We start from the raw sequence: 72,089 nt of genomic DNA on the forward strand, positions 1-72,089 counted from the left end.
CGCCCGTTATCGCACACCACCAGGCCGGGCTTGAGGCTCGCTGGCAGCAACCACTCATTTGTCTGCTGTTCCATGCTCCTCCACAACTCCTGCACGGTGTGTGGTTTGTCCCCCAAACAGGCAAGTTTTAAAACTGGTTAAAAAGGTTGTGAAGGCGCCCAGCCCTAATTAAAAGATGTTAAACCTGCTGCCCTTTTAATTGTTAACTAACAATAAATAGGTAATGGGTATATGGTAAAAAGGCGCTGGTAATCTTTAAAGTGCTGTGTGTAAATAATTATAAAAATATTTATAAAAATAAATATTTATAAAAATAACTTAAAATATTTTCCACAAAGTATAAAAGCTTCAATAGTGTAATAAATCTTAAATAATTAATAAAGTGCAAGTGCTATCAAACTTCCGTGCAAAAAAAAAAAGAAAAACTTTTTTTGAACCAGTGCTTATTTGTGCATCCACAAACGATCAATGACACCACAAAACTGGTGCATATATTAGATCAATAACTATTGTGCTCACAAAATTAAAGTGTTAAAGTGATGAAAGTGCTATATAAATAATTATATTTTAGTCCAAGTCAATTCACGCAGAAAGGTTATCAATTCAATCGCTTGGATCTTTAGTGCTTCAGGTGAAGGGGAGTGTCACTCGTTGGCTCTTACCAGATAAGGGTAGGTCGCAAGGACCCCCAACGCCTGTGATCCCTTTATTTGGGTGGATCAAACCTTTAATCAGCTCCTTTCTCCAGAGTATCCTGCTCCTTACTCCTATTCGTGCGTTACTCGTACATAGGGGATACGGTCCGCATGTATAAAGATATATAAGATAGCCAAACAATAGTGTAATACTGTTGGTTTTTAATGGAATATACAAATAACAAATAGTTGGCTTCTTACATTTTTTTGTGCCCTCCTGGCACTGGGCAATTTGTATAGATTGCTTGCGGGTATCAGGAAAAGAGTCCTCCAAGGATCTGCAGTATCCCCTTTGTGTCTCCTATTTCCTGCTTGCATGCGGCGGTCGGCTTGCGTTCCAGCCTGTGTGTCAAAAAGCCCTTACTTTCTGTTTCCGGGTATCAGCAGTGACCACAATGCATTTCGCTTGTCTATGCGTCATCAGGCGGTCCCTGCTACCCGGACTATCGCTTTTAAATACCGCTGGCTGTAATTTGATAGGCGCCTGCTGGATTTCTCCAGAGCAATCATTTCTTGGCCAATCCTTTATCTAATGCGGCCACTGTTGGATTGCCATTTTACCAGCTGACACTATTTAAAATTATAACATTACTTTATTTCAAATAACTATATAAAAAATCATTAAAAAAATAGTTAAAAGGCCGATCGTATCAGCGCTGATAGCTTTGGATTAGTAAAATTATGCTGCTTGTTCCGTGGGATATCTTTCCTATTATCCGCATCAACCACTACAGTTAGACCAGGATGTATACATAATATATCCTAGTAAAATCATGTCATATCTTTACAATATATATCTCTCATATAAAACAATGATAATATATTCATTCTCTTTTAAAATTATATACTTTAAAAAGATATCCTTCTATTTCAATTTAAAACTATTTTGTACTCATATCGCCATCTAGCGGATGATTAAGGAGAAAATTTCTTATTTTGTTTTCTACTCGTTCATAGAAGAGCTAGAATATTTTTGGTATGTTAATCATGGAACAATGGGGGACCAATTTGTTTATTAGATTGGGGGATATTCTATTTCTTTATATCAATAGTAGTTAGAAAAATCAATTATTTATATATCACTAATATAAAAGAACAAGGGATATAATTTTTTTTAAAATATTAAAATATTAAATATAATATTTTAAAATTATTAAAAATCTGTTAAAAATTATTTAAAAAGCAGTTAAGATCTATGTCTGCATTTAGCCCCAATGGTTTTAATGTTTTAAGTCTATGAATCCATAACGTTTCGTTCTGAGATATCATTTTTCTCATATCTGAGCCTCTCCAGTGGGTAAACACTTTGTCTATCCCACAAAACCAGAGAAGGGAAGGGTCTTGGTTATGGTGTGTTCTAAAATGATTCGATAGGCTATGCTTCTTAAAACCTTTCCTTATATTATCTACATGTTCCCCTATTCTTACTGCTAAGGTGCGTGCAGTGCGTCCGATGTATTTTAATCCGCAAGGGCAAATGCACATGTATGTGACAAATCTTGTGTCACAAGTAATGAATTGTTTGATCTCGAATTCACGATTATCTGATGAGAAGAATTTATGTTCTACCCTTTTCTTATGTTTGCTGGTTTTACATGCTTTACATCGTCTGCATCTGTAAAACCCGTTTTTTGCTAAGAACATCTGTTGTCTCTTCGGTGGATCCGGAACGTTTTTTGATAAAATATTGCGTAGTCCCGGGGCTCTCTTGTAAATGAATTTCGGTTTCTTGGGGAGAAGGGTTTTCAATGTATCATCTCTTAAGAGGATATGCCAATTTTTCTTTATACAGTGTTCCACCTCTTTCTATTGCGTACTAAAACCCGTAATGAAGGCCAAATCGTAGGTTATATTCTTGTTCTTCTTCTTTTTATTTTTTAGAAGGTCCTCTCTTTTTACTTCAGATATTCTTCTTTGGATATTTCTAAATTCTTTTTCTTTGTATCCTTTTTCTTTAAAGCGTTCTATTAACCACTTGCCGACCGCCGCACGACTATCTACGTCGGCGGTCAGCCCCTCACAGGCAAACTAACGTAGGGCTACGTTGCTTGCTTGTGAGGGTCTAGGGAGCGAGCGCGCGCCCCCGGGGGCGCGCTCCCGCTCCCGCGTGGTCACGGACCCCCCCGCGCGTGTGACCAGCGGACCCGATGTCCGCCGGTCACTCGGCGATCGGCGGGGGAGAGGGAGAATGTCAGGCAGCTTGTGTAAACAAACTGCCTGTCATTCTCCTCGCTGCAAAGACACTGATAAAACGGATCTGGTATGTAGATCCGTTGATCAGTGTCCTTACAGCTAGAGCCACAGCCAATCACAGTAGAAACCACGCCCCTAGGGACACACACAGCCCCTCCCTTCCAAATAAAGTTAACCCCTTCACTACCAGTGTATTTTTACAGTAACAGTGCATATGTATAGCACTGATTACTGTAGAAATGTCACTGGTAACCCCAAAAGTGTCAAAAATGTCAGTCAAGGGTCCGATCTGTCCGCCGCAATGTCGCAGTACCGCAAAAAAAATCGCAGATCGCCGCCATTACGCGTTAAAAAAAAAAACAACAAAAATGACAAAAATCTTTCCCTTTGTTAGTAAACGCGATAACTTTTGCGCAAACCAATCAAAATACGCTTTTTGCGATTTTTTTTACCAAACATAGGTAGCATAAAACAAATTGGCCGAAAATTTTTAAAAATTTTGATTTTTACATTTTTTTTTGGGGGAATTTCATATAAAAAAATGTGAAAAATATTGCTATTTTTGCAAAATTGACGCTCTTTTTTTGTTTATAGCGCGTGATCAAAAAATCGCACAGGTGATCAAATACCACCAAAAGAAAGCTCTGTTTGTGGGAAAAAAAGGACGTCAAATTCGTTTAGGTACAGCGTCGCACGACCGCGCAATTGTGCGTTAAATTCACGCAGTGCCGAATCGCAAAATACCCCCTGGTCGGAATGGGGGTAAAATATTCCGGGGCTTAAGTGGTTAATTTATCTGTTTGTATATTGTAGTCCTTCAGGTCTGTACAATTTCTTCTTATTCGCGTGAATTGTCCTTTTGGTATAGCTTGGATCCACGCCAGGTGGTGACAACTTCTTTTAGAGATGTAACCGTTTGTGTCCACCTTCTTAAAAAAGGTTTTTGTATTTAAAGTGCCGTTGTGCTTGTAAATTTCCAAGTCCAAAAATTGGATACAGTGGTTATTCATATTTCCTGTAAATTTTATCTGGTATTTATTTTTATTGATCTTTTTTTTCACGGAAGTTTGATAGCACTTGCACTTTATTAATTATTTAAGATTTATTACACTATTGAAGCTTTTATACTTTGTGGAAAATATTTTAAGTTATTTTTATAAATATTTATTTTTATAAATATTTTTATAATTATTTACACAAGTTTTAAAACTGCCTGCTGTCGTTTACCCCTGGCCGTGCTGAAGTTGGTGGTGAAGGTGTTACGCTGTCCGGATGAGGAGGCGGTAGAGGATGAGGAAGCGGAGTAGGAGGAGTTAGGAACAGGAGGCAAACTGAAGCGCCCTGCAATCCTCGGTGGTGGAAGGACATGCGCCAAATTACTATCCGCCTCAGGCCCATCCGCCACTGCATTTACCCAGTGTGCCGTTAGGGAGATATAACGCCCCTGACCGTGCTTACTGGTCCACGTATCGTTAGTTAGGTGGACCTTGCCAGAGATGACGTTGCGCAGTGCACACCTGATTTTTTTCCCCCACTTGGTTGTGCAGGGAAGGGATGGCTTGCCTGGAAAAGTAGTGGCGGCTGGGCACGACGTACTGTGGGACAGCCACCGACATAAGGTTTTTAAAACTGTGCGTCTCCACCAGATGGAATGACAGCATTTCAAAGGCCAAGAATTTTGAAATGCTGGCATTCAGGGCCAGGGATCGCGGGTGGGTAGGGGGGTACTTCCTCTTCCTCTCAAGTGTTTGGGAGATGGAAAGCTGAACGCTTCCACGGGACATTGTGGAGATGGTTGGTGACCCAGGTGGTGGTGTTGCTGACAGATCCACTGTTTGCGGGGTGGCAGGTGCCGGTATCACTACAGATATGGCTGGAGCAGCCGAGACTGCAGCAGAAGAGGAAGCAGGATGAGCCAGAGACGTTTCTTGGTTTTGAAGGTGTCTACTCCACTGCAGCTCGTGCTTTGCACTTAGATGCCTGATCATGCAGGTTGTGCTCAGGTTGAGAAGGTTTATGCCTCGCTTCAGGCTTTGATTGCACAGGGTGCAAACCACTCGTGTCCTGTCATCAGCACATTTCCTAAAGAACTTCCACGCTAGAGAACTCCTTTGAGCTGACTTTGGTGCGCTCGTTCCCTTGCTGCGTTGGGCAGTAGCGGGCGTAGTGTCTAGGGCACGGCCACTCCGCTTCTGCACCCTGCTCCCTCTTCTGCTGTGCTGGTGGCTCTGTGCGACCACCGCCTCTTCCTCCAAACTACTCAGGTCACCTGCATGAAGTTCATTCCATGTGGGGTCGAGGACCTCATCGTCCTCCACATCATCTTCCACCCAGTCTTCACCCGTGCCCTCCTTGTCGGTCTCCACAATTCTGAACGCCGCAGCAGTTGGCACCTGCGTTTCGTCATCATCGGAGACGTGCTGCGATGATGCTTGCATGTACTCATCTTGAGAAATAAGTGGTTAGGCATCGCTGCACTCAATCTCTTCCACTTCTGGGGCAGGGCTAGGTGGATGGCCCTGGGAAACCCTGTTGACCGAGTCCTCAAAAAGAAGAAGAGACTGCTGTATGGATTGGGGCTCAGACTGCTTGCCTGATTTCTAAGGGGGTGAGGTGAAAGACTTTTGGACATTGGCTGCAGGTGCCAACTCTGACCTTTCTGCAGTAGACTGGGTGGGAGACAATGTGAAGGAACTGGAGGCACTGTCAGCAACCCAATCTACTATCGCCTGTACTTCTTCAGGCCTCATCACGTCTAGAGGCGCATTATGCCCTACCAAATACTGCTGCAGGTTCTGTCGCCTACTCACACTTGTGGAAGGTGTTTCACTTGTGCGTGTAGCTGGCACAGATCGACCACGTCCTCTCCTTGCAACAGGAGCTCTACCAGCAGCACCACGACCCAGGCCACGGCCCCTATTTGACGGTCTCCTCATATTTCTGTAATTTATGATCTTGCCCTAGAAAGGTGTTTATTGAATAGCGGAACAAAACAACAACAGTATCGCACGGGTGTATCTGACAGTCAAATATGCAAACTATGCCGCAATTTAATGTTTTTTACCCCAAAAGGGTGTATATTGAATAGCGGAATAGGAAAAAGGATAAAAAAAACGGTGTATCTCACACGTACAAACACAGACTAGGCCCCGATTAAAATTTTTTGTACCCTAAAGGGAGGATGAGGAAGAGGAGTAGGAGGAGTTGGGAACAGGAGGCAAACTGAAGCGCCCTGCAATCCTTGGCGGTGGAAGGAGATGCGCCAAACAAATTTAAAAGGTGTATCTCACACGTACCGATACAGACTATGCCGTAATTTAATTTTCTTACACTCCAAAAGGGTGTATATTGAATAGCGGAATAGGAAAAATTTTATAATACGGTGTATCTCACACGTACAAACACAGACTAGGCCCCGATTACAATTTTTTGTACCCTAAAGGAAGGATGAGGAAGAGGAGTAGGAGGAGTTGGGAACAGGAGGCAACCTGAAGCGCCCTGCAATCCTCGGCGGTAGAAGGAGATGCGCCAAACAAATTTAAAAAGGTGTATCTCACATACCCCGATACAGACTATCCCGCAATTTAATTTTTTACACTCAAACAGGGTGTATATTGAATAGCGGAATAGGAAAAATTTTACAAAACGGTGTATCTCACACGTACAAACACAAACTAGGCCCCGATTACAATTTTTTGTACCCTAAAGGCAGGATGAGGAAGAGGAGTAGGAGGAGTTGGGAACAGGAGCAAAAACTGAAGCGCCCTGCAATCCTCGGCGGTAGAAGGAGATGCGCCAAACACAATCTAGGCCCCGATTACAATTTTTTGTACCCTAAAGGCAGGATGAGGAGTAGGAGGAGTTCGGAACAGGCAGGAGGCAGACTGAAGTACCCTCAAATCCTCGGCAGTATGAGATGCGCCCCAAAAATTGGAAAGGTGTATCTCACACGTACCAACACAGACTATCCCGCAATTTAATTGATCCCCAAAGGTTTTTATTGAATAGCGGAATAGGAAATATGATCAAAAAAAGTGTATGTATCTCACATGTACAAAACCACATTAGGCCCCAATTACTATTGTTTGTACCCCTAAAGGCAGGATGAGGAGTAGGAAGAGTTTGGAACAGGCAGCACCCTCAAATCTTCAGAAGTATGAGATGAACCCCAAAAACTTGGAAAGGTGGATCTCACACGTACCAACACAGACTATCCCGCAATTTAATTGATCCCCAAAGGTTTTTATTGAATAGCGGAATAGGAAATATGATCAAAAAAAGTATATGTATCTCACACGTACAAAACCACACTAGGCCCCAATTACTATTGTTTGTACCCCTAAAAGGCTAGATGAGGAGTAGGAGGAGTATGGAACAGGCAGCACCCTCAAATCTTCAGAAGTATGAGATGAACCCCAAAAACTTGGAAAGGTGGATCTCACACGTACCAACACAGACTATCCCGCAATTTAATTGATCCCCAAAGGTTTTTATTGAATAGCGGAATAGGAAATATGATCAAAAAAAGTGTATGTATCTCACACGTACAAAACCACACTAGGCCCCAATTACTATTGTTTGTACCCCTAAAAGGCTGGATGAGGAGTAGGAGGAGTATGGAACAGGCAGCACCCTCAAATCTTCAGAAGTATGAGATGAACCCTAAAAACTTGGAAAGGTGGATCTCACACGTACCAACACAGACTATCCCGCAATTTAATTGATCCCCAAAGGTTTTTATTGAATAGCGGAATAGGAAATATGATCAAAAAAAGTGTATGTATCTCACACGTACAAAACCACACTAGGCCCCAATTACTATTGTTTGTACCCCTAAAAGGCTGGATGAGGAGTAGGAGGAGTATGGAACAGGCAGCACCCTCAAATCTTCAGAAGTATGAGATGAACCCCAAAAACTTGGAAAGGTGGATCTCACACGTACCAACACAGACTATCCCGCAATTTAATTGATCCCCAAAGGTTTTTATTGAATAGCGGAATAGGAAATATGATCAAAAAAAGTGTATGTATCTCACACGTACAGAAGCACACTAGGCCCCAATTACTATTGTTTGTACCCCTAAAGGCAGGATGAGGAGTAGAAGGAGTTTGGAACAGGCAGCACCCTCAAATCTTCAGAAGTATGAGATGAACCCCAAAAACTTGGAAAGGTGGATCTCACACGTACCAACTCAGACTATCCCGCAATTTAACTGATCCCCAAAGGTTTTTATTGAATAGCGGAATAGAAAATATGATCAAAAAAAGTGTATGTATCTCACACGTACAGAAGCACACTAGGCCCCAATTACTATTGTTTGTACCCCTAAAAGGCTGGATGAGTAGTAGGAGGAGTTTGGAACAGGCAGCACCCTCAAATCTTCAGAAGTATGAGATGAACCCCAAAAAACCCAAATATCATTCAGCTCTGTTGCAGGCCACAATTTAATTTTTTTTTAACCCAAGGCTGTATATTGAATAGTGGAATAGAAAAAAAGTGTATGATTTTTGAAACCACTCAATAATAGCACATGTGAACTGAACACAGCAGTGTATGATCAGTCAGCACAGCACAGCTGAAGGAAAAATGCTGCACACAGTGACTGATAGAAAAATACTTTTCTCCCTCCTCCTCAGTGGGCAAAAAAGATTGTGTTCACTGCACCCCAAAAAGATTGTGTTCACTGCACCCCAAAAAGATTGTGTTCACAGCAGCCCACACACAGCAAAATGGATGTGGACCACTGACACCTGCCTATCTCCTATCCCACCCCACACAGCAATATCGATTGTAGTTTGTAGAACACACTGACCCTAAAAATCAGCAGACTCTCTCCCTAAAAGGATTGATAAGATCGTAGATCGGGTGACTGCAAACCCCACCCCACACAGCAATATCGATTGTAGTTTGTAGAACACACTGTCTGACCCTAAAAATCAGCAGACTCTCTCCCTAAAAGGATTGATAAGATCGTAGATCGGGTGACTGCAAACCCCACCTCACACAGCAATATCGATTGTAGTTTGTAGAACACACTGTCTGACCCTAAAAATCAGCAGACTCTCTCCCTAAAATGCCTACAACTCGCCCTGCCTAACACACTCCGACCTGTCCCTCAATTCTATGCGGACACAAATGAGTTTTGCCTGCCTGTCTGTCCCTAATCAGCAGCCAGCACGTATGTGTGCTCTGTCCCTGAACTAGTACACAGCAGAATGACGCCGCAGCGGCGCTGCCTCGAACTTATAAAGACTTGATCACATGCTTCAGACGCCAATCACAGCTACTAATACATTTGTAGGCATGGCTGGGATGGCTTAGGCACACCAGTTAAACGCTTGTTGATTGGCTGTTGAAAGCCCGCCATGAAAAGTACGCCGATGCATGCAAAACCCGGAAATAAAATGACCGAACACAGATTTTTACCCGAACATACAGTAAAGTTTTCGGGTCCGTGTTCGGGTAACAAAAATCCAATTATTCGGTACGAACACGAATAATACAGTCCGTGTTCGCTCAACCCTAATAGTCACATAAGGAAAACTTAGACTGTTTGTCCTATGTCAGTACAGCAAGAATGAATGGTGAGAAGAGCAAGACAAGCTGTCACCCTACTTTCTAATTATTGGTTCCAGGTATACTGGCACAGAGTGGGTGACTTATAAGTACCCAGCACACAATCTGTGCAGAGATAAAGATGACTGAGCCAGATTATTTTGTCAGACAGGATGGCAGACTGGATATTGCAGAAAAAAATGATTCCACATCCAAGTGTACATGTATTTTCCCTGTGCTGCCAGCCCTGGCACTGACTTCTTAGGGAATCATAGCAAGAACCTAAGAAACCCCAGCTGATTTATTCATTTAAAATGAGTTGACTTGAAGGTGTCTGCCCAAGTTGTTAAGCCAATAGACAAACAGTTTTTTTTTTCTAAGAGATAGAAATAATTGTAATGCCCAAGTGTACAGTATATGATTGTGAACTGTGCAGGCATTCCTGGCACTTACCTGTAAGGGTATCACCTCCAATCTGTATTCATTAAGAATACTGCAACATTAAACAAAGTGCATATATTAAAATACACATTATCAAAGCACATCATTTTTTTGCATTGGTATGTAGCACTACCAAAGCAGGAGTTGCTGAAGTTAGGGTTCCCCACCGCTGCACAGCCAGTCACATAACACTTCCTTCATTCACTTCAGCACAGAAAACAGTCCTTGGCTTGTTTTTTTGTTGTTTTATTAGGGGATGATAAATTGAATGGGGTAAGGAATCGTGGGATGCCCAACTTGGAAACGTCCAAAACACAAAACAAGGGACAACTTCCCCCCCTATTTACAAAGATCTTCTTCCTCCTTCCTCCTGCACAAACTTGGTTCCTTTGTACAGCACGTGCTTCTCACTCCCAGTGGAACTAACACTATCTCACTAGTTCGGGAAAGGCCCATTACAGGGAGAGACTTGCAGTCCCTTTGACAAAGTAGCACAAATGGAGTGAACAGCATAACACATTTCCTTCTGTCTTCCTGTGGCCACTGATCCCAGTTCCACTTGCTTGTAGAATGCTAGCTCACCGTGCTGCTACAAGCTGCACCTGGCTGTTTTCCTTCCCAGTCCTCCTGACTGGCTCTCTGCCCCAGTCTTGCCCCGACTGACATATACACATGGAGATTCCCCAGGGCAAGGTTGGATGAAGACTTATCACACCACTGTCTTTAAGAGAGATATGCTACAGATGGCAGTCTCTCCCCTTCTCTGCCCTGCACCCTGTTGAACTTCTCACTGTCTCTCCTTGCTCTTTCCACTACCTCTCTGGTTTAAATCCCCCCAACTGCCTCCTGTGGTGGGATCTTTCCAGGCCAGCCACCTGAGCTCCAGGTCGAGGTTTCCCCCCCCCAGTAAGGGGTCCCTCAAGGGCCACCGACAGCCTTCCTCAGCACTGCTTCTTCATCTTCCACCCGACTTTCCTGCTGGCATGGCCCAGGCCTGTTTATGGGTTTCTCAGTCCCCTGCTAGGCCCACTCCTGGGCTCCTTGGCTGAGAGCCCATAAATAATAATGGCAGCCTCTCCTAGTCCCCACCCACTTGTTCCAGAACATTCTCTTTTTTTTTATTCTTTTTATTTCAATATGTGCATAAAAACGAACATTCCAAACGTCCTTTCAACAAAGGGACAAAACAATATAAAATAAAAAAATTATACAATATCCAAATAATTTTCTGTTTACTTAGTATTCATAATCTCTTTATGCCAAGGTATATCAATTTAGCTCAATTGATCGCTGTTGTCCTGGTGTGCCCCAACCCCTTGCTCCATCGCTATCATAGATTTATTTCCTCATCATACTATGTGCATCCCTCTATATCCTCTTGGTTATCTCCTTATATTCAACCATTGGTTAATGTTGATTGACACCAATTATCCCAAGTTTTATTATATTTCGTTGAGCATCCTCTATGCATATACAATACTTTTTCAAATGGTAAAATCTGATTTACCGCTCTTATCCAGTTCTTAACAGCAGGGGGCTTCACTTGAATCCACTTAACTGTGATTATTTTCCTTGCCATAAACAGCATTTCTCTAAGCATTATCTTGTGATATCTAGACCATGTTATTTCATATAATATACACAGCAAACAGGTTTCTGGGGTCAAAGGTACAGGCATATTCAGGACAGAGGATAATATTTGAATTATTTCCTGCCAGAATCTTGATATCAGTTCCAGAACATTCTCCAATGCTCTAGAAACAGGTGAAGGCACAAGAGAGCTAACCCCAATGAGTCATCCAGCCCTGACCTCTAGTTTTTTAGATTGTATGACTCGGGTCTACCCAAGAGCCAGCTATGTTTTTCCTTCTCTCACTACTAGTAGCACACACTAGAGGGTGCTGCAGGTACATGTTCCTCAGGTTCTGTGCTGGGCCTTCAACCCAATACAAACTGTGTAACGTACTGCCAACTCCACAATAAAATGTAGACATCTTAAGATCACACAGTTTTTAATTGCGTGCTTTAATAAATAAATATTGGTTTTATTTTTCAGATATACTCTATATGCTTTGTTTAACACAGTAGTATACTAGAAAACTTGGTTTGGCTCAATTTGTGTGAGAATTAGTGTGATATGCAAGACACATTGATGATTGGCACTTCAGATTCATCACAAATGCAGGTAAAGCAACATATGCTGTTTTTATATAATCTTGTTACAGCAAAAAAAAAAAAATCTAAGAAACTAAGTGCGGTTATACTCAGACAGATTTCATTGTAATAAAAGCATTCCTTTGCATGCTGCATGTAATAAATTCTGAAGATATGGAAAGGAAAGAAACACACTATCATCACCAAAATACAGAAGAGAACCTTTAGCTGAACCCAGATTTCCTGGTGTTCATAAACAGGCCTTTGAACCTTTGACCTCAGAACTTTTACAATTATGAATATCTATACAGCGAGGAGACGACACACCATTAAAATGATGAGTGTAATAAAGATATAGTTTATGATAAGCACAGCTCTATTTTGAAATTTAGTTTGAATTCAAATTGGAAGTACTCTGCTTCATTAAAGTGGGCACTGGTGCCATATTGCGTTAACACCAGTGGCAGAATTATAACACTTCCTTAAAACCATACAAAGCCACTAACTAGAAGAGGATGGAGAGTCCTATAGAATGCATTGCTATCCTTGTATTTAAAGAAACCAACAAATCTCATGGTCAATAAGACCACATAAAATATTAAAGAAATATACAGTATCTCACAAAAGTGAGTACACCCCTCACATTTTTGTAAATATTTTATTATATCTTTTCATGTTACAACGCTGAAGAAATGACACTTTGCTACAATGTAAAGTAGTGAGTGTACAGCTTGTATAACAGTGTACATTTTCTGTCCCCCCCCCCAAAATAACTCAACACACAGCCATTGATTTTAAACTGCTGGCAACAAGAGTAAGTACACCCTTAAATGAAAATGTCCAAATTGGGCCCAAAGTGTTAATATAACAGTGTAAATTTGCTGTCCCCTCAAAATAACTCAACACAGCCATTAATGTCTAAACTGCTGGCAACAAAAGTGAGTACATCCCTAAGTTAAAATGTCCAATTAGGGCCCAAAGTGTCAATATTTTGTGTGGTCACCATTATTTTCCGGCACTGCCTTAACCCTCTGGGGCATAAAGTTCACCAGAGCTTCACAGGTTGCCACTAGAGTCCTTTTCCACTCTTCCATGATGACATCACGGATCTGGTGGATATCAAAAACCTTGCGCTCCTCCACCTTCCATTTGAGGATGCCCCACAGATGCTCAATAGGGTTTAGGTCTGAAGACATGCTTGGCCAGTCCATCACCTTTACCCTCAGCTTCTTTAGTGAGGCAGTGCCGTCTTGGAGGTGTTTTTGGGATCGCTATCATGTTGGAATACTGCTCTATGGCCCAGTCTCCGAAGGGAGGGGATCATGCTCTGCTTCAGTATGTCACAGTACATGTTTTGGCATTCGTGGTTCCCTCAATGAATTGTAGCTCCCCAGTGCCGGCAGCACTCATGCAGCCCCAGACCATGACACTCCCACCACCATGCTTGACTGTAGGCAAGACACACTTGTCTTTGTACCCCTCACCTAGTTGCCACCACACACTCTTGACACCATCTAAACCAAATAAGTTTATCTTGGGCTCATCAGACCGCAGGACAGGGTTCCAGTACTCCATGTCCTTAGCCTGCTTGTCTTCAGCAAACTGTTTGTGGGCATTCTTGTGCATAATCTTTAGTAGAGGCTTCCTTCTGGGACAACAGCCATGCAGACCAATTTGATGTAGTGTGCGGCGTATGGTCTGAGCACTGACAGGTTGACCTCCCCCCCACCTCTTCAACCTCTGCTGCAATGCTGGCATCACTCATACGTCTATTTCCCAAAGACAACCTCTGGATATGACACTGAGCACGTGAACTCAACTTCTTTGGTCGAACCATGGCGAGGCCTGTTCTGAGTGGAACCTGTCCTGTTAAACCGCTGTATGGTCTTGGCCACCGTGTTGCAGCTCAGTTTCAGGGTCTTGGCAATATTCTTATGGCCTAGGCCATCTTTATGTAGAGGAACAATTCTTTTTTTCAGATCTCCAGAGAGTTATTTTCCATGAGGTGCCATGTTGAACTTCCAGTGACCAGTATGAGAGAGTGAGAGCGATAACACCAAATTTAACACACCTGCTCCCCATTCACACCTGAGACCTTGTAACACTAACAAGTCACATGACACCGGGGAGGAAAAATGGCTAATTGGGCTCAATTTGGACATTTTCACTTAGGGGTGTAATCACTTTTTTGCCAGCAGTTTAGACATTAATGACTGTGTGTTAAGTTATTTTGAGGGGACAGCAAATTTACACTGTTATACAAGCTGTACACTTACTACTTTACATTGTAGCAAAGTGTCATTTTTTCAGTGTTGTCACATGAAAAGATATAATAAAATATTTCCAAAAATGTAAGGAGTGTACTCACTTTTGTGAGATACTGTATATATTAATGTGGATCATGGCACTCACCGCTCTACAAAAAAAAGGTTCAAAAGGTCATTTGTTTTAGAAATAGTATACAATGTGGAATGGCACGCTTACAATAGACACCATGAACCACCAGCAGGTTGATGACTAATGTAAATGTTACAGACAGTCCGTTTGCACCAGTTATTAAAAAGATCATTATTATTTATTATACAGGATTTATATAGCGCCAACAGTTTGCGCAGTGCTTTACAATGTGAGGGAAGACAATACAGTTACAATACAATTCAAAACAGGAGGAACTAGAGGGCCCTGTTCGTTAGAGCTTACAATCTAGAAGGGAGGGTCAAGTGAAACAAAAGGCAATAACCGTGGGGGATGGGCTGATGAAGAAAATGGAGGTACATTTGTTAGGTGTGGGTAGGATAGGCTTCTCTGAAAAGGAGGGTTTCAGAGATCGCCTAAAAGCTAATAGAGTAGGAGATAATCGGACAGATAAGGGTAAGGAGTTCAATAGGATCGGAGAGGCTCTGGAAAAGTCCTGGAGGCGAGCATGGGAGGAGGTGACGAGGGAGCTAGAGAGCAGGAGGTTTTGAGAGGAACAAAGAGAGCGATTAGGTTGGTATTTTGAGACTAGGCTAGTGATGTAGCTAGGGGCTAAGCTGTGGATTGCTTTGTAAGATGTTGTAAGTATTTTCAATTTAATTTGTTGGGTGAGCGGAAGCCAGTGGAGTGCTTGACAGAGAGGAGCAGCGGACACTGAGCGAATGGTAAGGTGGATGAGTCTGGCGGCAGCATTCATGATGGATTGAAGGGGGGATAGCCTGTGTAGAGGTATGCCAACGAGAAGGGAATTGCAGTAGTCGAGGTGCGAGATGACCAGGGAGTGAACTAAGAGCTTTGTTGTGTCTTTGGTTAGAAAGGGGCGTATTTTAGAGATGTTGCAGAAGCTAAGGCGGCAATATTTGGACAGCGATTGGATGTGGGGTTTGAAGGAGAGTTCAGAGTCCAGGACAACACCTAAGACCTTGGCATGCGGGGATGGGCTGATAGTAATGCCATCAATATTGACAGAGAAATCAGGGGAAGGGGCACGTGGTGGAGGAAAAATTATAAGCTCGGTTTTGGATGGATTGAGTTTGAGGAAGTGGTGAGACATCCAGACCGATATATCTGATAGTAAATTAGTGATACGTGAGGAGACTGAGAGAGAGAGCTGAGGGGTGGATAGATAGATTTGGGTATCGTCAGCTTAGAGATGGTATTGGATGTCAGCTGGTGTATTGGTATCAGCTGACCCAGAGAGGAGGTGTAGATTGAAAATAGGAGGGGTCCAAGAACAGAGTCTTGGGGGACCCCAACAGAGAAGGGAAGAGGAGAGGAGGAAGTAGTATTGTACATAACGCTAAAGGTGCGGTTGGATAAGTAGGAAGATAACCAGTGAAGAGTACAGTCACGGAGACCAAAGGCATGGAGTTTTTTGAGGAGGAGGGGATGGTCAACCGTATCAAAGGCAGCAGAATGGTCCAGAAGTAGGAGTACAGAATAGTGTCCATTGGTTTTGGCCATTAGTAGATTGTTTGTCAGTTTTAGGAGAGCAGTTTCAGTGGAGTGTTGAGGCCGAAATCCAGACTTAAGGGGGTCAAGGAGGCTATTCTCGGCAAGGTGGTCGCACAGTCGGTTGCAGACTAGAGTTTGGATGAAAAGGGGAGCAAGGAAATAGGGCGTAGGTTGTTCAGATCGGTGTGGTCCAGTGAGGGGTTTTTAAGTATGGGGCTTACTAGTGCATGTTTTAGAGAGTTGGGGAAGATGCCAGAAGAGAGGGAGAGATTGAAGATGTGGGTTAGAGAGCGTAGAATAGGGCCAGAAGGTGAACGTAGCATTTGTGAGGGAACAGGATCCAGAGAGCAGGTCGTTAAGTGACGTTAGCAAGTAGTTTAGCAACCTCATCTATAGTGGCGGGGTTGAATGAGGGAAGAAATGAACGCACCTGTGGGCATGAAGCATAAGGCATGGAAGGTATCTGAACAGCAATGATCTCCTTACGAATTGTATCAATCTTCTGTTTGAAGTGGTAGGCAATCTCCTGGGAAGTGAGTGAGTCGGTGGGAGGGGGTAGTGGAGGACGGAGTAGAGAATTAAAGGTAGCAAAAAGTTGCCGGGGGCGTGATGACAGGCTGTTAATGAGAGTGATAAAATAGGTCTGTTTGGCAGTGTGGAGACTGGAATTTTATTTTTGGAGGGCAGATTTATATCGGTTGAAATCCTTCTGAGACCGAGTCTTACGCCATAGTCGCTCAAGAGCACGGCTATGCTTTTTTAGACTTCTAGTGTTATCTGTTTGCCAAGGTTGAAGGCCCCGGGGCCTGATTCGGTGTGTGGTGAGGGGGGCCGGTGTGTCCAGAGAGGCTAAGAGTGAAGCGTTGTAGACAGAAGTGGCTAGGTTTGTGCAGGACAGGGGTGCGATTTTGTCATAGAGGTGGTCGGTAGCAGAGTAGAGAAGAGAAGGGTTGAGATGGTGTAGGTTTCTGTGGGTAACTGTAAGGTAGCTGGAGGGAGAGGAGGTGGAGGAGAGGGAGAGAGTGAAACTAATAAGGTAGTGATCAGAGAGATGGAAAGGATTGTTTGAAAGGTTGTGCGGAGTGCATAGGTAGGAGAAAACAAGGTCAAGGATATTGCCTTCAGAGTGAGTAGAAGCATGTATCCATTGCTTCAGGTCAAAGGAGGAGGTTAGACTGAGAAGTTTGGAAGTGGTAGGAGTATTAGTATTAATAGGGATGTTGAAGTCGCCGAGAATGATTGTGGGGATTTCGGAAGAGAGAAAGTAGGGTAGCCAGGCAGAGAAGTCATCAAGAAAATCATGAAGATCATGAGGGCTATTCCAGTTGAAGAGTTTGCAGATGCTACAACATGTTACATGTTCCACCCTAAAAATGGGTGGAACATGTAACATGTTACAAAGATAAACTTATCCTCTGGATTCTTTTATTCCAGCACACACTACCCACCCTGAAGCATGGAAGGAACCACCTTTAAATGTTTGTCTCATAAATATAGTATTTTTTACAAATAATAAAATAAGGATTTACAAAAAATCAAAATAAAATGATAAAATAAGTGTACAACATTACAAAAAAAGTATGACAAAATAAATAAAAACATACCAAAAATAAAAGATTCCTTTAATATCTATGTCTTTATTTGTTAATTGTTATCATGTAATGAATGATAGGCATTTTAGAAAGACATTTTTTACCACGCTTCCCTTGGCTATCACCTTTTTATACTGGGGGGGGGGGGGGGGGGGGTCTATTTTTAAATGTTTACATACAAGACTTACACAACTTTTGCCCAGGATTTCCATTTTTTTTTTAAATGTGTGAATCTTGTGTGAAAGCTGTACGAAAACATTTGATACCCCTAGAATAAAGTGCTAATTTTCACTACTTTCTTCAGTCTGCATCATTCCTGGTCTTTACCAAGTATTTTTCATAAGGGGATTTATATGCAACCTGAAACACAGATAATACAAGAAATTCCCTTTTTTTCTATTATATAAGCTTAAAGGTGTTCATTGCCAAAAGAGTAATGGTGAATTCAACTACAGCATGATTTTTCTTTATATTAGACTCATCAGAATAATAGTAGGGCCAGATTTAGACTTCATGACCCCATTAGACCAACTGTCTTGAGCCACCCCTTCACAAAATTCAGATGGCTAGACTAAATATTTACTGAGTGTTATAGATGCCATAGTCACATAAGGCACACTTAGACTGTTTCCCCTATGTCAGTACAGCAAGAATCAATGGTGAGAAGAGTAAAACAAGCTGTCATCCTACTTTCTAATTATTGGTTCCAGGTATACTGGCACAGAGTGGGTGACTTATAAGTACCCAGCACACAATCTGTGCAGAGATAAAGATGACTGAGCCAGATTATTTTGTCAGACAGGATGGCAGTCTGGATTTTGCAGAAAATGAGTGACTGCACATCCAAGTGTACATTTATTTTCCCTGTGCTGCCAGCCCTGGCACTGACTTCTTAGGTAATCATAGCAAACCCCAGCTGATTTATTCATTTAAAATAAGTTGACTTGCAGGTGTCTGCCCAAGTTGTCAAGCCAATAGACAAACAGTTTTTTTTTCCAAGAACAGACACGGCTGTAACGGCCAAGTGTATATATTTGTGACCTGTTTGTGACCTGTGTAGGCATTCCTGGCACTTACCTTTGAGGGTACCACCTCTAGCCTGTATTCCAGTATACCCGTATGTACAATATCTCACAAAAGTGAGTATACCCCTCACATTTTTGTAAATATTTTATTATATCTTATCATGTGACAACACTGAAGAAATTACACTTTGCTATAATGTGGGGTAGTGAGTGTACAGCTTGTATAACAGTGTAAATTTGCTGTCCCCTCAGAATAACTCAGCACAAAGCCATTAATGTCTAAACCGCTGGCAACAAATGTCAGTACACCCCTAAGGAAAAATGTCCAAATCAAGCCCAATTAGCCATCCCCCCCCCATTGTTATGTGTTAGTGTTACAAGGTCTCAGGTATGAATGGGGAGCGTGTGTGTGAATTTGGTGTTATCGCTCTCACTCTCTCATACTGGTAACTGGAAGTTAAATATGGCATCTCATGGCAAAGAACTCTCTGAGGATCTTAAAAAAAGAATTGTTGCTCTATGTAAAGATGGCCTAAGCTATAAGAAGATTGCCAAGACCCTGAAACTGAGCTACAGCACAGTGACCAAGACCATACAGCGATTTAACAGGACATGTTCCACTCAGAACAGGCCTCACCATGGTCGACCAAAGAAGTTGCGTGCATGTGCTCAGAATCATATCCAGTGGTTGTCTTTAGGAAATAGACGTATGAGTGCTGCCAGCATTGCTGCAGAGGTTGAAGGGGTGGAGGGTCAGCCTGTCAGACCATATGCCACACACTGCATACAATTTGGTGTGTATGGCTGTCATCCCAGAAGGAATCCTCTTCAAAAGATGATGCACAAGAAAGACTGCAAACAGTTTGCTGAAGACAAGCAGAGTAAGGACATGGATTACTGGAACCATGTCCTGTGGTCTGATGAGACCAAGATAAACTTTTTGGTTCACATGGTGTCAAGCATGTGTGGTGGCAACCAGGTAAGGAACACAAAGACAAGTGTGTCTTGCCTACAGTCAAGCATGGTGGTGAAAGTGTCATGGTCTGGGGGTGCATGAGTGCTGCTGACACTGGGGAGCCACAGTTCATTGAGGGAACCATGAATGCCAAATGTACTGTGACATACTGAAGCAGAGCATAAACCCATCCATTTAGAGACTGGGCTGCAGGGCAATATTCCAACATGATAACAACCTCAAACACACCTCCAAGATGACCACTGCCTTGCTAAAGAAGCTGAGGGTAAAGGTGATGGACTGGCCAAGCATGTCTCCAGACTTAAACCCTATTGAGCATCTGTGGGCCATCCTCAAACGGAAGATGGAGGAGCTCAAGGTCTCTAACATCCACCAGCTCTGTGATGTCCCTATGGAGGAGTGGAAGAGGACTCCAGTGGCAACCTGTGAAGTTCTGATGAATCCAAGAGGATTAAGGCAGTGCTCGAAAAAAATGGTGGCCACACAAAATATTAACACTTTGGGCCCAATTTGGACATTTTCATTTAAGGGTGTACTTACTCTTGTTGCCAGCAGTTTAAAATCAATGGCTGTGTGTTGAGTTATTTTGGGGGGGGACAGAAAATGTACACTGTTATACAAGCTGTACACTCATTACTTTACATTGTAGCAAAGTGTCATTTCTTCAGTGTTGTCACATGAAAAGATATAATAAAATATTTACAAAAATGTAAGAGGTGTACTCCCTTTTATGAGATACTGTATGTAGTAAGAATACTGCAACATTAAACAAAGCGGATATATTAAAAATACACGCATTAATAATTTATCAAAGCACATAATTTTTTTTTGCATTGATACATGTTCCCTAGGTTTTGTGCAGGGCTTGCCTTGAACCCAATATAAACTGTGTAACATACCATCAACTCCACAATAAATTGTAAATATCTTGAGACCACACAATGTTTCTGCACAATTTTAAACAGTTTTTAACGGAGTGCTTTGATAAATCAATATCAGTTTTATTTTACAGATATACTGTATATACTTTGTTTAACACAGTAGTATACTAGAAAAAATGGTTTGGCTTCATTTGTGTGAGATTTAATGTGATATGCAAGACACATTGATCATTGACACTTCAAATTCACCACTAATGCAGGTAAAGCAACCTATGCTCTTTTTATAAAATCTTGTTACAGCAAAAAAGAAAAAATCTAAGCAACTAAGTGCAGTTATGCTCAGACAGATTTCATTGTAATAAAAACATGCCTTTGCATGCTGCATGTAATAAATTCTGAAGATATGGAAAGGGAAGAAACACACTATCATCACCAAAATAAAGAAGAGACTTTTTAGCTGAACCCAGATTTCCTGATGTGATAAAATGGGCCTTTGAATCTTCCTCAGAACTTTTACAAATATAAATATCTGTACAGCGAGGAGAAGACACACCACTACAATGATGAGTGTAATAAAGATATAGTTCATGATAAGAACAGCTCTATTTTGAAATTCAGTTTGAAATTGGAAGCATTCTGTTTTATTTAAGGGAGCACTGGTGCCATATTGCGTAAACACCAGTGGCAGAATTATAACACATACTAGAAACCATACAATGCCACTAACTAGAAGAGGATGGAGAGTCCTGTAGAATGCAATGCTATCCTTTTGCTTAAAGAAACTAACATATCTCATGGTCAATAAGACCACATAAAATATAAAAGAAATATATATATGAATGTGGATCATGGCACTCACCACTCTACAAAAAATAGATCCAAAAGGCCAGTTGGTATTGAAATAGTATACAATGCGGAATGGCACGCTTACAATAAAGATACCATGAACCACCAGCAAGTTGATGACTGATGTAATTGTTACAGACAGTCTGTTTGCACCAGTTATTAAAAAGATCATAAGGGCTATTCCAGTTGTTCCTCCAATACAGATGACAAAATATACTGTAATCAGCAGGCTTTTTGCTGTGGTCTCCTGAATTAAGCAAGATGTTCCATTGTTTTTTTCCTCCATATTGTGGTGTAAATTAACCTAAGTAAAATAAAAATAAAAAATTATAAATGTCAGAGAATAAAGGGCACCTTTTCCTTATATTTTAAAGGGAAAGTTGTTTTTGTATTCGTTCATTGATGTGAGAAATCATTATCAATTAGGTAGTGGCATAGACATTGATATCTAAATTGGCCATGCACATTAGCTAGCAGGTTCCTGATGGCAGCAATAAAATATCTATAAACTCTCTGCAGACTCCCCTGTCTGAAATTTTTTTTGGATTATACGAATGAAGTAGATTAGACATCCTGGTCCCATCATTACTCTTTCCCTTCTGTTAAAATGACACAGATGGTGTCTGTAGTGCCCCTCACCTTGCCCCTTTGTCCTAAATAGGTAAGCATTAGCAGACGCAGATGCCAGAGGAAAGTTAGATTGTGCCTATACCTTCAACTGCCCTCAGCTGTCTTTGGACCATTTTCGATAACTCAACCATACATATGGGGTTGAGTGGAATAATTTTGGAGGAAATTGTTTCGCCAAAAAGTTATTCATTTTGCCTTCCTAAAAAAATGAGTTTAAATTAACCTGTACCTTAACCACTTACCGACGGCCCGCCGCAGTTTTACTTCGGTCCTTTGACGCTAAATACTGAGGTTATGGCAGCAGAAAGCTGCCATAACCCTGGTTTCTTTTTAAAAATGGCGGGCAATCGGCTTTCAGATAAGGGTGGTCCCAGCGGCGGGTTCGACACGGGATCACCCTTACGATGTGGCGGAAGAGGGGCCCCCCCTCCCGCCGCCTCCCGGACGTTTTCCCCGCTTACTGGACCCGCCGGAAGCGGGGAAAACCATCCGGTCCCGGATCCTCATAGACAGAAAGTCGAGTGAGGGCAAGATGGCCCTCACTTGACTCTATGGTCTTGGAGGACCGGAGTGACGCCAAACGTCCCTGCCTAGCAACTGGTTTAAAGGGCCGATTTCTTTTCAACACTTTTTTTTTTTCTTTTTTAGTTTAGTTGTGAGGTCTGAGGTAGTGATCGACCGATATCATTTTTTTGTTGCCGATACCGATATTTTGGCGATCGCATATCGCTATTGGCCGATATTTTTGTACATTTCAAATTTTGCAAAATAAACACAAATTTCCACACAAATCTGTTACTGAACATGTAAAACTTTGTTTTAACATTAAGGGCTCGTTCTTCACACTTTAACTGCATGAGAACTGATAGGAAAACTTCAATTGCAGGGACATTTAGTTTCACATCAAAGTTTCTGATTGTGCATTAATGCATAATAAACTGCTGCAGTAGTGCCCTCACTCACTGCAATCATTTTAAATCACTACTGCAGTGCAGTCAGTGCAAAACTGCTAGAAAAAAAGCTAGGCAACAGCTAGACAGTGGATTGGACTGGAGTCAGTGGACTACCGCCGCAGTAGGGCACTCACTGCAACTACTGCAGTCAGTGCAAAACTACTAGAAAAAAAGCTAGGCAACAGCTACACAATGGATTGGATTGGAGTCAGTGGACTACCTCTGCAGTAGGGCACTCACTGCAACTACTGCAGTCAGTGCTAAACTGCTAGAAAAAAGCTAGGCAACAGCTAGACAGTGGATTGGATTGGAGTCAGTGAACTACCTCTGCAGTAGGGCACTCACTGCAACTATTGCAGTCAGTGCAAAACTGCTAGAAAAAAAGCTAGGCAACAGCTGGACAGTGGATTGGACTGGAGTCAGTGAGCTACCTCTGCAGTGGGGCACTCACTGCAACTACTGCAGTCAATGCAAAACTGCTAGAAAAAAAGCTAGGCAACAGCTACACCGTGGATTGGATTGGAGTCAGTGGACTACCTCTGCAGTAGGGCACTCACTGCAACTACTGCAGTGCAGTCAGTGCAAAACTGCTAGAAAAAAAGCTAGGCAACAGCTAGACAGTGGATTTGAGTGGACACTACTCTTTTCAATACTGCCAGTTAAGTAGAACAATATTATACTGCCGAAAGCAGAACATATCAGCATGTCCATGGTCACCTGTTAAAGGGCTTCTGTTTTGTTCATATAATACTGCCGCTTCATAAACATGCTCTGGAGGAGAGGAGGGCAGAGGAGCAGAGAGAGAGAGGTATCTTCTAGCATGGGAAGCAATTCTTTTGTAGCGTGCCTCATTTTCTTTCCACCACTGAAGAGGTTCACTTCTTCTGTCAATTACTGGTTCCTTCAAATAGAGATGAAGTTCATCATCCAGGCTCATTATTACAGATTCAGAAGAAATTGAATCCTCCGCATGAGGCCCCAATAAAACACTGAAAATGTCCTGATCAATTCGACCACGATGAAAAAGATTCTCTTCTGCTCGTTGACGTATTTTTGGACGTTTTTTTCTGTTTTTGCAGCATGCTGCTCTTTCATATTATAAAATGGGGATCTGGACTTGTCTTTTCAGCAGGATCCTCCTCTAAAAGCTTGTTCAATGGATGCCTTTAGGTTGGGTTGAATCATCAAAAAATTTTGGGCAGATAAGATAGTGCTTGGAGGAGCACATTCAGTAGATTCGGGAAACATCCTGGACAGGGATCAGCTTTCCCATTTTTGAAACCTGGGAGGTATGTCAAATGGAAACTAAATCTAGAAAAGAATAGGGCCCATCTGGCTTGTCGAGGTCTTAGGCGTTTTGCAGATCTTAAATATTCCAAATTTTTCTGATCTGTGAAGGTCATAATTGGATGGTTAGCTCCCTCCAGCAGGTACCTCCATTCTTTTAGAGCGACATTAATTGCCAGGAGTTCTCTGTCACCGACGTCATCGTTTCTTTCAGCCTGATTCAGCTTCCTGGAGCAAAAGGCTACTGGGTGAAGCAGGGCCTTTGGGCCCTGACGCTGAGAGATCACGGCTCCTGTAGCTTCTTCAGATGCATCCACCTCAAAGACATAGGGAAGAGCTGGGTCCGGGTGTTGCAACATGGGAGCAAAGGTGAAGAGAGCCTTTAGTTTTTTAAAAGCCATTTGAGAATCTTGGTTTCAGGAGAAGCGTGAGTGCAGACGAGAGAGCTGGGTGATCGGGGCAATGATAGTCGAGAAATTCAGAATAAATTTCCTATAAAAATCCTTCTGAGGTTCCATGGATCCTTCTGAGGATCCATGGAAATCCCTTTCGTGGAGATTAGGAGTCCTAAGAACTGGATAGATTGTTACTCGAACTTACACTTTTCTGCTTTAGCATATAAGCCATGGGTTCTAATGGTCTTTAACACTTTTCTGACATGCTCTCGATGGAGTTCGAGCGAGGCTGAGAAAATTAGTATGTCGTCCAGATAGACGATTAAGAACAGGTCAAGGTATTCTCTGAAAATATCATTCACAAAATGTTGGAATGTCACGGGGGCGTTACATAGCCTCAAGGGCATCACTCAAGGTACTCGAAGTGACCAAAGCGTGTTCGGAAGGTGGTCTTCCACTCATCACCTTCCCTAATATGAACCAGGTTATAGGCCCCCCATAAGTCCAACTTTGTGAAAACCTGGGCTGTTCGGAAACCTTTGGAATAACTCAGGGAAGAGAGGGAGTGGGTATCTGTTCTTGATAGTAATTTTATTAAGGTCCCTATAATCAATGCATGGTCTGAGAGAATGATCCTTCTTCTCAACGAAGAAAATGCCGGCTCCAGCAGATGAAGAGGAAAGCCGGATGAATCCTTTGGCAAGGTTTTCATCTATATATTGTCGGAGTGCCTCCAGCTCCAGCTCGGATAAAGGAAAGATGCGCCCAAAGGGTACTTCTGCACCAGGTAGCAACTCAATTGGGCAGTCGTAGGACCGATGTGGGGGCAGGGCATCGGCACCTTTTTTGTCAAAAACATCAAGGAAGTCAAGGTAGGCTGAAGGAACAGTATGACAGGGATCCTGTGTAGGTTGAATGGAGAGACACACTGAAGAGTTGACAGGCATGGGTATGCCACAGTGTTGACGACAGTAGGAAGATGATTTCTCCCTTGGGCCAGTCGATTTGCCAGGGTATCCCTAGAATGGCTGGGAATATAGGAGACCTGATTACATCAAAGCGGAGTAATTCCTGATGGCCTGCTTCTGTTGTGGCAAGGACAGGGATAGTCTCCTGAGTGACTGGTACAGAGCTAAGAGCAGTGCCATCTGCTAAATGTACATCAAGCCTTTGTTCCTTCAGTTTCAGGAGTATGCGCAAGTTCTTGGCTAGGTTGATGTCCAGGAAGCAACTACAGGCTCCAGAGTCAATGATCTCCTGCAGCTTTACTTCCTTTCCAGCCACCTGCAGAGAGATGGGGAGAATTAAATGAGTGGATACAGTCCCAGACAACTGGAGGTACAAGGGGCGTGGAAGGCTGGACTTACTTGGGCGAACAGGACAACTGCGAAGGAAGTGGCCCGAAGCCCCAGAGTAGAGACACAAGTTATCTTGTTGTCTGCGTGCTCTCTCTTCAGGGGTTAAAGCAGGGCAGAGTAGGCCAATTTGCATGGGTTCCCCGTCGGACGTATTTATGGACTGGGAAACAGAGACTGGGAGTGTTGGTCCTGGAACCTTTGGCATTACCCATGTAGGTCGGAGGGTCTGAGTGCGTTCGGACCTTCGCTCCCATAGTCGTCGGTCTAGTTGGATAGAGACTTGGGTGAGACTTTCTAATGAGGCGGGAGCCTCAATCCTAGCCAATTTGTCCTTGAGAGACTCAGATAAGCCTTGCCGGAATTGGTATTTTAGGGCAGCATCATTCCACCCAGTATCAGTTGACCACTTTCGAGATTCAACAATGTAATCCTCCACCGGTCGTCTGCCTTGTAAAAGAGCATGAAGGGCCGACTCTGCAGTGGCAGTCCATTGTGGATCATCATATAGGGTAGCCATAGCTTCAAAGAAGGTGGCAACTGAATCCAGGACTGAGTTCTTTTGCTCAAGGAGATTATGAGCCCAGGACTGTGGCTCATCTGACAAAAGTGAGATGATGAAACCCACCTTGACAGTCTCAAGAGAAAAAGTCCTTGATTGCAGGGCAAAGTAAAGGTCACAAGCATTTTTGAAAGCCCTGAATTTCTGTCGGTCACCTGAAAAGCGATCAGGAGTGGGGACTCTGGGCTCCGGATGGGGTGAACCCATAGCAGGTGCGGCTGTAGCAGAATAACTGGCCGTTGGAGCGGAGGCAGTGGAGCTAGTAGCTTGGTTAGGATCCACAGGAGTCATAGAGGTAGTGAGGGAGTGAAGGCATCCTTCTAGCTGAAAGTAGCCATCTTGTAAGCTCTGGACTGCTTGTGTAAGAGTTGTAACCTGCTGACATAGGGCCTCTAATGCGGAAGCATCTCTCTCGGCCTCAGACATCTTGGCTGGTTGATACTATCACATACCTGGTGCTGGAGGCCAATGGAGAGAGAGGGCTTCCCTTGCGGGTAAGTTCCAGACCCCCTGAGGATGAGAACAGGAGAGGTCAGGCCCAAAGTAGCACGGATCGCCTGCTGGACTGTGTGCAGGAGGATCCAGAGTACAGCTGGAGTGCTGGAGTGGAATCAGCAGACAGGTGGCACCCGTGAGGTGTTTGCAGGACTTGGATAATGCTGAGACTGGAACGTGGTCAGGTGGATAGCCAAGATCAGGAGCCAGGTGGATATCAGAGCAAACGTGGTCAGGTGGATAGCCAAGATCAGGAGCCAGGTGGATATCAGAGCAGACATGGTCAGGTGGATAGCCGAGGTCAAACACAGGAAGCAATCAGGAGACAGGTCAAGGACAAGCCGGGTCGGTAACAGGAGACAGGAACTGGAATATCACAAGGATAACACACTGGAGGAGCCGAAGATCAACCAGCAACTAAAATCACTGGCAGGCTTCCTTATATAGGCCCAGGTAAATTGCTGGTAGTGCTGCTGGGTCCTAGAGCCCTTCTTCTGGTGTTTGTGCCCTGACAATCACTTGGTCTTTGTTGATTCCCCAGTCTTTAAGCATGCCTAGAAACATTTCTCTACTGTACTCAGTGTGGGATCCTTGCATCACCTTTGTATTCAACACCAGTTGCCTTTTTGTCCATCCGCTGCCAATTAAGTGGTATGTAAGAATCATTAGTGACTCTGACTCTGTTTGTCCTGACCAGCAGTCAGTCGTGAATGAGAGTGAGCTGCCAGCATTCTCTGGTTGCAGCATAGCCTTTACTTTGTCAACGACCTTTTGGTGAATCTTTACCAGCATTTCTGTTCGATAATACTTCTCACTCTTCAGTGTGTAGCTTGGCACAAGTATGGACATCAACTTAAATCCTGAGTCAGACATCATTGTAAATGGCTGGTTATCAGGGACAATCATTTCTGTGATTACTCTGACCAGCAGTTGGGATCTTCCATCTGAATCTAGACAGTGACACCTGTTTTTTTTTTTTTTTTTTTCAGAAACATATCTGTTATTGTTGCCTGGGATAGTGGAGGAGGTATTTCCAAATCACATTGATATTAATTTTGTTTTTTCTGTGCTGCATGATATAATTCAATATGATGAACTCTTAGATGGGCCCAAAGATTTGACGTATTTTTGTTTTTTGCAGTTACTGATCCCATGCTTATGTTGTTTGTACATGTGTTGCACACTGCTGCTTTTCCTGGAGAAGGTTGAGACGAGAAATAGTCCCAGACCACACTTTTACTTTTTCCATCTCCATTTCAATTTGAAAGACACAAAAATTATTTAAAAAAAATGGCTTGCTGAAGTTGCTGGCACCCTGTTGTGGGTTGGTGGCTGATGCCTGGCAGTGTGGGTTGCTTGCTGGCACCCTATTGTGGGTTGGTGCCTGACACCTGGCAGTGTGGGTTGCTTGCTGGCACCCTGTTGTGGGTTGGTGGCTGACGCCTGGAAGTGTGGGTTGCTTGCTGGCACCCTGTAGTGGGTTGGTGGCTGACGCCTTGCAGTGTGGGTGGCTGGCTTGCTGGCACCCTGTTGTCGGGTGGCTGGCTGCTGTCACCCGTTGTGGGCTGGTGGCTGACACCTGGCAGTGTGGGTGGCTTGCTGAGTTGCTGGCACTCTTGTGGGTCGGTGGCTGATGCCTGGCAGTTTGGGTGGCTGGCTGGCACCCTGTTGTGGGTCGGTGGCTGATGCCTCTAAAATGATTAAACCCATGTTAAACATTTTTTTGTTATATTAAGTTACATAATAATGTTAAGTAACACCTTTAAAACAAGTATACGTCAAATAACTATGCTTATGTTTGAAAAATCAGCCAATCCGAGAGATTCTGTCTGTAGTGATTTTGTCAATGGTAAATTCCCATTCGGAGACGATGTAAGAAGCCAACCTATTCAATAACGCAGCGACATCTAGTGGATTTATTTGGTATAGCTTTCATAAACCAAATGGTAGAAATGGCTTAATCAGGTTGAAATAATTAAAACACATTCTTCAACGAGTTAGCATGACTCAAAATGTGCTCTACCAAACGGTGGAGCAGAACATTAAGGGGTTAAGGCTTGATTCACTCTTTGATTGTGCACTTGTTCAAACATTCTTAAAAGAACATTCAAAGTTAATAGGTTGACTAAATGTAACATGCTTCAATGTATAAAAAAAAAAAGTTAGCGCTAAAGCTTGCAAGGGGCTTGTTCAAAGTGAATGGCTTGCTTTAGAGCAATGCATGTCAGTGCATGTGTAACACCCTCCTAGCATAGGATGCTAGGTACATTTCATTTTTGGCTCCTTCTGTAATCAAGGAACAGTAATTGATTGATCTGGTCTGTTCAGGGTTTCACAGGCTGGGAGTTTGATTGCTTCCTCCTGCCTCTAGAAGGAGATTCTAGAGTAAAAGGAGGGAGAATTCAAATACCCAACCTAAAGATTGGTCAGGGCCTAGCCCATGCCTGCGGAAGTGTGTCTAGATGGTAGCTGGGAAGCTGATAAATAGTCTGGAGTGCTGGAGAGATGGTCTTTCCCCAGCAAGGAGAGTTTCAAGTCTCAGGGTGTTATGGCCTTTGATTGGCAGCCGGTCGAGATCCTCTCTTGGTCTCCACAGTGTGGTGCTGTTTGTATCCATGGACCTGTTAAGGTACTTTGTACCTCTTTGAATTCAATGTTGCCTACTGAATATCATGAGTTTCAAGATGTATTTGACAAGGTACGCGCTGGTGCTATTCCTCCTCATCGTCCATACGATTGTGCCATAGACTTACAACCTGGTGCCATTCCCCCTCGTGGCAGGGTATCTCCTCTCTCGGTTGTGGAGAATAAGGCCATGAAGGAGTACGCTGCTGATGCGCTTGCCCGGGGGCATTCACAAGTCCACTTCTCCAGCGGGTGCCGGTTTTTCTTCGTACAGAAAAAGGAGGGTGAGTTGAGACCTTGCATTGATTATAGGGGCCTTAATCGCATCACGGTCAAGAATGCATACCAGATTCCCTTGATTACTGAACTGTTCGACCGCTTCAAGGGAGCAACAGTCTCTCAGAGTCCAAGAGGCTCAAACCCCGTCAGTTGGCCAGATGGGCCTTATTTTTTATCTAGTTGTAACTATGTGGTCTCCTATTTGCCCATCTCCAAGAATGTTAAGGCTGATGCCTTGTCTTGCCAGTATTCTGAGTTGTCCAGGGAGGACTCTGTGCCGACACCGGTCATACCTTCAGATCATATCCTGGCTGCTATCCGTACCAACTTACCTCTTCTCTTGTGGAACAGATCTTGGCTGCCCAACCTGTTGCTCCCACAGAGAGACCTTCTGGAAAATGTTTTGTAGCTGAGGGGTTGCGCATCAGACTGTTGTGCACGTACCACAATTCCAAGACTGCTGGCCATCCTGGTAAGAAGCATATGTCCTGGGTTATTTCTCGTCAGTTCTGGTGGCCATCCCTCTACACTGATGCTGCTGTGTATGTGGCTTCTTGTTCGGTCTGGGCCCAGAAAAAGTCTCCTTGCCACCTTCCCTTGGGCCTATTGCATCCCATTTCCAATGGCGAGCATCCCGGGTCACACCTGGTCATGGATTTTATTGTGGAACTTCCCACATACCGAGGTTACACAGTTATCCTCATGGTTGTCAACTGGTTCTCCAAAATGTGCAACTGTGTTCCATTTAGGTGGCTGCCTACCGCTCAGGAGCTTGCCTCGGTGTTTGCCAGGGAGTTCTTCCATTTACACGGGTTGCCTAAGGAGATTGTCTCGGACCGTGGGAACCAGTTTGTCTCTAGGTTTTGACGCACCTTTTGCTCCCAGTCGGGTATTCGACTCTCCTTCTCCTCGGCCTACCATCTGAAGTCCAATGGTGCTGCTGAGCGTTCCAACCAAGCTCTTGAGCAATTTCTCCGCTGCTATATCTCTGACCATCAGGACAATTGGGTTGATCTGCTACCCTGGGCAGAGTTTGCCAGGAACTCTGCAATCAACTCGTCTTTCGGAATATCTGTATTCATGGCTAATTATGGATTCCAACCCACTGTGTCTGTCCGAGCCATTCCGCCTGAAGCTGCCATAGGCAGCAGAGGCATTCCCCTCCCTACAGCAACACTTAAGCAAAGGGCATGCTGGGAGGCAGGAAATGCCTTGGCTTTTGATAGTTTCCCAGCAGCACATTGCTTTCCTGTGCAGCTCTGCCAGCTGCGGGTCAGCAATGTAGGGGCGACATTATGATCTATTAGTAACCTGCCCGTGGTTGACCGGTAAATCATGATCGAAGGGTTGCTGACCCCCCACCCTAGATTGTTTATTGGAGCCGGATTGCAATGGACTGTTGCTTGGGTGGCTGATGGCCCCTTTGCTGTTTATGGGAGAACCAGCTAAAATCAGTGGCCCCTGCGGGGGTAGTGCTACAAATGAAAACACAACCAGACATAGGAGGTAATGCACATGCCCATCAAGGCAACAATATCCCCCCGGACAATATCCCCCCGGACAATATCCCCCCGGACATTATCCCCCCGGACATTATCCCCCCGGGACAACATCCCCCTGGACAATATGCTCCCTGGACAATATTGTCCGGGGGGATTTTGTCTGGGGGGATATTGTCCTGATACCGCAAGGGTGGTATATCTTAAAGACATCAGTAGCATTTTCTAAAAATATGCAGCAATGACAACTGTTTTTCTTTTAAGGTCAATGCATATTGGGCTTAACAAAAAATGCCAGTTCCCTTGGCAGAAAAAAAACGCTCATATAGAGCATTTTTGTACAGGAGTTTAGCAGAGTTTAGAAGCTTCTATGAGAGGTTAGGAGCATTCAGCAACTGTTTTTTTTTTTCCTGCCAAAACCCTGCTCTCAAAAATGCAAAACAGAAGAGTTTTTTTCTGCCTCTAAACGATGAAATTAAAATATACATTTAAATACTTGCTGACCAGCCGCCATAGTTTTACTGTGGAAGGTCAGCTCAATTACGTGAAACAACCTACCTGATGCGCCAATTGGCCAGAAAGGGAGCCAATCAGCGGGTCCGGTGGACATGATGTCTGCCGGCCACCTGCGATCTCTCCCCGTGGAGACAGAATGGCAGTCTGCCAATGTAAACAAGGCAGACCGCCGTTCTGTCAGGGATGAACACAGGGATCCTGTGTTCCTACTATTTATTTTGTTCATCTATTGAGTCCATCCCCCACACAGTTAGAAAGCTCTCCCTAGGAGCACACTTAACCCTTTGATCGCCCCTTGTGTTAACCCCATCCCTGCCAGTGTCATTAGTACACTAACACTGATTACTGTAGTAATGTCACTGGTCCCCTCAAAAGTGTCAAAAGTGTCAGTTAGGTATCCGATCTGTCCGCTGAAATGTCGCAGTCCCACTAAAAATCACTGATCACCGCCATTACTAGTAAATAAAAAATAAATAAATAAAAATGACATACAGTCTATCCCCTAGTTTTTAGAAGTGATAACTTTTGCGCAAACCAATCAATATACACTTATTGGGATTTTTATTTTACCAAAAATATGTAGCAGAATACAAATTGGCCTAAATTGATGAAAAAATTTGATATTTTTTTTTTATTATTGGATATGTTTTATAGCAGAAAATAAAAAATATTGGGTTTTTTTTTCCAGAATTGGCGCTCTTTTTTTGTTTATAGCGCAAAAAATAAAAAAATTGCAGAGGTGATCACATGCCACCAAAAGAAAGTTCTATTTGTGGAGAAAAAAAAGGACATACATTTTATTTGGGTACAGCGTCACACGACTGCGCAATTGTCAGTTAAAATAACGCATCGCCCTATCGCAAAAAATGGCCTGGTCATTAAGAGGGTAAAACCGTCCGGTCCTTAAGTGGTTAAACATCCTAATGTGCATGGATACATAAGATAACATTGAGCTGCTTATACAGGCAAAATGCAACAATCCTGTAGAAGTAGCGTTTTTTTTTTTTTTAAGCCAGTGTGCATGAACTGTTAGAACGGTGGACTGGAGTTTTGCAGTGTGGTCTGCTGGAACTCACAGACAAGAGAACTAACATAATGCAGTGGTGAGCATTGGAAGGTCTTGCTTACATACATAGATTTTTCCAGCATAGTTAGACTACAGGGTATATCTGCAACCAATGAGCAATCATACCCTTTCCTCCACAGAGGAATGAATAATCCTTTAATAGCACTTTGGGGAGAATATTTCCTGTGGGTTCAGCGACTCAGATCTTTCATCTTGCATTATTATCAGCGAGGGATTTCCTTATGGATGATCAGTTGAAACTGCCTAGTAAATATGATTAATACTTTTAAAACAGCATCATATTAAAACTTACATGAAGTCAGAGATTCTGTCATATAATGTGGAGCAGACATAATTCCTCCTTGAAAAAAGACAGTCTAACAAGAAATAACCAAATGTTGTCAGACTCATTGTAGGTCTTGCATTTTTGCATCTCTGAAAGAAAGAAGAATTTTATAACATATAACTTCAAAGACAGTATAAGATCAAAAACATACTGTAGTATAGCTGTCAGCATATAAAACCTCACTCTGTCCCTGATCTGCATACTTGTGAATTGTGGCTGTTTGGGAAGACATGTGATCTACCAATTCAATACAACAAAGGTAGTCTTAGAGAGGCATATTCTCTGGATTAACTTTGGTACCAGTTTTTTTTTTTTTTTTTGGCATATGGTTGTGCAAAATGTGAATTTGCAAAATATTATAGCATAGATTTACTTTTTCCATGAAGACAACATTAGTGCCAAGCCTGTGTACAATTTTTTATATACATTTTCAACGTTACACTCACCATTAAAGCCCAAGTTTATTAAAAATAAAAAAAATTAAACAAAAAAAGAAGCATTACTTTACCAGGTACCGTGACTAACGTTTGGTTGTTTTGTATATTGAACTTGCACTTGGTTACTCTTAGCAACTACACTCCTACTGTTTGCTTGTTTGCCAAATAGACCTATAGCAACCTACAGGTAGGTGCTAAGTAAATGCATAGTGGGTCTTGTCTGCCTAACAGCAGGGCTATGATTTCTTTTTGGTAGGGTGTCATGGCTTCCAGGTGTGTCTGCTCAGGGGGGAGTGTCCCCCCTGGCTCTTTGAGAGGCTTCTCATAGGGCAGTGGAGGAAACCCAATAAGGGACACATTCAGGCTTGTAACTACCCCAGAAGGCAGATTCTGCCGCAAAGGATTCTGGGAGTGGGTATAAGTTTGAGGGAGGTGCGTGACTCGGCATCTTTGGTGGGAAGCAGAGTCCTAAGAGGTAGAGGACGGCTGTCTCTCCTGTCAGAGGAAGCAGATGTCTCGGGTGCTGCCTGAGAATCCAGAGAGTGCTGAATTGAGCTGAGGGTATCCGGTGTGCCGAGAACCAGCAGAGAGGCAGAGGGGTCCAGTCCCAGCAAAGCCTACAAAGGTTGTGAGTACTGAGGATTGCCCCTGGGGGTCTGCCTAGCGTCAGTGGGGACCACTCTGGAGAAGGTTCTAGGATCCAAGTATCAGCTAGCTGTAAAGGGGGTACCTGGTCAGAGGACCCTGAAGCATACCTCCCAACTGTCCCGGATTCCGCGGGACTGTCCCGATATTTCAAGTGAGTCCCGCTGTCCCGCTCATGTGGGCTGAAGTCCCGGAGCAGCAGTGGGCTCCACTCAATGGGGTATGCTCAGTAACTACCTATTTACACCGACTGTGCCCACTGAAGATTCCAGCATGCCTGTGCCCTCTGCTCCTCTCCCCAACCCCCATCCACATTTCTTTTCCTTGCAGTCATAGTTGCTAGGACCGTTGGCGTCCTGGCAACTAATGACGTGTTGTGCAGGTGCCTATACTGGAGAGAAACGACCAATGTGTAAGCCGCTTTAGAATCAGCTCTGCCCCCGCCCAGCTCCACCCCCAACTTAGGCTTCAGCGTTCTATAGAACACTGGTTCCTGCTTCCTGCAGCCCGGCATTTCTCTTCTCTGGTAAGGGGGCGGGGCTGCTAAGTTATTTTCAAGCTTTCATCATGGCCCCTTTCAGGTTTTACAAGCAGCCGGGGAGAAGAGAAGCCTGCTGAGGCTGCACAGCATGTCGGAATGTGTCAAAGACTGAGCTTTCCCAGAGGTGTCCTGACTCCAGCCCTGTGTGACCTCCTCAGGTAAGTGTGTGACTGTGTATACATGTGTGTGTGACTGTGTATACATGTGTGTTGTGTGTCTCTGTATACATGTGTGTGTGACTGTCTATACATGTGTTGTGTGTCTGTGTATATATGTGTGTGTGTGTGACTGTGTATACATGTGTTGTGTGTCTGTGTATACATGTGTGTGGGTGTGTGTGTGTGTGTGTCTGTGTATACATGTGTGTGTGTGTGTGTGTGTGTGTGTGTGTCTGTGTATACATGTGTGTGTGTCTGTGTATATATGTGTGTGTGTGACTGTGTATACATGTGTTGTGTGTCTGTGTATACATGTGTGTGTGTGTGTATGTGTGTATACATGTATGTGTGTGTGTCTGTGTATACATGTGTGTGTGTGTGTGTGTCTGTGTATACATGTATGTGTGTGTGTCTGTGTATACATGTGTCTGTGTATACATGTGTGTGTGTGTGTGTGTCTGTATACATGTGTGTGACTGTCTATACATGTGTTGTGTGACTGTGTATACATGTGTGTGTGTGTGTCTGTATACATGTGTGTGACTGTGTATACATGTGTTGTGTGACTGTGTATACATGTGTTGTGTGTCTGTGTATACATGTGTGTGTGTCTGTATGCATGTGTGTGACTGTGTATACATGTGTTGTGTGACTGTGTATACATGTGTTGTGTGACTGTGTATACATGTGTTGTGTGTCTGTGTATACATGTGTGTGTGTCTGTATACATGTGTGTGTGTGTCTGTATACATGTGTGTGTCTGTGTATACATGTGTGTGTGTGTCTGTATACATGTGTGTGACTGTGTATACATGTGTTGTGTGACTGTGTATACATATATGTGTGTGTGTGACTGTGTATACATGTGTTGTGTGTCTGTGTATACGTGTGTGTGTCTGTGTATACATGTGTTGTGTGACTGTGTATACATGTGTGTCTGTGTATACATGTGTGTGTGTCTGTGTATACATGTGTTGTGTGACTGTGTATACGTGTGTGTGTGTATATGCTTCCCGTCCATCTCTGCTGCCCTCCTCCTCCCAGCTCCACCCTTGTCTTCGGCTCCCGATCAGAAGGGTGGACCCGGGGTGCAGAGCAGTGCGCCCCGAGCCCACCCATTGTGTGACAATAGCGAATGAAAATTCGCTATTGTCACACAGATCTCCTCCTGGCCAATCAGGAAGCGGGTCTTCCTGATTGGCCGAAAGGCAAAACCATGCCATTGGCCGAGGAGGAGGCAGAAGGACTCGAGGAGACGCAGGGGGGGACAAAGGAGAAGCCGCTACAGGTAAGTGCACCAGTCTCGGGTGGGGGGGCACGGTACGCTGGTCATTCTGCATTAAGGGGTCACGCTGGCCATTCTGCATTAAGGGGTCACGCTGGCCATTCTGCATTAAGGGGTCACGCTGGTCATTCTGCATTAAAGGGGTCACGCTGGTCATTCTGCATTAAAGGGGTCACGCTGGTCATTCTGCATTAAAGGGGTCACGCTGGTCATTCTGCATTGAGGGGTCACGCTGGTCATTCTGCATTGAAAGGGGTCACGCTGGTCATTCTGCATTGAAAGGGGTCACGCTGGTCATTCTGCATTGAAAGGAGGCACGCTGGTTATTCTGCATTGAAAGGGGTCACGCTGGTTATTCTGCATTGAAAGGGGGCACGCTGGTCTCTCTGCATTAAAAGCGGTCACGCTGGCCATTCTGCATTGAAAGGGGTCACGCTGGTTATTCTGCATTGAAAGGGGGCACGCTGGTCTCTCTGCATTGAAAGGGGCACGATGATCTCTCTGCATCGAAGGGGGCACGGCACGCTGGTCATTCTGCATTGAAAGGGGGCACGGCACGCTGGTCATTCTGCATTGAAAGGGGGCACGCTGGTCTTTCTGCATTAAAAGCGGTCACGCTGGCCATTCTGCATTGAAAGGGGTCACGCTGGTTATTCTGCATTGAAAGGGGGCACGCTGGTCTCTCTGCATTGAAAGGGGCACGATGATCTCTCTGTATTGAAGGGGGCACGGCACGCTGGTCATTCTGCATTGAAAGGGGGCACGGCACGCTGGTCATTCTGCATTGAAAGGGGGCACGGCACGCTGGTCATTCTGCATTGAAAGGGGGCACGCTGGTCTCTCTGTATTGAAAGGGGGCACGCTGGTCTCTCTGTATTGAAGGGGGCACACTCTACCTTAATTAATGAAGGCCCCTTTTACACTTTCGTGACCTCAAAGTCACGCGATTTTTTACAGCGTTGTTTGCCGCAAAGCAATGCCTATTACATTTTTCTGTTTGCGCCCCCCAAAAGGGGGCATTTGGGTTGGATGGAGCTGGGGCATTTGGGGTGGAAGTAGCTGGGGTGGGCATATGGGGTGAATGGAGCTGGATGGGGGGGGGTGGATGGAGCTGGGGTGGGCATTTGGAGTGTTTGGAGGTTGGATGGGTGTTTGGGATATATAGTGCTAGGGTGGGCATTTGGGGTGGATGGAGCTAGGGTGGGCATTTGAGGTGGATAGAGCTGCTGGGGGCATTTGGGGTGGATGGGGGGGTGTATGGAGCTGGGTGGGCATTTGGGGTGTATAGAGCTGGGGGGGTGGATGGTGCAGAGTCCGACCCCTGCATTCTGTATATTACATACTCCTGTCTCCTGCATTCTGTACAATACATACTCCTGTCTCCTGCATTTTGTACATTACACTCTCCTGCACTATATATACAATACTGTACATTACATACTTCTCACCAAAGTCTTCATTGTCCCAACAGTTGCTGGTTGCTATGCAGTCTCTGACTATTTTAATGAAGTTCTTCTTTAAGGTAGGCTGAGCAATCAAAGTATATTGTATGAGTACTAGGAAGTCTGGGTTTTGTTTACCCTATCCCTTAAGCCCCTCCCACTGCTAAGCAATTGGCCACACCCACAATTTGACGCGGCGCGCGTAGCGCGCCACAGTTTTTATTTCTCTTTCAGTGTCCCTCATTGCGAAGTTCAAAAGTTGGGAGGTATGCTGAAGTGTGAAAGGGGGCGCCTGCAGTTTGAGCCCTGAAGAGTTAGTGCACAGTGTGAGAGCATCAGTTGAGAGTTGCAGCCATACAGGAATCCACAGCAAGCTACCTCAAGCCCGTGCAAGGCTGGAGGGAGTAGTCAGTGACTTTGCAGTACAAGCAGTTTCAGACGTTCAATGTTCCACAGTCCTGGATCTTCTGGACTTAAAGTTGAGGTTCCAGCACCAGTTTCAGAGCTTCAGTGTGTTTAAAGCATCAGTGAGCACTAGCTAACGTCGGCTGGCGTCAAGGCAGCGCTAACAGGCAATTTTCTAGAAAAAGCCCCAAAGTTGTACCTAGTTGAGCCTAAGGAGTATCCCACTCATTCCCTTCTCCCATCCCCTAAAATACAATAAAACAACCAAACAAAGATGTTGATGTCTCAGTTCTCACACCCAGGGTCGCGGTTCACATGGGCTGGAGAGGTAACCGGTAACAATGGCAGACCCACATCAGGCTCAATGCCTGGAAAACCTGCTACAGACCTTTGTTGTAGCAAAGCTTCGTAGCCCTTTGTGCTATTCAGACCCTGGTTCTTTAGCCACTTTACCACCGGAGGATTTTGCTGTCTTACATCCAGGCCACTTTTTGCGATTCGGCGCTGTGTGCCTTTAACTGACAATTGCGCGGTCGTGCGATGCCGTACCAAAACGAAATTTACGTCATTTTTTTCCCACAAACAGAGCTTTCTTTTGGTGGTATTTGATCACCTGTGCGATTTTTACTTTTTGCGCTTTAAACAAAAAAATAGCGTTTATTTTGAAAAAATAACAATATTTTTAACATTTTTTTATATGAAATTCCCCCCCAAAAAAATGTAAAAATCAAAATTTTTTTACATTTTTGGCCAATTTGTTTTCTGCTACCTATGTTTGGTAAACAAAATCACAATAAGCGTATTTTGATTGGTTTGCGCAAAAGTTATTGCGTTTACTAACTAGGGGAAAGATTTCTGTCATTTTTGGTGTTTTTTTTTTTAACGCGTAATGGCGGCGATCTGCGATTTTTTTTGCGGGACTGCGACATTGCGGCGGACAGATCGGACCCCTAACTGACATTTTTGACCCTTTTGGGGGTACCAGTGACATTACTGCAGTAATCAGTGCTATAAATATGCACTGTTATTGTAAAAATGACACTGGCAGGGAAGGGGTTAATTTTATTGGAGAGGGAGGGATTAATGTATGCCTGGTGCTTACTAACGTGTGGGGGGGAGGTGACTGTGTGACACAAGGACAGATCGGATGTTCAGCTATGCTGAACACTCCGATCTGTCACTCCCTGTCACTTAGGAGATCCGCCCGCTCTGTTTACACAAGCGGGCGGATCTCCAAACTAGATTCCCCGACGATCGGGGAAGAGCGGCGGCGATAGCCGCCGCTCCTCCCCTAGCCCGACTCCCGCTGTGACTGAGCACAGTGGGAGCGAGCCTCCGGCGGCGCACGCGCACCGCCCACAAGGGGCGGAGTCCAGCGACGTAGGTCTACGTCGCTGGACGATAACGAGCCACATTGCTGCAGTAGCAGCAATGTGAGCGGAGCTTAAGTGGTTAGATACGCTGAACCAACATTCACCCTTTTAATAACTTCAGACCAGGCTTAGAACAGTTGATACAGAGAAAACACACATTACCAGTCCCTGCGCAGATCCTGGAGATTGATTCTCAAGCTGGGGAATCTTGTAATATGGCCTGTGGTGAAACACATGAATGAAGGGTGGCAGCTCTCCTAACCCTCCATGGGATATGAGGCAAAGAAGCTGTACAAAAAATAAAGGAACAGAGCGCACACCGCCCTAGTGTAACACCATTTATTTGAAGTTAATAGAAGCCATAAAAACAGGTACTCACAAACAGATAGGAAGTCATGCATGGAAATAAATATCCCCCGAAGACGTTTACAGTTCTCTCTCCTCCTAGCCTCGGCGGCTCAGCTGTTCGTCCTGCACTGATCAGTGAGTATCGTACGGCTAAGCCAACCGCCTTGGATTACTCAAGGAGACTCGATGTGGTGAGCCTGTGCACGGTCCAGCCGCCGCCGCACACCCTCCAAGAGCCGGATGCTGTAGCCGCTCAGAGAAACTGACAATGCGGTTAAGTAGAGGGAGACTCCCCGATCGGGACCCAGAGCATCTGGGGTGTTGAGATCTGAAGAAGGAGGCTACGCCTCCGAAACGTTGTCCTTAGCAACCCCATGCAAGTCATGCTCTGGGTCCCGATCGGGGAGTCTCCCTCTGCTTAACCGCATTGTCAGTTTCTCTGAGCGGCTACAGCATCCGGCTCTTGGAGGGTGTGCGGTGGCAGCTGGACCGTGCACAGGCTCACCACATCGAGTCTCCTTGAGTAATCCGAGGCGGTTGGCTTAGCCGTACGATACTCACTGATCAGTGCAGGACGAACAGCTGAGCCGCTGAGGCTAGGAGGAGAGAGCCCTGTAAACATCATCGGGGGATATTTATTTCCATGCATGACTTCCTATCTGTTTGTGAGTACCTGTTTTTATGGCTTCTATTAACTTCAAATAAATGGTGTTACACTAGGGCGGTGTGCGCTCTGTTCCTTTATCTTTAGAACAGTTGATGTAACTTTACTAAAGAAATTTCAACATTACAGTCCAGTATGAAAAATGCAAGTTCATTCCCTAACTCTAATGCTAATTTTGGCAGCAAATTTCAATTTAGTTTTAGTCTTAGTTTTAGTACTAAAATGGCACTTTAGTTTAAGTCCCATTTTGGTCTTTTGCAAGTGTTTTAGTTTTAGTCGTATTTAGTCGACTAAAACTCCAGTACATTTTAGTCGACTAAAACATCTTACATTTTAGTCGACTAAAATGTCCTACATTTAGTCGACTAAAACGCATTTTAGTCATCTAAATGGTCATGGCCAGGTCAGAGAGGAGGCCAGTAATACTGCTGCTTGCAGTCAGTGCAGTGAGTGCACACAGTGCTGCTCAGAGTGCTGGATTGGGGTCTCAGGTTTAAGGGTGGTCTCTGGTCTGACTCTGAACTGAAGTTGTTGAACAGAATGGGCCGGGGCGGGCCTCAGAGGCCTATATGCACGTGCACAGTCCTGGATGGATGGCGGAATCGGATGCCAGTGGTGACTGGTGAGTGGTCTGAGGGGACTCAGGGAGGCAGTAATAGCTGGCCTGGCTGTTAACTCACAGTGGGTGCTCTGCTCTGGATGTGGTGGTGGCCGGGTGCCAGTGCCATGTGATGAGTGGGGCCTGGCGCGTCTGGCTGTAGTGCTGCAGCTGCAGTGCTCTGGTGAGGTCAGGTGACTGGTCTCGAGTCGACTCTCTTGTAGTAGTCCACTCCTCACGTCGGACGTCACCCAGGAGGAGCTCCATGAAAACCGGAAGTTGGGTAAACGTCCCTGCCTCACATTCTCGTTTAGTTTTCGTTTGTTAAGGAAAACGGATTTGATTTTCATCATAGTTGTCGTCATTTGTAGGGATGATCGAACTTTTCAAAAGTTCGGTTCGGCCAGAACATCCGAACTTCCCGAAAGTTCGGCCCGGATTTCAGAACCCCATTGAAATCAATGGGACCCGAACTTCAGTAATCAAAAAACACCATTTTGAAGCCCTAAAATCCAATAAATGCCCCTAAAAAGTGCCTAGGCTTCTGGGTCATGCCCCAGGGACTATTAATCACACAAAAAAAAGTTCTTAAAAATTGTCATTTTTGATAGAGAGCCAATTATTGAAAAAAAAAAAAAAAAGATTTTTGGATTTAGTGTCTGGGGGGTCTAAAAAGTGTACCTGTGAAGTTTCAGCTCTGTAGCATGTCCAGAACCATAAAAAAAAAAAAGATTGTTTGTATTATGTCACTTATAGAACCGGGATATGGCTCCGCTATTTTCACACCTTGCCAGTTTAGTAGCAAGCGTTTTTTTGGGCATTTTTTGGGGGACTTTGGAGGCAGGCAAAACATCTGAACTTCTGTGTAGGGGGTATATATACATACACCCATGTCTGTATATATACACATACACATATATAGGTGTGAAAATAGCAGAAATCTATGCTTGCGCTGATTCACACTAATATGGCTTCTCTCCTATAACACCTATATATGTGTATGTGTAAAATACACATAGGTGTGTGTGTATATATAACCCTATACAGAAGTTCAGATGTTTTGCCTGCCTCCAAAGACCCCAAAAAAATGCCCCAAAAAAAAACGCCTGCAAGAACACACCTGGGCATTTTTTTTTTTTGGCGTAGGCATTTTTTTGGGATCTTTGGAGGCAGGCAAAACATCTGAACTTCTGTATAGGGTTATATATATACACACACACACTTGTATATATTTATACACATACACACATATAGGTGTTATAGGAGCGGAGCCATATGCCTGTTAATTATTTAATTAGCGCAAGCAAATGTTTCTGCTACTTTCACACCTATATATTTGTATGTGTATATATACAGACATGGGTGTATGTATATATATATACCCCTACACAGAATTTGAGATGTTTTGCCTGCCTCCAAAGACCCCAAAAAAATGCCCAAAAAAATGCCTGCGCCAAAAAAAATGCCCAGGTGTGTTGCAGGCGTTTTTTTTGGGCATTTTTTGGGCGTCTTTGGAGGCAGGCATAACATCTGAACTTCTGTGTAGGGGTATATACACCCATGTATGTATATATACACATACACATATATAGGTGTGAAAATAGCAGAAATCTATGCTTGCGCTAATTCACACTAATATGGCTCCGCTCCTATAACACCTATATGTGTGTATGTGTATAAATATATACAAGTGTGTGTGTATATATATATATAACCCTATACAGAAGTTCAGATGTTTAGCCTCCCTCTATGGACCCCAAAAAAATTCGCAAAAAAATGCATTCGCCAAAAAAAAATGCCCAGGTGTGTTCTTGCAGGCATTTTTTTTGGGCATTTTTTTGGGGTCTTTGGAGGGACGCTAAACATCTGAACTTCTGTATAGGGTTATATATACACACACACTTGTATATATTTATACACATACACACATATAGGTGTTATAGGAGCGGAGCCATATTAGTGTGAATTAGCGCAAGCATAGATTTCTGCTATTTTCACACCTATATATGTGTATGTGTATATATATACATACATGGGTGTATATACCCCTACACAGAAGTTCAGATGTTATGCCTGCCTCCAAAGATGCCCAAAAAATGCCCAAAAAAAATGGCAGCTACAAAAACGCCCAGGTGTGTTTTTGCAGCTGGCGTTTTTTTTGGGCATTTTTTGGGGTCTTTGGAGGCAGGCAAAACATCTGAACTTCTGTTTAGGGGTATATATATACATACACCCATGTATGTATATATACACATACACATATATAGGTGTGAAAATAGCAGAAATCTATGCTTGCGCTAATTCACACTAATATGGCTCCGCTCCTATAACACCTATATGTGTGTATGTGTATAAATATATACAAGTGTGTGTGTATATATAACCCTATACAGAAGTTCAGATGTTTAGCCTTCCAAAAAGTCAGTTGAGGGTTTATACTGTCCTGACATTTTAGGGTCTTCGAAAATGTGATGCCCCTTGAAAGCCTGAAGAAGGTCATTGGATTTTGGGCTCCTGTACACAGCTAGGCTCTAGTCTCTCATATGTGGTATCCCAATACTCAGGAGAAGTGTCAGAATGTGTTTTGGGGTGTAATTCCACATATACCCATGACATGTGTGAGAAATATCTCATTAAATTGATAACTTTGTGTAAAACTAAAAGAAGTAAAATTAAATACATTTTCCAAAAACTTGTGGCAAATAAGAAAATCTTCCATGGACTCAACATGCCTCTCAACAAATATCTTGGGGTGTCTACTTTCCAAAAAGGGGTCATTGGGGGGGTTGTTTGAACTGTACTGGAATTTTAGGGCCTCTAAACACATTATGTGTTTGGCCAGCATTAGGAGTTTCTGCCCCACTCCTAATGTTGGGCATACATGTAATGTTCTTTTTTCGTTCAGTCTGGAACTTCTGGAACTTTCATGAACTTTCCAGAAAAAAATTTAGAACTTTCCGGAAGAAGTTGATCCAGAGAATATCTGATTGCCTCCTGGGAAATCAGGAAGGATTTTTTTCCTCTGCTGGAGCAAAATTGATTATGATTGTTTGTTTGTGTTTTTTTGTTTGCCATCCTCTGGATCAACTGTGGGTATAGGATTGTGTATATGGAGGGGATTTTTTCTTTTTTTCTTTCTATGGTTGAACTGGATGGACTTGTGTCTTTTTTCAACCTGTATCTACGTAACCTGTCAGCATACTTCTGACCAGACTACCGCTGCACGATAACTGACACTTGTGCTGCTTCTTTCTACCAAAGTCCAGCCAGCTGTCTGGCTTAGACATCATATGTGAAAGGGATAATTTATGGCACCTTCTTTGGCTTCCTAATCCTATTGGACTTCAGAGGCCCATAGTGGAGGTCTCGGGTCAGCTTACCCTGTCATACCATCCTAGCTGCATACACATATCAGCAGCCCACACCGCCAGTCAGATCAAGCCCAGCTTCCTTGATTTTAATCCTTTGTACAAGCTATTTGAGTCTAGACACTATCAACCTTGTAAGTGATGCTAACAGAATATCTTTAAATGTGCTTTTTTGTATATCTATTATATAATATTCATATACATATTTTTCTGTCAATAGAATACTTACTTGAGCTTCCCCTGAAGAAGAAGAGAAAGTTTATTATCTTCGAAACATGTCGGGTTAAAGTTCTGTTATTTGGTTGGAAATTGGTGTCATCTGGTATAGCTTGTATATGTTTTTAATTTTTTGTTTATACACGTTTATACACATTTTTGTTCATTCGTGCAAGGCAAGCTTGGAGGGATTCAATGGGGCCGTCCCAAATTAAGAACACATCATCTATATATCTGACCCACAAATTGATGTGGTCAGTAAATATAGATAATGCTTCATCCTTCAAGAAGAACTCCTCCCACTCCCCCAGGTACAGGTTGGCGTAGGATGGCGCACAACAAGTGCCCATCGCGACTCCCTGCACCTGGAGGTAGTGGGAGCCATCGAAGGTGAAGACGTTGTGGGTTAAGATGTATTGAAGGAGATCCAGAATGAAAGTGCTATAAGGGCCTTCCTGTCCATGACGAGATATGATATGCCTTACAGCCGCGATACCTCTATGGTGGGGTATTGAGCTGTAGAGGGCCTCTACGTAAATGGTGACTAATAATGCAGTGGGAGGAATCCACAGATTTTCAATTCTATTTAAGAAATGGATCGTATCTTTGATATACGAGGGTAAATTTTGGACGAATGGTTGAAGGAAGGCGTCTATTAATTTGCTCATATTCTCAGAAATGGATCCCCTACCCGATATAATGGGTCTCCCCGGGGGATTGGTGGCGTTCTTGTGTATCTTGGGGAGCCCGTAAAAGGTGGGAATTTTGGGGAACTTGGTCCTCTTCCATGTCCCTGTATAACAATGCTAGGAATTTGGCGGGGGCTATCTTATATACTGGGGGGCGTATTCACTAATGATTGGACTATGGACCCCCTAGTCACTCCAATCACATTCCTAGCATTCTCCTGCCCCCTCAATTGGCTTTTACTGATGGTTCTGGTCCAATCACGGCCTTTTAAAGCCCATTTCCTGAACCATTGCATTTTGGTCGGTTCTGGTTGCCGAATTCCGAACTTTTTCAGCAAAAAATTCTAAATTCGGCCGAACCTCGAACAGCCAATGTTCGGGTCGAACCGATGGTCGACCCAAACCGTTCGATCATCCCTAATCAGTAGGTTTGAAGAAGAAGTAATTTATATCTATTGTCCACTACTGTGGTCACCCATAGTCTAATTCACAAAGCAAAGCATTTACTGTATGTTTGAAATGGAAATTTTCAAGAAATGAGGATGCTGGGGGACTTACAATATTGAAAATGCATAATCTAATAATTCTAAACTGGGGTTAACACTTGGGGCTCATTTAGATGTGCAGAGGCCCATACACCATATATTTCTGTGCCCAAGAATGACAGGCGTTTTGTTCCAGCAGCCTGTTAACAATCAGGTGCAGTGGCTGTATAGATCTTCCTGCAAACTTGAGCCTTTAACACCCATACTGGGACAGATGCATGATGGATGCACAGTCTGTCCTCATTCAGGGCCATGTATCCATCCCTGCATTGATGTAAACATAGAGAAGATAAATACAGCCCTAATAAAGCATAGTCTTCTGACCATTGGTGATTAATCTTAGAGGCCATAGATGTGTACAACCAGAGACATTGTGCTCTTGAGGTTCTACCTGTCACTGCCTAAACTCACTCATTTTAAGCACTATAAACCAAGTATTACCAACCTTACCTAAAGGTGGGGATATCAGAACATTTTAACGATAATACCAATAATATGAATGCGAAAAATGTATCCAATGTTTCTAAATGTTTTAGAGAGATTCATAAGGGAAATTGATTCTTTCTCTTTTTGGTATCAAATCATAAAGAGGGGGTGACACACACTGCACTCTACTCCAACGAGAAGTGTGGTGGATATACACAATCAGCACATGGGTACCACAGGGATTGAACAATGGCATGGACATTAACTTGTTTTTAAAATAATCATATAACTACTTTCATGGAATTTATTTGATAATATGTTTTAGGATGACATTTTTGTGCCCATTGTCTGAAAAAATGTTTTCTTTTTCTTCAGTTTGTTATTATTCATGCTCCAGGGTTTGTTGTAATTATCTGCTCCAATTGTTTTTAATTGATGGGATCCTACCCTGGTTGAGTGGGTTGTAAGAGCCGGTTCACACTACTTAGACTTGTCAGGCGACTTGGTTGCCTGACAAATAGCTCCCCATGCTGTGCAATGGAACTGTTCTAATCAGAGCGACTCAAGTCTCTCCGACTTAGAAAAAGGTTCCTGCACTATTTTTTGGTGAAGTCGGAGCATTGACTTCTATTATGAGAAGTCGTTTGCAAGCCGCGATGAAGTAGCGCTGCATGGGCGACTTCAAAGTCGCCCAAAGTCGGGCGACTTTGAGTCGGATTAGTGTGAACCGGCTCTAAGAGTATACAGTATATGTCAGAACCTTTAAAATGTTTTCGCATGCTCTATGGGGAAGGCTGTATAAGCAGAAATCTCATTTTTGATGCTGTGTTATTTTACATGTAGCCAATAAAATTATTTCTTTATCAAGAAAACGCAGAGTGGCCTGCTTCATACATTATGGACTTTAAACCCAGTTATGACATTTAATAAAGCTTACCTTATCCCTCACTCCTGCAGGATTCCCCCAGCTGCACGATTGGTCCTCCCAAGCCACTTCTCTTTACCACTCTGTCGGTAGCAGGCACTCTGACTTCATCACATATAATGCCGGACCAGCAAAAAATAAAAGGCTCCCACTCCTGGGAAAATAATGGATAAGGTAAGTAAAACTTTTGCTATGTTCTCTCTAGACCAAAAGGAAACCGCCCCCCCCCCCCCCCCCCCCACACTGCTAGGGTAATGTTTGATTGCAACTGGATTTCAGATTTAAATTTTAGTATAAATAATCTTAATCTGCTTTTTAAATACGGATGTGCTCCCTATTTTATCCCATGGTAATGAACCTGCCAAACTGTTGCCATTTACAGAATATACAATCATTATCCTTTCACAAGAAATAGTTGTATAAGTTGGTTGTAAACCCTTACATATACCCATTGATACACAGAGCAAATCCTCCTACATAAATTGTACCTGTTTATCTACAGTCTTCTCTTCTCTTTCAAAGTTCACCTGTTCAAAGTGCCGAATTTGTACCGCTTGTCTGGGCTTCTGCAGGCAGGGTGGGGGGGGGGGGGGGGTTGGAGGGAAGGGACACACCCCCTTCACACAGGAACAGAGCTGAGGCTGTCAATCACATGCTCTGTGCTGGAGCTCCTTCCCCTGTCACCTTTTTTCTCTTGGTGTCAGGAAAACTTATCAGTGACTTGTAAGTGACTCATGCTGATAGCAGAGGAACGGAACAGCAGACATAAATTACACTTAGGGGTTTATTTACTAAAGCTAGAGAGTTCAAAATGAGTGACAATTCTGCATAGAACCTATTTAGCTTCCAGGTTTTATTGCCAAAGCTTAATTGAACAAGTTGAGGTTAGAAGCTGGTTTCTAGGCAGAAATGTGACTAATTTTGCACTCTCTAGTTTTAGTAAATAAACCCCTTAGTGCTCTGGATTGAGACATGTAAACACTACAGAAGGATATGCTTTGTTCATATTTCATGCCTGAGGTTTACAACCACTTTAGCCATCGATTCATGCGTTTTACTGTATTGGGATTATCTCCACCTCAAATATCTCAATATCCTGCTCTGCTCATTATATAGAATTTCACAAATATTACCAGATGAAAGCTAATGATATTGAAGCAACAACCCATCCACCAGTTTTGTGAACTAAATTACATATATAAAGTACCCCTAAAAAAACAATATACGGTATAATTATTCATGTAGTGAGATTTACTGAGCCACACACTAAAACATTTCAGTTAATTAAAGTTATTTATTGTAAAACAAAGCAAACATTATGCTATAGCAAAATTAGCCTAAAGTCGAGGTAAGAGCTATACTGTTACCTTTACTTTACTAAAACTGAGCATGCAAAATCTGGTGCAGCTCTGAATAGAAACCAATCAGCAGGGCCGGTGCTTCCACTAGGCAAACTAGGCAGCCGTCTAGGGAGCATTGCCACCTAGGGGCGCAGCCAGGAGTCGGCACTCTCTCTCCTTTATTAATGACCCTTGTGAGCTGAGGGGAGGGGCGGCAGTGGGGGAGGAAGAAGGAACAGAGGAAGATGCCAGGTGTCTGGGGCAGTGGCGGAACTACCAAGCCTTGGCTTTGGGGGGGGCCCAGAAGGCAGGAAGGGAGCCCACCGCAGTGCTGCCTGCATGATGATCCTCTTCAGCTGGACCTGAGCGGCCTGAACCCCAGGCAGGAAGTGATTCTCTGCACTGAGCTGGTGGGCAGTCGTAATTTCCCTGGGTCGGTATTAAGCAGGGACCGGAGGAGAGCTGAACCTGAGCCAGAGCTCGGCACTGGAAGGCGACACCTTTACTGGAGCAGAAGCGACGAGGCACTGGAATGGTCTGAGGAGGTTGGTGATGAAGGATGTGCGGAGCTCTCTGACTGCTGCTTCTTCCTCCACCAGGAGCCTGTTGGAACTGTGGTGAGCACTGTGGTCCAGAAGAGGAGTAGTGTCCTGGGAAAAGGAGTGCAGGCCACTCTCTTCATACGGGCCAGTGAGTTTCCCCAGAATAGGGGATCTGGGTCCCTGGGTGTGACATGGGGGATAGGGGTCACCGGGTGTAACAGGGGTTCGGGGTCACCAGGTGTGCCATGAGCAATTGGGGTCCCTGGGTGTGCCATGGGGGATTGAGGTCCCCAGGTGTGACGAGGAGGAACATCAGGGTCCCCAGGTGTGACATGGAGGAACATCAGGGTCCCCAGGTGTGACATGGAAAAATATCAGGGTCTCTCCGGGTATGACATGGAGGAACATCAGGAGCCCCTGGGGTGACATATAGGAACATTGGGGTCAATGGGTATGACAGCATGACATGGAGGAACACGGGGGTCCCTGGGTGCCACATGGAGGAACATCGGGGTCAGTGGGTATGACAGCAAGACATGGAGGAATATTGGGGTCCCAGAATGTGACATGGAAAAACATCAGGGTCCCTGGGTGTGACATGGAGGAATATGGGGGTTACTGGGTACGACAGAATAACATGGAGGAACCATCAGATCAGGGTCACTGGGTAGTACATAGAGAAGTTTTTAACCCCTTCCCTTTTTATTTTATTTTTTTTTGGGGGGGGGCGCAAGTAGCTGGTCTTGCCTAGGGCGTATAATAGTTTAGCACCAGCCCTGCCAATCAGCTTCCATATTTCATTGTCAAAGCTTAACTGAACAAACCAAAGTAGCAGCTGATTGGCTACCATGCACAGCTGCTCCATATTCTGAGTGCACCATTTCTAGTAAATATCCCCCATAATTTATCTGGCAGAAAAACAAATAATTCCTGGTAGAACATGTCAATACTGTAAACCAGAGAGTTTTCTATGGAGAAAAGTACTTTGGAAGTCAGGGATTCTTCAAAATGAAACATTTGTGTTTTGCATATAGCAGGAATTTTGTTTTCTTTTTTTAACTTGTACTAGTAATATGAAAGTTAAAAATTGGTTACTATGCACATTCTTCATAGAGTAGGCTGGACTGAAGTGATTGGATCTAAGTTTCCTTGTAAATGTCTGTATATGCATATGTATATGTCTGTATATGCAGCAATCCTACATTCATAAACTAAATCCAGTCATTATATTTGTACATTTACTGTAAGAAAAAGTTCATAGTTCTGGCACTTACCTTATTAATACCATGCACTGTCCGTAGTGGGAGAACTTACAAGAAGGCACAGACCAGCTTTATACTTCCTGGTGTGCCACGGATAACCTCAAATACCGAACCCATTGCCAGAAATATGCCTTTACAGTTATACATTAATCTAAGCTTTCCAACATGTGCTTAATATGATTAGTCAAAGCTTAGCAATGCCAGAGACATTCAAAATGTAATGACAACAAAACAAAGCCATAAGACAATTAGGGTGTGTTTCTTACAACAGCCAATCTATTGGCAACTACTTCCATATAATGCTTCCTTTTTAACCACTTGCCTACTGAGCACTTTCACCCCCTTCCTGCCCAGGCCAATGTCCAGCTTTCAGCGCTGTTGCACTTTGAATCTTCGAATGTCAATTGTGTGGCCATGCAGCACTGTACCCAAATTAAATATTTTGCTTTTTATTTTCACACAAATAGAGATTTCTTTTGGTGGTGTTTAATCACAGCTGAGCAGTGTTGCTCATCTTAGTTTAAAAAAGTAATTAGTTACAGTTACAAATTACTTCTCCCAAAAAGTAATTGAGTTACTGACTCAGTTACCACATAGAAAAAGTAATTAGTTACTCAGCAAAGTAACTGACTTTTTTTTTTTAATATTCTATAATGCAATTACGTTCTATAACATCTTTAATAGCAAATATGTTTATATTAACTGATGGAAGAATAGAAACACTATATACAGTATTTTAGAACATTTGTGGTGACGTGAGCAGCACACTGGTGGTGGGCGGCTGCCTGGATGGTGGTGGCGTGGGCGCTTGGCACACTGGTGGTGACGTGGCACACTGGTGGTGGCGTGGCACACTGGTGGTGACGTGCGCTTGGCACACTGGTGGTGATGTTGCACACTGGTGGTGACGTGGGTGTGGCACACTGGTGGTGACGTGGGCGTGGCACACTGGTGGTGGGTGGCTGCCTGGCTGGTGGTGGCGTGGGCGCTTGGCACACTGGTGGTGATGTGGCACACTGGTGGTGGTATGGTGGGTGGTATGGTGGGTGGCTGGTGGGTGGTGGTGGGGGGTCTGAGTCCTGTCTGTGAGTTTTTTTTTTTGTTACCTGCTGTGCTGGGCTTGCTGGTGGTGGTGTGGCCTCTGGCCTGGCAGGCACACTGTTGTCCGGGTCCCTCTGGCTCCTTCCTCCTGCATGCCTCCAGGCCTGCCTGTCTCTGTGCTTCCCTCCTCCTCTGGGCTGGCTGTGTGTGTTGGACTGGACTCATTGGTGGACTGGTGGTGGTCTTCCTGCTGGCTGCTGCCCACTGCCCTGTGGTGGTGGTGGACTGGTGGTGGAGTCTCCTCTTGGCCTGGGGCTGGGCTATATCGTTATACTGACTGCTGGTCTGTAACACTTTACTGCCCTGCTGCCACTGGTTGACTACTAGAGAGAGAGTGAGAGACTAGTACTTGTGTACACTTCCTTGTATATTTTATTTGGCAGTGCACTGGGCTGGCAGACTGGCACTGTGGGTGGGCGGCAATGGGCCTGGCTGGGTAGGACTAGGATGATGGGATCGCCGCCGGACTCTATGTCCGCTCTCCCCTGTCTTCCTGCTGCTATGCTGGCGCGCTGTTCTGCTGCTGCCGTGCCTGTGAGTGAGACAGCGCCGCCGTGATGTCACGTGAATCACTCGATAAGTCACCTCCTCTTCTCTCTTCAGGACCGCGGACAGCGGTCATAGAGGACTCGGAGAGGGCCGGGGGAATACAATTACATCTACTGCCATCTAGTGGCGGTAGATGTAATTGCGGTAACGGCGTAACGCAGCCGGAAGTAGCTGCAGCGGAGTTACAGGGAAACAATGAGTAATCTGATAGATTACTCGTTACCCTGAAAATTAACTGCGTTAAGTAACGCCGTTTACTTAAACGCAGTTACTTCCAACACTGCCGCTGAGTTTTTCGGCTGAAGAAACAAAAAAAAGACTGAAAATGTTGAAAAAAATTGATTTTATAGTTTTGGATTAAAAACAAGAGGGAAACCGCGCTATTGTGAATGTGCAAAAAAGAAGCTAGCCTGTATGACAACCTGTATGTATAGTAGAAATGTATAAAGTGCAGCGCTAAAAAATGATCAAAAATAAAGTGCATATACAGTGGGTACGGAAAGTATTCAGACCCCCTTAAATTTTTCACTCTTTGTTATATTGCAGCCATTTACTAAAATCATTTAAGTTCATTCTTCTTCCTCATGAATGTACACATAGCACCCCATACTGACAGAAAAACACAGAATTGTTGACATTGTTGCAGATTTATTAAAAAAGAAAAAACTGAAATATCACATGGTCCTAAGTATTCAGACCCTTTGCTGTGACACTCATATATTTAACTAAGGTGCTTTCCATTTCTTCTGATCATCCTTGAGATGGTTCTACACCTTCATTTGAGTCCGGCTGTGTTTGATTATACTAATTGGACTTGATTAGGAAAGCCACACACCTGTCTATATAAGACCTTCCAGATCACAATGCATGTCAGAGCAAATGAGAATCATGAGGTCAAAGGAACTGCCTGAAGAGCTCAGAGACAGAATTGTGGCAAGGCACAGATCTGGCCAAGGTTACAAAAAGATTTCTGCTGCACTTAAGGTTCCTAAGAGCACAGTGGCCTCCATAATCCTCAAATGGAAGACGTTTGGGATGACCAGAACCCTTCCTAGAGCTGGCCGTCCGGCCAAACTGAGCTATCGGGGGAGAAGAGCCTTGGTGAGAGAGGTAAAGAAGAACCCAAAGATCACTGTGGCTGAGCTCCAGAGATGCAGTCAGGAGATGGGAGAAAGTTGTAGAAAGTCAACCATCACTGCAGCCCTCCACCAGTCGGGGCTTTATGGCAGAGTGGCCCGACGGAATATATATAGTGCAAAGATGAAAGTCATCTATGTGGCAATTGATACAAAACACACAAAAGCTTACGCCTAGTGGGTCTAAATGCTGATTTAGACCGACTAGGCGTAAGCTTATGTGAGTCCATTTCATCCGATAAGCCCCTCTCTGATGTTGGTGGTGGTTCCTGTGCACAAGCTTGAATCATTCACTTGGAACGTTTGAAGATTTTTGCTTTTTACTTCACATTTTGGACTTACTCTGGACTTTTTCTTTATTTGTTTATATTACTTAGCCACTATTATCATTGCACCATTTGGCTTTAGTTTATGACTTTCATCTTTGCTCTACAATGTGCACTATATATGCACTTTATTTTTGATAATTTTTGAGCGCCGCACTTTATACATTTCCAAATGTAAAATTTTGCAAACAGGTAATTGTTCTCCTTCACTGATGTGCGATAAGAAGGCTGCACTGATGGGCACTGAATGGAAAAGGGGTTTTGATCTCTAGGATGCCCTATAGTAAGGTTTTGCCACCATCCCTGTAAAATCATTGTGTTTTGGGTTTGGTGCCTCAAACCAAGGTTGTTGGGACTTTAAAGGCAAGAGTAAACAAAGTAAAGTATCATAGAATAAAAATTGAACAGTTTATTTTCAAAAAAGTTTTCCAAGGTAATAGACAAGTTTGTCGTGGATGGGTTTAAGGTCCATCGGTGAGAGAAGTGAATAAGTTAGAAAGGTAGGTGAAAAGGTGAAAAATGGTGACTTTTGATTAACATTTGTCTCTGTTGTTCCGTGCGTGTATTTCAGGCTTGGAACTTTGTTAAGAGAAGAATGTCCAGGAGATTATCCTATGCGTTTTGGCTGTATAGGTATTAGCCTTTTTCAAGGATAAGTCACCATGTCTAGAAACAACAATGAATTGTAAGTTTTTTGCACATATGCAGAATTTAAAGTAAAGTTATGCAATGTGTTTTATATTACATACATCTTTCTTTTGTCTGGTCCATGTGTGAAAGGTTTTCCCCAGGTTTCTAAGTCGCATCAGGAACTAAGGCTGCTTCTATAAATGACGTGCAATTGAGATAAATAACTTGAAAAATGCTATTTTTTAGGAAAAGGAAATAATTGTAGATAAAAAATGATGTTTACTTACAGGCTAAATCATAAAGATTAGCTGTACTGGTAGAATACAAAAAAGGAGTTCCTCAAGATGAGAAAGTTTGTAGCTATAAAATATGTAAGGATTTTAACCACTTTACCACCGGAGGATTTTGCTGTCTTACGTCTGGGCCACTTTTTGCGATTCGGCACTGTGCGACTTTAACTGACAATTGCGCGATCATGCAACGCCGTACCCAAACGAAATCTACGTCCTTTTTTCCCCACAAACAGAGCTTTCTTTTGGTGGTATTTGATCACCTGTGCGATTTTTACTTTTTGCGCTATAAACAAAAAAAGAGCGTTTATTTTGAAAGAATAACAATATTTTTAACATTTTTTTATATGAAATTCCCCCCAAAAAATGTAAAAATCAAATTTTTGGCCAATTTTTTTTCTTCTACCTATGTTTGGTAAAAAAAATCACAATAAGCGTATTTTGATTGGTTTGCGCAAAAGTTATTGCATTTACTAACAAAGGGAAAGATTTCTGTCATTTTTGGTGTTTTTTTTTTTTAACGCGTAATGGCGGCGATCTGCGATTTTTTTTGCGGGACTTCGACATTGCGGCGGACAGATCGGACCCTTGACTGACATTTTTGACACTTTTGGGGGTACCAGTGACATTACTGCAGTAATCAGTGCTATATATATGCACTGTTACTGTAAAAATGACACTGGCAGAGAAGGGGTTAATTTTATTGGAGAGGGAGGGGTTAATGTATGCCTGGTGCTTACTAACGTGTATGGGGGAAGGTGACTGTGTGACACAAGGACAGATCGAGGGTTCCACTATGCTGAACCCTGCAATCTGACCCTGCCTGTCACTTAGGAGATCCGCCCGCTTGTGTTTACACAAGCAGGCGGATCTCCACACTCGATTCCCCGACGATCGGGGAAGAGCAGCGGCGATTGCCACTGCTCCTCCCCTGACCCGACTCCCGCTGTGACCGAGAAAGGGGAGTGTCTGGCGACGTAGGTCTACGTCGCCAGACGATAACTAACCACTTTGCCGCAGTAGGCTCAACGTGAGCAGACGGCAAGTGGTTAAGTATGAATGATTGAAAAAGAAGATGAGATGAACAAAGACAATAATTATAAAAATAAAGTATAAATGAAGACCATCATTTCATGGTGGGTATTGTGTCTTTGAGCAAGGGTGAAAAGCTTGCTATTTGGGGCAAAAAAGCAAACCTGAGAGCAGCCTTCTATGGTTCTATTTGGAATAGTAACACTTACTTTTTGTCAGGTATAGCAGAAAAAACAGCTCAAGGTGCAGCATCTTCCTCAGCTGGAGAGAAGTGATTCCCTGGGTGTGTTCCCCGGCCTTATAAAGCGGCACTTCCTTGTTGCGCAGGTGTCAAATCAGGCAGCTGCGCATCCAGGATGCTGTGCGGTCGTTATATGTAGGCCGCCGGCATGTGCTATGGAGTTTGGAAACCCCGGTTGGGGGGAAATCTGAAGAGGCAAGCATTGCCATCCTTTTAAACTCCTAACGCCCCAATCATTGATCGGGGCTTTCCATGCCGGGTGCGATAAAAAAGAAAAACTGAGGGTGATCATCACATGTGGAGACTTGACATATTGACAGAATAATATGTTAAATATAAATATATATATATATATATATATATATATATATATATATATATATATATATAAAGATAGTCATATATAATTTTGAACAAATCAAAAACTTAATTATTATGGATACATTTCAAGATATCTTGTATTGTATTAATAGCAGTTGAAATAAAAACAAGGTTGGAGGTAACACAGATTGTGCCTGGTAGGGGGAACGAGGAGAACAGTCAATGTTAGGCATAGATGGTGTACTTCCTTGGGATGGGCATATTTTTTGGTATAAGTCTTATGGCTGAAAGATGGGAGGTTTACTTGGGTAAACATAATTGTATTTACAGAGAAAGAGATTTTTTTTTTTTTTCTCTCAGTCTAGAGAGCAGAACCGAGAAAAAAATCTCTTTCTCTGTAAATACAATTATGTCTATAATATAACATTTATTAAAATAAAATTTATAATATAACATAATGACATTATAAATAACATTTATTTATAAAATAACAGAGCCATCACTAGACACAAATACAAAATGTTTGCTAGGTCACAGTGAAATTTCTTGATCACTATAGCTTCAAAGTTACTGGCATTTGTAAAACATGAATGGTTGGCTAAGAAATAAATATTATTTTTATCTTAGATCTGTACCTACAGGGAAATATTCTTTGCACTGCTAATTTACATATAAACAGTAAGCATTAAATACATCTGACTTAGTACTGTGTTCATTTGGATTTATTGTTCAGGACACATTATGACAACATAAAAATGATATTTCAATGATGATTAGTTTGCCGGGCAGCTTAGCAACCATCAGTTGAAGACAGTATGAGGAAATGTTACTTATTTACCTTGCTGGGTAGGGCCACCTGTAGTTTATGAAAGCTAAGTTAAACCTAAGATAGTATTAACTGCATAGGACATTATGCCAGTAATCTAGATTTAAAAAATGTTTGACAATAGAACTGATCACTACACAAAATTATCAATTTGCCCAGTGAAAAAAGTATTAAATATTAATCTTAATATTATTCTTTAGAATATGCCCTGCTCCCTGAGGGGAGGGGCCAGGGTATTGTTGATGAACTCTTTGAGCAGCTCTACACAGTAGCAGCGGCATATTTGAACTCATCACCCATGGATATTTTATTTGACTGTACAGACTGGTGCTCTCTCGCACCAGACCCATGTGAGTGATTTTAGCTTCATACAAATAAAAAGTTTTTGTATCAATGGTATTTGCACTATGTATTTCTACATCCTTTTCCTGCATGCCGATGGCTGAGGTTGAGGCTGAGGTTCACCGTTCACGCCTGATGATTGGGAGCTATCACCTTGGAGAAAATCAGACTGCCACAGTGGGAAACCCCAGTGGATGGCTGAGTGGGCTGATCTGAGGAATTATTCATTACCAACAAAGAGCGGGTTGTAAAGATCTATATGTGGGTGCAAAATGACATCCTTTGAGGTAAGCACATACCCTTAAGGGGAGTTATTAGAAGAAAGGGGGATTGCCATCACCAACCCATTTGCAGGATTGTAGCAGTGGAAAATCTAGGCCAGGGTTAATGAAACACTGATGATTGGAATTAAACAACAATAAGGACTTTAACATTATATTTAATATTTTGTTACTGATTGTTACAAATGTATCACAATATTATTGTTTATGCTAGCTGATTTAGAGCTGGTTCACACTACCACGACCAGAAAGTCGCCCCGTGACTTGAAGAGACTTGTTTAGAGACTTGGAAGAGACTTGGAAGAGACTTGTGCACTACTTTGAAGAGACAGGCGACTTTGTCTGTGGGGAATGCCTGGCTAATCTCTTTCTTCTTCCTGGAAAGTCTGATAACAAGTCGCTTCAATTAAGATAAGGAGGTGACTCCCATTGAAGTATATGGGACAGTCGGATCACAGGTCGCCTCAAAGTAGTACAGGACCCTTTTTTGAAGTCGGAGCGATTTCAGTAGTGCCAATTAAGACGGCACTGATTGATTAACATTGCTTTTGTTATGTCAAGCGACCTGGGGCTACACAAGTCGCCTCACAAGTCGTGCTAGTGTGAATGGGCTCTTAGTGTTTCTAGCATTTACATCTGCAATCTCACTAGGTTTATTTTCACATTAACCGCTTCCCGACCACCCACCGCAGATTTACAGAGTGGCTCTGCTGTGCGAACCGACGTAGGTCTACGTCGGTCGCGCGCGGGAAGCTAGGGGGCGAGCGTGCGCCGCCGGCGGTGCGCTCCCATCCCCACTCAGCAGTGGGGAAGCCGGTGCGTGTGGCAGGCGGCTCCGATTGCCACCTGACACCGGCGATTTTCTCCCCGCAGAGAGAAGGACGGTCGGCTGATGTAAACACACCTGTCCTGCTATGTAGGATTGCATGTCTCTGTGATCATTTCACAAGCCACGCCCCCCCCAATCGCAAAATAGGGCCTGGTCAGGAAGGGGGCAAATCCTTCCGGGGCTGAAGTGGTTAATCACATTTTTCATTTAATTTGTGCTGTAATTGGATATATCAGCACAACACCTGGATTTCACACAGGGAGTTGTAATGAAGGTTACACTCACAATTTGTAGGATGATTTGTGTTATAATTGTATAATGGCACATGAACATGCAGGCAGTTAGGCTGTAATATCTCAGTTGTCTATATAATTTATTTATTTCGTTTGTAATCACAGATCACAGCATTGTAAAATGGATACACATCCATGATAGAGATTGAAAGCGCAGCACTCTTTAAACACTTTATGCCCTGCCCATAGTCACATTCACCTTATTTGCAAAAGGACAAAAAACTGGAATCCCCCTAAACATATGGGACTTTAAAGGGCAACCAGTACACCAGAAATAGTTTTAAAATATTCATTTATTTTGGTACATATTAAAAAGATTCCAAGAATAAGAGAAGAACAGAAAACATAATACATTTCACAGCCTTGTATACAAACATCATATGCATGAATACATGTATCTAGCATTTTGCTGTCTCCAATAAAGTTGACACGTTCTAGGTCAGCGCCTTTGTTCAGAGGTATTTTACAGGAGATGCATCTGTTCGAAAGTATGCTATGAAATAGAAAAACAACATTGTAATAATTGTACCGGCAGGGTAGTATACTGACCTCATTACCACTCATGATGTACCTACCACCAAGCTGATCAAAGTGTAGTGTGGCCGTGTTGATGTTAAAAGAAGAAGTCACTGCTCTTGCCTGGATGACAGAACGAAACAGGCACCACAAATAGGGTTGTCCTGATGTCCAGACACCCTAGGGAGGATCATGGGAAAAAAAAGAAGTGGAGTATTCCTTATATACTTACATAACATGTAGTTAAAAAGCTGACTCCTCCTGTGTGGTTGTATGCTATGGATGGAACATCACTGGGTACTTTTACATAGTGAAACAAATACACACTTCCCGGCAACCAGAACAGGAGAGAGGGGAGGGGGAAAATCTTTTTGCCACCCTGTAATGTCTAAATAAACAGCAGTCAGGCTATGTAATATCTAGGAGGGGGGTTTCAGAAATCCTATGTAGCAAGTATCAGAGTCCAGGATTTAGTGTACCCTGAGGGTGTAGTGTACCCTGAAAATACAGGGCCGGAGAGGTCCATGGTTTTTGTCTATTCCCTTTTGGTATGTGTGTGCAATGTTTTGTCCTTCCCAAGCGTCGAATCGAGTGTCCACTGGCTCTGGGACTAAATATGGTGCCAGACACCCGCTCATGCACGCCCGCCAGTCACTGCACATGCGGGAGATGCGACCAATGGGACTAATTGGCTGATGGCTGTAGAGCACACAGCGCCACCCCCACATCCAGCAGGGTGGCGCTATGCATTCCAAGGCTGCACCAGCCCATACAAATGGGTCCAGCACACCAAGGACCGCCCACCCGAGAGTCAGGGGAGGATCAACAGGGGCAGGACAGCCACTGGACAGCCCCCTGGTGACAGTAGCCACATGGGAGCCCCCTGTGCGACAGGTGGAGGCGGCTGTTCTGGCCCAGGACAGGACTGCCATCAGTTGCTAGGTCACTCAGTAAACAGAAACAGCAATTCCCAATGTTAAGGCCTATGAAAAATTAAAGCATAGATGAAATTCTGTCAGCATGGGATACCTTCGGAGAGGGAAGGTAAAGGAAGGTTGGAGTAGAGTAAGGGAGAGATATAAGAGGAAACAATAACAAGAGGCACAAACTTGAGTGTTATGTCAAGTAATATGAGCACCCTATAACATCCTTCCTTTGGGAAAAATTCACCTAATGCAATCCCTCTGATGAAACAGAGATAAGGGATGCGGTTTTACATAACTTGTATATATCTACATGAGAGTGTCTGCCTGTTATGTATGCACTCTTTTTACTGGTGTCTACATTTATCAAACATTTTAGAAATCATAGCTAATTCATATATGGAATGTAATTCAATAAAGGATTCACACACTTGCATAATTGAACAACATTATTTCCTGCAATAAACTATGTTTTATGACTGAATATATCAACCAAAGTTTAATTACACATTTAATATTTATAGCCTGCAAATCCCCCATCTTTCTGTTATTTTTCACAAATTCCTGATGTAAATCCCTCTAAAAAGGAGCGATAACTGACCAAGTAATTTAGACCCATGAGAGCTACTGGCGTGTAATATCTTGCTTCCAGCTCTTTCTTTTCGTTATAGTGTGCTGGAAAGTTTTCCATCCTGTTCCTTCATGATAGTAATATCTTGAAACGTTATTTTCCCTTGATTTAAGGACATCATAATTTCAGATTAAATGTATTTCTGTTCATTGCCATAATGCATTCCTCAAGAGACCTGACCGACCCATTCCAAATCAGAAACACATCATCTATGAAGCGATACCAGATCATAATATTATTTGTGAGTAGTGTTCATTTTTCGTCTGACAGAAAATACTGTTCCCACTCACCAAGGTACAGATTGGCGTAAGACGGGGCACAACATGTCCTCCTGTACCTGGAGGAAGTGTGAGCCATCAAAAGAAAAGATATTATGTGTAAGAATGTATTCAAGGGACAAGAGTATGAATTCATGCAACCCCTGGTAAATTCTTTGGGACTGGGATAGGATTTTTTTAGCACTAAGATGTCTTGCTGGTGCGGTATGGAGCTGTATAGCGATTCAACGTCCACTGACACCAGCAGGGCATCCCGGGGTATGTGAAGTCCCTCCAAGTTTTGTAAAAGGAGTACTGTGTCTCTGATAAATGAGGTTTGTCATGAAAGGTCTCAGCTGCTCATCAATTAACTTGCTCAGGTTTTCCATGATCCCATCCAGAGATGATGGGTCTCCCTAGAGGATTTTTGGTATTTTTGTGGACTTTAGGTAAACTATAGAAAGTTGTTGTTTTGGGGTGGCTAGTGCGTATAAATTCCCAGGTCTGTTTACTGATGACATTGTTTAAATATGCATTTTCTACCAAGAGGTAAAACTCTTGGTTATATTTATCAATTACAGACCTAGAACCCGGTCTGTACCAATCTTTGTACATTTTCATGCACATCAATTTGTACTGACTATTGTTTATAACTATGTTACTTCCTTTATTTACAAAAGGATGAATTTGCATGAGGTGAATGGGCCTATTGGCAAACAGCCATATTCAGTGAGCATTCAGATAGCCTGGGGGAATCTACTGGCAATAGCTTTCCATGCTGCTGTAACTCTAGTGTATACTTTCAGCTCCATAGGAAGCTATTGCCAGTATAATGTTTTTTGTTTGTTTTTTTGTAATTTTTCATTAGGCTCCTTTCAGACGGCCGCTCCGCTGCTTAAGTCCGCTGCGGGACTTTTTTTTTTTTTTTTCACGGAGCGGATGAAATTTCTGTCATCCGCTCCGTGTGCCCGCATATCATCCCATCCGTTTGCGGATGATATGCGGACATAATGTAAGTATATGGCATTGCGGATGTCAGCGGATGACACCGCTGACATCCGATTTTCCTTCCTTTCCGTTTTTTACACGGATGGAAAAATGGGGTTCTGTTCCATTCGTAAAAATGGAACAGAACTGAAAGGAGGAAAATCGGATGTCAGCGGATGGTATTCCGCTGACATCCGCAGTGCCATTCACTTACATTGATGTCCGCAAATCATCCGCAAAAAAATAGGATGATTTGCGGACACACGGAGCGGCCGTGTGAAAGGACCCTTATTTTTTTATTTTTTGTAATATAAAAATAAAAACAGCAATGGGAATGCAACGTGTTTTCCTAGGTACACAGCCAGAGTGCTCCATCAACATTTTGCATCTGGTAAACCTTCTATCAAAGAGTAGGTCGTGTTATTAATTGTGCTCACTTGTTTCAATCCTGTCTCTCGATAATCCAGTCACCTAAAATCAAATAAATTCTAGGGGGGGAAAAAAAACTGTGTTGTAGCATGTATGGCATAATCAAATTGTTAAAAAATCTTAAATTAAATGATAAAATAAAATCAATGAAGTGAGACGCTATTAGAAAAATATTTTAAAATGGATGCAATTTTAAAAAAACAGAGCACATTGAATGGCATCATAAAAAGTAGATACTCCCAAATACAAAGAATGATATGCATATAATCAGCATGGGCCCTAACTAACATTAGTACTAAATAATTATGCAAATGAATTTGTACAGATGAAGTATTACTCACTGTATCACTAACATATTTCATTGTTTACACTTGTCTATAAATAAATGTTTGACTAAGCATGGAACATATCAGCAGCTACTTACCTTTCAGAGTGGGACTGATTTAAAACTGAAGATCGCAAAATCTGGTGTAGCTGTGCATGGTAGCCAATCAGCTTCTCACTTTAGCTTGTTCAATTAAGCTTTGGCAAAAAAAAAAAAAAAATGGAAGCTGATTGGTTCCTATACAGAGCTGCACTAGATTTTGCGCTCCTCTGTTTTAGTAAATCAACCCCAGTCTGCCAGAATTTTGATTCTATTATTCTTGACAGTCTGTGTGCTTCAACCAAGGGAGAGCTGCACCACCTACTGTCAGAAGTAAGGTACTGCATTGCAGGCACACTGCAGCTTAACACTGGATTTCAGTAGAACCATTCACATTAAGGGTAATAATTTCTGCACAGAGGTACTGTTTTTTCTGCGTCCACCACTGATGTTCATGACCGCTTTTAGAAATCCTCATTTTTTTTCTACAACATTCTTAATATTCTTGGGGAAATTCTATTTGTGCCATTGTAATTTTTAATGTTGATCTCCATCTTAATTTTTGATGCAGTTTTGAGAATAATTCATAGCAATAAACAGCATGTGAAACATTTTATATACCATATTTTTAGTGAACAAGATAAGTTGACATACAAAAGAATCAAGGTGTGTGATGGACAAGATATAGCAACACTAATAGTGAAACATGATTTCTCGGTAGGCAGCAGTAGGCATATATCAGTTTAAAGCCTGGCCCTAATCTCTTGCATCCTTTTAATTTGCTTCCAATAATGCAAAGCATGCACATTAGCAGTCTAAAGACGTGTTATTCTGCATTTTAGGATGCGCATTGGTTTTTCAATGCTTAGATGGGGTCTCTAAAGCTGGTCATACATTATACAATTTTCTTGTTCTATTTCCTCTAGATTTACCTTCAACTATGTAGTGCAAGGGCCTGCCTGATTGCATACAAATTAAAAGTGTTTAGGTTTGACCTTATAATATATGGTTTTGGTAAATGTAGAGAAAAATTGTACAAGAAAATTGCATAATGTATGGCCACAATTTGCATTCAGCACGTTTGGGTCTTCTGGATAACACAGGACAGCAAAAAATATGGTATGTGACTGCTATACAGTATGTCAATTGTGTTGAATCATTTCCACATACTAAAAGGGAGATCTATACAGCTAGATTCCACTTACCAGCATGCTCTGCACAGCAAAAGGACAGGACCTGCGAGTTGCTAAAGCAGCAGGCAGGCCAGGGAGGGAGATCAGTCAGACTGCAGATCAGTGCAGTCACCAGTGGACTACTATTACCAGCCTGTGCGGGGAATACTAAGGCCCATTTTGCATTGTGATAATGCGTGCGGTACATGTGTTTGTGCAATGCAGTGCTATTCATTCTAAATAGCATCCCTGCACTGCTTGCCGATAGACCTGCATTGCAGTGCTGCACAGCTCATGGAAATTTACTAAAGTGTATTATGCTGCCAGAAATTCTATGTGCACCTTTTTGGGTCTGTTCTCTTCCATTAGGCAATTCAAACGAACTGCCTGCCTTTTATCAGTGCACATTAACTTGCGATATGTGTTAATGTTCGAGTGCCAGTGCATAGCAATAGCCCTCAATCAATTAGAATTTTCTGAATTAGAAAGCAGTGGTTTCTCAAAAAAGACTGGTCTTGGCTTTTCCAAGCATAGAGCAAAGATTGGTCAAGTATTTTTCATTTTGAGAGGCTAGGGGACGTTTATAGGTAATAATTACATTAACATAAAATAAGAAGCAAGAAGTTGCAAAATAAAAACTAAATGAAAAAATCTGATGCATAAGAGACACCTAAATGAACACTTCTATTACGGTCTATTACATTTTAGCCTCAATGAAATATGACTTTTTAAATCACTTAGAATCTTTTTTTTATTCCAGAATATTATTGCATATGTTTATTCACCAACTTTACACATGTTGCAGAGGAGGTGAGGAGGTGGTTTACTATTACAAAAATAGTACTAGATATGATCAGCCTGTTAAGAGTTTAACATAAAATATATTTTAGCACTTATACAGTAAAAAGAAATAATCAAGGATCTTGCTAATACGCTGCTCAATCAATTTCTGGCATCTTTAAAGAACTCCTCATAAATCCAGGCATGTTCCTATACTGTATTCTCAGTGAAAATACTTGCACATTCCATGCTCAAAAATGTAAAACTGACCTCATTGTGCAGACATAGACACATTCCCTGGTATCTTTATACAAGACCACGATTAGAAATCATGGAGTTCCACACATCCTACCTGGCAAGGCCCCCTACCCCACCATGGTCACCCATATGAGAAGAATGAGGTGGCCTGCTAAAACAAATTGTGGGTGTGGAAAAATTTAGCTAACAGTGGGAGAGGCTTTAAATTGTAAGACCTGCATACATAGTACCAGGATTGAAAGTATATAATGTACAAATTGTTGGGGTTGAGTTTGTGTAATGTAGAGAGTGCAGAGATCAGGAATCTCCTTGGCCTTCCTATAATCCTTTTATTCCTGGCATACTGCATGCTGCTCTAACATCAATCCAGATCTCCCCAATGTATAACTCTATACCCAGCACAGTACCCCCTTAATCCCTCCATCCATCACTTACCATGAACATAAAATGTGCTAAACCAGGGTTAGGCAGAGATAGAGATTAATCTAATAAACATGGTAGTGATCAAGCAGGATAACTGGGGTGCAGTACACTTGTTTTTTTTAAGGAGATAACTGAGCAAGACCCCACCAAAAAGTAGGAAATGTTTGACGAGTTCAGAGGTCAGTAGAGTGTAACACAGAGTTCAAAGGTCAGCAGTGTGTAACGCAGAGTTCAGAGGTCAGTAGTAGAGTGCAGGAGTACACACATACATCTCTGTACACATCAGAAAAGGGTCCTTGTTTTAACACTACCAGTCTGGCAGTGAGGGTCTGTCGTCACAGCTTGATGTCCCTCTGGCACTATCATTCTCTTTTTACCTACTTCTATTCAACTGATTATAGGAATCTGTTTTGCTCCGGGCACGCCAGACCTTCCACAATGATAACAACGAAAAAAAGAGAATCAAAAGGTATTTATTGGCCCCAGAGCTAGCAATCAGAGTTAAAGTACAGTTTGCTAACTAACCCTGATCTGTCTCTATGCAGTTTTATCTATCTTTTCTCGACAGCAGCTTTCAGTCAGTATGGTTGCATAAGAAAGCGCCCATTATTGGCTCTACTGAGTCAACTGACCCAAGTTGTAAGGCCCTTGCAGTGCATTATAGTTACAAATAATTGCCACAGTGAAATTCACTATTAATTCACCCAGTCCACAAATCTTGACCAAACAGGATTCACCATGCACCCAAGAAACTGATGAACCCAAATCATCCTTAGCAACATGTAGTTCCAAAAGAATAGGAGTCTTTGGGGTTGATTTACTAAAGGCAAATAGATTGTGCACTTTGCAAAGTGCAGTTGCGCTCTGCAAGAGCAGTTGCTCCAAAGCAAATGAGCTAAACTTTCACTTTGCAAAGAATACCCAATCACATGCAAGGAAAATAAAAAAAACAGCATTTTTGCTTGTACATGATTGGATGATGGAAGTCATCAGAGCTTCTGCTTATTTACTAAGCTCTGGAGCAGCTGCACTTGCAACCCCTATGCATCCAGATGAATAAAATACATACAATGACAATTTCTTCATAATGTTATGTAATTTGTCCTTTTTATTCAAATTTAAAAAAATGATCTTTCGTTTTAATATTTACTTAGTCATATTATTACGCAGACTTTAGCTGCCTATTTATTCAGAAACCACTACAAGGGAAAAGGAATGACACAAGGAAATGGGGAACTGCAAGTAGCAGGTTGAGGATGTTCTAAAACACAGATGACCTCATGATGGAACTGGACAGAAGAAAGCTTGGAAACATAATGGAAAAAAGTATATTTGAGTCAGGCCTTCAGAGAAGAAATTCAAAATTAACACTGGGCTGCAGGTAAGCAATTAGCTATTTTCTGAAGACTAGAGAAGATTATTCATGTATATGATTAGCAATACCCTCATGGTTTTGGGCACCAGCAGACACTACTAGTCAACCGATTGTAGAGAGAAAGATTGAATGGACATTTACACGAACTTGATGTGAACACACTAGAGAAAATGTAAGCTATAGACCACCACATTTACTTACACAAGCTTAATGTATTACTATTCATATTATTTTGCTATTTTAATATTATTTAGGTTTGATAATTAGTGCAAAAATATCTGAAGTCATAATCAGCATGTTCTTTCCAAAGCAAATTAGGGACTCCCACTCACACATATGTTTTATTGAGCCTCTGTGTTACAAATATAAGCTTGTTACAGCAAATGTAATTTTTATTTACCTAAAATTGTACTTATATAACCTGTTGTATTGCTTGAAAAATACATTATTTCAATATCTTATCTGGTTTTACGAGTCTGTCTCTGACTGACAGATTTATAGAGCTTGATGTAATAAAGGAGTAGAGTACGTTTCATCCTGAAAATCAAATGTTCAGCAAGCTTAGCAAATAAAGTACTACTGTGTTCTTTTTATCATCCCAATATGTGCAAGCAAAAATACAATAGTTTTTTTTTATTTTATTTTATTTCTCTTGCACATGACTGGCTACTCAAAGTAACTAGAGGGGTTGATTTACTAAAAGTGTAGAGTGTAAAATCTGGTGCAGCTGTGCATGGTAGCCAATTCGCTTCTAACTTCAGCTTATTCAATTAAGCTTTGACCAAAAACAAAATAATTGAAGCTGATTGGTTTCTATTCAGAGCTGCACCAGATTCTGCAGTCTCCAATTTTAGTAAATCAACCCCTGCATGTCTATGGGCTCTTTCACACGGACAGACTCTGCCCACAGATTCGCCTACTCATGTCATGGGGTTGATTTACTAAAGCTGAAGACTGCAAAATCTGGCGCAGCTGTGCATGGTGACCAATCAGCATCAACATTCAGCTTTCTATTATATAAATCTTTTTATTAAATTTTCATCACAGAAACATTGACAACAGGGGAATACAATTCCCAAGGTAAACAAGGAATGCAAGTAATACTGTATCACATAACAGATGCAAACATAGCATTAGTTGAATTAATAACAATGAGTAGAAACGTAACTATATTCATGAAACCTGTAGTCATAGGACTTCTTCCAAGGGAACCAGATAACACACAAAGTAAAAATCATCCTAGCTGCCACTATATGTCGTCAAAAGCATATCACAGTAAAAGTATACCCCTTTGTTAGATCAAACACTTCCGAAACCCCTACGACCCAGGCAAGGACACCCCCATTGGGATCCATACTGTGTCCAAGCCTGGGCCGCCAGGGCCCGGCCTGCTAGACTCGAAATTCTTCAGTAGATTCGGGGCGGGTTTATGATCTATTAAGCCAAGAAATCCAAGGTTGCCAGAGCTTAGTCATACGGGCAGTGGATTGATTTTTCAGTGATAGAGATCTCTCGTAGGAGAAATTGGTAGAAACCGTGTCAATCACTCCCTTGATTGGTGGCGTCTCTGCCTGTCTCCAAGATCGAGCTATTAGTAGTCTTGCCGCAAGTAAGCAGTGGGTCACAGTATGTCGCAGATCATAGTGAAGGTGCTCACCTCCTATGGATAGGAGGGCCATACCCGGGTCTGGGTTGATACGAGTGTTAGTCACGTCTGAGATTAATGAGAAGGTGGCCTGCCAAAATGGTTGTATATGGGGACATTGCCAGAAGATGTGGAAGAGAGTACCTACTCCTCCACATGCTCGCCAACATTTACCGTCATTATTCACGTCAAATTTATGAAGCCTGTCTGGTGTGAGATACCAACGAAGCGAGAGTTTCAGAGTCAGTTCCCACAGGTTGGAGTTACAAGTCGATGAATATATTAATCTCAGTGCCTCTGTCCATTGTTTGTATGTGAATTCCATCCCCAAGTCCCTCTCCCATTGAACATGGGGGAGTGACCTGGAGAAAACCGATTTTTGTTGTAGAATATTGTAGAAAGTAGTGATGCCCTTGACCCTGGGGGATGAGACAGAGGAAAGAAAGTTCCAAGCCTGAGTCTGGATTTTTAATGGCCATTGTGGAATAGAAGACAAGAAATGGCGTGTTCTAAGGTGTAGGAAGAAGTCAGCATCGGGGAGGTGATATTTAGCTTGCAGGATAGGGAAAGGGAGAGCTATACCGTTGTCATAGAGATCATTGATACTGTTTATGCCTCGGGATTGCCAAGATTTGAAACAGGAATCCGGTATTAATGAATGGAGGGCCGATATAGGTATTGGAAGGTCTACAGTATCTAGGCCTACTTCGTTTTGGGATACCAATATTTTCCAAGCGGTAGCCGAAGCCACCATAGGGGGAGGAAAATGGGAAGGAATTTTTGTCCCCAAGGACGTAGCCATCAGCCACGCCGGGAGGTCCGATCTGCTACAGTAAGAGGCCTCCATAGTCCGCCATAAAGTATAAGATGAGGGATCAAACCATTCATGGAGCTGAGTCAGGATAGAGGCTAAATAGTAGTCGTAAATATCCACCATTCCAGCCCCCCCTGAGATCGATGTTTAACGAGTCTAACATGAGCGCATCTAGGTCTCCTACTCTGCCAAATATAAGAGGAGATAAGTGATTGAACTGAGCGAAAAAACGTTTTTGGGACTGGGATCGTCACGGTCCTGAAAATGTAAAGGAGTTGTGGAAGGTACATCATCTTAAACGCTGCTAGCCTCCCTAGCCAAGAGAAACAATGAGATTGCAAATGTTTAAGGTCAGCTTGAAGTCGGTCACGAGCAGGGATGTAGTTATGTAGGAAGAGTGTTTTCGGGTTCGCTGTTAGTTTAATACCGAGGTATGTGATAGTGTGTTCTGCCCACAAGTAAGGGAACTGAAGTTGCAACAGTGCACTAGTAGAAGCATCCACACCAACATTAAGAATATGCGACTTGGTTTCGTTGACCTTATACAAGGATACTTCCCCAAACCATTGCAGGATCTTTTGGATTTCAGGCAGGGAACCAGTAGGATTAGCGATCATGAGGATAACATCGTCTGCAAATAGACTTATTTTATGTTGAACACCCGCTACATCAATCCCCGAGATACGAGAGTTTGATCGAATGTGTTCAGCTAAGGGTTCCATAACCATATTAAATATTAGGGGCGATAGCGGGCACCCTTGCCTAGTGCCGTTGGTGATTGTAAAAGGGGTGGAGATCGCATCCGGAGTGCGGACCATTGCCGAAGGATTCGAGTATAAGGCCATTATGGCGCCATACAGGAAGCCATGAAATCCAAATTTGCGCAGGACCGCTGATAAAAAGCCCCAGTGGACCCTGTCGAACGCCTTCTCTGCATCCAAAGACAGGAGCAGAGAAGGCGTTCCGTTGTTCCGAGCGTGGTGAATGGCATTGATAACCCTCCTTGTTGCGTCAGAAGCTTGGCGACCTTTAGTAAAACCTGATTGGTCTTTGTGAATAATTGTCGGGAGGATATGAAGTAACCTGGTAGCAATAATTTTAGCGTACAATTTTGCATCCATGTTCAGGAGTGAGATTGGCCTAAAATTTTGTGTCTGAGTGGGTTCTTTCCCAGGTTTAGGTAAAGTCACTATCATGGCGCTAAGCATTTCCTTTGGGAAGGAGGAGGAGGTAGCAGCAGAGTTGAATACTTTAGTCAAAAGTGGCGTGAGTAGATGAGAGAATTGTTTGTAATATTCCGCCGTGTACCCGTCCGGGCCAGGGGATTTCAGGTTGGGAAGGGATGAAATTGCTGTACCAATTTCCAGCTCAGTGAATGGCTGATTAAGGACCTCCAGTTTGTCGGGGGGAACTTCGGGAAGATCTATAGTACCAAGAAAGGCGGCAATATCTGCTGGACAAGGTTGCTGACTACCCGGATCAGCCTGGATATTGTAGAGGGTTTCATAGTACGCGCTAAATGCGTTAGCGATAAGATTGGGCTTAAGAAGCTTTTCTTTAGAGTGGGGATGGTAAACGAATGGTATTCTAGCTTTAATCCTCTGTCCCTTAATCCGAAGGGCCATGGCTTTAGAAGCCTTTTGCCCAGTGGAGTAAGAAGTCGTTTTCCATTTCTTAAGGGAGTCGCTATATTTTTCTAAAAGCATGGTTCTTATTTCCTGTCTAAGTGAGAAGATTTTATTGGTGAGGTACCCTGAGGGGTTTTGCTGGTTTTGGGAATCAAGGGAAGAGAGTTGTTTTGTCAACTCGTCCATACGCTGCGACCTCCTTCTCCTCTCTCTAGCACCTATTTGCATAAGCACCCCCCTCAAAACTGCCTTGTGGGCATTCCACACTACCAGCGGGTCTGAGTCATCCAGTAAATTATCCGATAGGTAATTCTGCAAGTGTTGCTGCACTTCTGACAAGTAGGTGGGGTTTTTTAGTAGATGATTATGCAGCCTCCAAACAAATGGAGATTGGGCATGCTGACCTAGGGTCAGCGTGGTAGTCAAAGGTGAGTGGTCAGACCAGGTAGCAGTGTGAAGTTCCACCGAGGACACATATTCCAACATTTTTCTGTCTGTTATACACAAATCTATACGTGAGTATGTGCCGTGACGCGGGGACAGGAACGAAAAGTCCCTCTCCGACGCATGACAGCACCTCCACACGTCATACATTTCCTGAGACCAAAGATATTTCGACAGAGAAGCATTAGGACGTTTAGGTTTGGCCGTTGAGTCCATGTTGCTGTCAGGAGTGAGATTAAAATCACCACATATAAGGAGATTCCCAAAATCAAGGGCCTTAGCTTTGGCCACTACTGATCTAATGAACGAAAGTTGGTGTTGATTCGGGGCATATAAGTTCACGATGGTAAAACGTTTACCCAAGATCGTGCACTGAAGTATGATGTATCTCCCCTTGGGGTCAAGTATATCGGCATGGTGGTGAAAGTCTATGGAGTCTTTGACCGCAATAAGAACACCCTTCCGCTTCCTCTTGCAAGATGCTAGGTACATGTATGGATAATTTTTATGGGTGCACTTCGGTGTAGCATCCTGTGCAAAATGGGTTTCTTGAATACAAAGTATGTCCCCCTTCAGAGATGAGGCCGTAGCCCATAGAGATGACCTTTTGGCAGGGTGGTTCAGACCACGCACATTCAGTGATACTATGTTAATGGACATGGTAAGTGATGAGGTTGCAATAAGACTTCAGTGTGAGAAAGGCACCAGTGAGCACGTTATGTGGAGAGGGTGATCTCCAA

The 72,089-nt window shown here is 43.0% G+C and overlaps 1 protein-coding gene and 1 pseudogene across 3 annotated transcripts; both read right to left on the reverse strand.

Moving 5' to 3' along the window:
• Nucleotides 1-12,012: 12,012 nt before the first annotated feature.
• LOC309555587 (putative G-protein coupled receptor 141) lies at nt 12,013-14,608 on the reverse strand (annotated as a pseudogene). Its single transcript has 2 exons — nt 14,421-14,608; nt 12,013-12,646 (listed from the first exon to the last, which is right to left on the reverse strand). The product of its transcript is annotated as a putative G-protein coupled receptor 141 (transcript).
• A 5,901-nt stretch (nt 14,609-20,509) lies between these two features.
• On the reverse strand, nt 20,510-50,619 carry LOC309556661 (putative G-protein coupled receptor 141). 2 transcript variants are annotated; one of them, XM_082259116.1, is made up of 3 exons: nt 50,519-50,619; nt 33,265-33,386; nt 20,510-21,593 (listed from the first exon to the last, which is right to left on the reverse strand). In XM_082259116.1, exon 3 carries the CDS (start codon nt 21,573-21,575, stop codon nt 20,646-20,648), a length of 930 nt encoding a protein of 309 aa, XP_082115242.1. In that variant the 5' UTR covers nt 21,576-21,593; nt 33,265-33,386; nt 50,519-50,619; the 3' UTR covers nt 20,510-20,645. The 2 variants fall into 2 exon arrangements, with proteins under 2 accessions (XP_082115242.1, XP_082115243.1); XM_082259117.1 differs by lacking the exon at nt 50,519-50,619 and adding an exon at nt 47,375-47,519.
• Nucleotides 50,620-72,089: the final 21,470 nt, after the last annotated feature.

Source organism: Pelophylax lessonae (assembly GCF_965119305.1).
Source record: "Pelophylax lessonae genome assembly, chromosome: 5".
Lineage (NCBI taxonomy): Eukaryota > Metazoa > Chordata > Amphibia > Anura > Ranidae > Pelophylax > Pelophylax lessonae.

Bases quoted from the DNA above. Each gene is read 5' to 3' on its own strand.
- LOC309556661 (XM_082259116.1), bottom strand. From the start codon at position 21,575: ATGGAGGAAAAAAACAATGGAACATCTTGCTTAATTCAGGAGACCACA.